Here is a 71,590-nt window from a genome sequence, read left to right on the forward strand (position 1 = left end):
GTGTATCAGGGACCTGCCAGGTGTGTATGGGGTTTTCACAGTGTATCAGGAACCTGCCAGGTGTGTACGGGGATTCACAGTCTATCAGAGTCCTGCCAGGTGTGTATGGGGTTTTCACAGTGTATCAGGCTCCTGCCAGGTGTGTATGGGGTTTCACAGAGTATCAAGATCCTGCCAGGTGTGTATGGGGGTTTCACAGAGGATCAGGATCCTGCCAGGTGCATATGGGGTTTTCACAGTGTATCAGAGTCCTGACAGGTGTGTTTGGGATTTTCACAGTGCATCAGGATCCTGCCAGATGTGTCTGGGGTTTCACAGTGTATCAGGATCCTGCCAGTTGTGTATGGGGTTTCATCAGTGTATCAGGATCCTGCCCGGTTTGTATGGGGTTTCACAGTGGATCAGGAAACTGCCAGGTGTGTTTGGGGTTTCACAGTGTATCAGGATCCTGCCAGGTGTGTATGGGGTTTCACAGTGGATCAGGATACTGCCAGGTGTGTATGGGGTTTCACAGTGTATCAGTGTCCTGCCAGGTGTGTATGGGGTTTTCACAGTGTATCAGGTTCCTGCCAGGTGTGTGTGGGGTTTTCACAGTGGATCAGGAAACTGCCAGGTGTGTATGGGGTTTCACAGTGTATCAGGGTCCTGGCAGGTGTGTATGGTGTTTTCACAGTGTATCGGCATCCTGCCAGGTGTGTATGGGGTTTCACAGTGTCTCAGGGTCCTGCCAGGTGATTATTGGGTTTTCACAGTGTATCAGGCTCCTGCCAGGTGTGGACGGGGATTCACAGTGTATCAGGGTCCTGCCAGGTGTGTGTGGGGTTTTGACAGTGTGCCAGGATCCTGCCAGGTGTGTATGGGTTTTCACAGTATATCAGGATCCTGCCAGCTGTGTATGGGGTTTTCAGAGATTATCAGGATCCTTCCAGGTGTGTTTGGGGGTTTCACAGTTTATCAGCATCCTGCCAGGTGTGTATGGGGTTTTAACATTGCATCAGGATCCTTCCAGATGTGTATGGGGGTTGCACAGTGTATCAGAATCCTGCCAGGTGTGTATGGGGTTTTCAGAGTGTATCAGGATCCTGCCAGGTGTGTCTGGGGATTTCACATTGCATCAGGATCCTTCCAGATGTGTTTGGGGGTTGCACTGTGTATCAGAATCCTGCCAGGATTGAATGGGGTTTCAGAGTGTATCAGGATCCTGCTAGGTGTGTATGGGGTTTTCAATGTGTATCAGGATCCTGCCAGGTGTGTATGGGGATTTCACATTACATCAGGATCCTTCCAGATGTGTATGGGGGTTGCACAGTGTATCAGAATCCGGCCAGGAGTGTATGAGGTTTCAGAGTGTATCAGGATCCTGCCAGGTGTGTATGGGGTTTTCACAGTGGATCAGGATCCTTCCAGGAGTGTTTGGGGGTTGCACAGTGTATCAGAATCCGGCCAGGAGTGTATGGGGTTTCAGAGTGTATCAGGATCTTGCCAGGTGTGTATGGGGTTTTCACAGTGGATCAGGATCCTGCCAGGAGTGTTTGGATTTTCACAGTGTATCAGGATCCTGCCAGATGTGTATGGGGTTTCACAGTGGATCAGGATCCTGCCAGGAGTGTATGGGGTTTTCACAGTGTATCAGGATCCTGCCAGGTGTAATGGGGTTTCACAGTCTATCAGGATCCTGCCAGGTGTGTATGGGTTTTTCACACTGTATCAGGATCCTGACAGGTGTGTATGGGGTTTGCACAGTGTATGGGGTTCCTGCCAGGTGTGTATGGGGTTTCACAGTGGATCATGATCCTGCCAGGAGTGCATGTGGTTTTCACAGTGTATCAGGATCCTGCCAGGTGTGTATGGGGTTATAACAGTGTAACAGGTTCCTGCCAGGTGTGTATCGGGTTTTCACAGTGTATCAGGGCCCTGCCAGGTGTGTATGGTGATTTCACAGTGTATCAGTGTCCTGCCAGGTGTGTATGGTTTTTCACAGTGGATCATGATTCTGCCAGGAGTGCATGTGGTTTTCACAGTGTATCAGGATCCTGCCAGGTGTGTATGGCGATTCACAGTGGATCAGGATCCTGCCTGGAGTGCATGGGGGTTTCACAGTGTATCAGGATCCTGCCAGTTGTGTATGGGGTTTCATCAGTGTATCAGGATCCTGCCCGGTGTGTATGGGGTTTCACAGTGGATCAGGAAAGTGCCAGGTGTGTATGGGGTTTCACAGTGTATCAGGATCCTGCCAGGTGTGTATGGGGTTTCACAGTGGATCAGGATACTGCCAGGTGTGTATGGGGTTTCACAGTGTATCAGTGTCCTGCCAGGTGTGTATGGGGTTTTCACTGTGTATCAGGTTCCTGCCAGGTGTGTGTGGGGTTCTCACAGTGGAGCAGGAAACTGCCAGGTGTGTATGGGATTTCACAGTGCATCAGGGTCCTGGCAGGTGTGTATGGTGTTTTCACGGTGGATCGGCATCCTGCCAGGTGTGTATGGGGTTTCACAGTGTCTCAGGGTCCTACCAGGTGATTATTGGGTTTTCACAGTGTATCAGGCTCCTGCCATGTGTGGACGGGGATTCACAGTGTGTCAGGATCCTGCCAGGTGTGAATGGGTTTTCACAGTATATCAGGATCCTGCCAGCTGTGTATGTGGTTTTCAGAGATTATCAGGATCCTGCCAGGTGTGTTTGGGGGTTTCACAGTTTATCAGCATCCTGCCAGGTGTGTATGGGGTTTTAACATTGCATAAGGATCCTTCCAGATGTGTATGGGGGTTGCACAGTGTATCAGAATCCTGCCAGGTGTGTATGGGGTTTTCAGAGTGTATCAGGATCCTGCCAGGTATGTATGGGGATTTCACATTGCATCAGGATCCTTCCAGATGTGTTTGGGGGTTGCACTGTGTATCAGAATCCTTCCAGGTGTGTATGGGGTTTCAGAGTGTATCAGGATCCTGCTAGGTGTGTATGGGGTTTTCAATGTGTATCAGGATCCTGCCAGGTGTGTATGGGGATTTCACATTGCATCAGGATCCTTCCAGATGTGTATGGGGGTTGCACAGTGTATCAGAATCCGGCCAGGAGTGTATGGGGTTTCAGAGTGTATCAGGATCCTGCCAGGAGTGTATGGGGTTTTCACAGTGGATCAGGATCCTTCCAGGAGTGTTTGGGGGTTGCACAGTGTATCAGAATCCTGCCAGGAATGTATGGGGTTTCAGAGTGCATCAGGATGCTGCCAGGTGTGTATGGGGATTTCACATTGCATCAGGATCCTTCCAGATGTTTATGGGGGTTGCACAGTGTATCAGAATCCGGCCAGGAGTGTATGGGGTTTCAGAGTGTATCAGGATCTTGCCAGGTGTGTATGGGGTTTTCACAGTGGATCAGGATCCTGCCAGGAGTGTTTGGATTTTCACAGTGTATCAGGATCCTGCCAGACGTGTATGGGGTTTCACAGTGGATCAGGATCCTGCCAGGAGTGTATGGGGTTTTCACAGTGTATCAGGATCCTGCCAGGTGTAATGGGGTTTCACAGTCTATCAGGATCCTGCCAGGTGTGTAAGGGTTTTTCACACTGTATCAGGATCCTGACAGGTGTGTATGGGGTTTGCACAGTGTATGGGGTTCCTGCCAGGTGTGTATGGGGTTTCACAGTGGATCATGATCCTGCCAGGAGTGCATGTGGTTTTCACAGTGTATCAGGATCCTGCCAGGTGTGTATGGGGTTATAACAGTGGAACAGGTTCCTGCCAGGTGTGTATGGGGTTTTCACAGTGTTTCAGGGCCCTGCCAGGTGTGTATGGTGATTTCACAGTGTATCAGGGTCCTGCCAGGTGTGTATGGGGTTTCACAGTGGATCATGATTCTGCCAGGAGTGCATGTGGTTTTCACAGTGTATCAGGATCCTGCCAGGTGTGTATGGCGTTTCACAGTGGATCAGGATCCTGCCTGGAGTGCATGGGGTTTTCACAGTGTATCAGGATCCTGCCAGGTGTGCATGGGGTTTCACAGAGTATCAGGACACAGACAGGTGTGTACGGTGATTTCACAGTGTATCAGAGTCCTGCCAGGTGTGTATGGGGTTTCACAGTGTATCAGGATGCTGCCAGATGTGTATTGGGTTTTCAGAGCGTATCAGGGTCCTGTCAGGTGTGTATGGGGTTTTCACAGTGTATCAGGATTCTACCAGGTGTGTATGAGGGTTTCACAGTGCATCAGGATCCTGTCAGGTGTGTATGGGGATTTCGCAGTGTATCAGGGTCCTGCCAGGTGTGTGTGGGCTTTTCGCACTGTAACAGTAACCTGCCAGGTGTGAATGGGGTTTTCACAGTATATCAGGGTCCTGCCAGGTGTGCATGGTTTTTTCACATTGTCTCAGGATCCTGCCAGTATTGTATGGGGTTTTCACAGTGTATCAGGATCCTGCCAGGTGTGAATTGGGTTTTTAGTGTGTATCAGGATCCTGCCAGGTGTTTATGGGGTTTTCCCAGTGTATCAGGATCCTGCCAGGTGTGTGTGGGGTTTCACAGTGTATCAGGATCCTGCCAGGTGTGCATGGGGTTTTCACAGTGTATCAGGATCCTGACAGGTGTGTATGTGGTTATAACAGTGTAACAGGATCCTGACAGGTGTGTCTGGGGTTTTCACTGTGTATCCGGGCCCTGCCAGGTGTGTATGGTGATTTCACAGTGCATCAGGATCCTGCCAGGTGTGTATGGGGTTTCACAGTGTTTCAGGGTCCTGCCAGGTGTGTATGGGGTTTCACAGTGGATCATGATCCTGTCAGGAGTGCATGTGGTTTTCACAGTGTATCAGGATCCTGCCAGGTGTGTATGGGGTTATAACAGTGTAACAGGATCCTGCCAGGTGTGTCTGGGGTTTTCACTGTGTATCCGGGCCCTGCCAGGTGTGTATGGTGATTTCACAGTGCATCAGGATCCTGCCAGGTGTGTATGGGGTTTCACAGTGTATCAGGGCCCTGCCAGGTGTGTATGGTGATTTCACTGTGGATCATGATCCTGCCAGGAGTGCATGTGGTTTTCACAGTGTATCAGGATCCTGCCAGGTGTGTATGGCGTTTCACTGTGGATCAGGATCCTGCCTGGAGTGCATGGGGTTTTCACAGTGTATCAGGATCCTGCCAGGTGTGTATGGGGTTTCACAGTGTATCAGGACACAGACAGGTGTGTACTGGGTTTTCACAGTGTATCAGGGTCCTGCCAGGTGTGTATGGGGTTCCACAGTGTATCAGGATACTGCCAGATTTGTATGGGGTTTTCACAGCGTATCAGGGTCCTGCCAGGTGAGTATTGGGTTTTCACAGTGTATCAGGATTCTACCAGGTGTGTATGAGAGTTTCACAGTGCATCAGGATCCTGCCAAGTGTGTATGGGGATTTCGCAGTGTATCAGTGTCCTGCCAGGTGTGTATGGGCTTTTCACACTGTATCAGGATCCTGCCAGGTGTGAATTTGGTTTTTAGAGTGTTTCAGGATCCTGCCAGGTGTGTATAGGCTTTACACAGTGTATCAGGGTCCCGCCAGGTGTGTATGGTGTTTTCCCAGTGTATCAGGATCCTGCCAGGTGTGTATGGGGTTTCACAGTGTATCAGGATCCTGCCAGGTGTGCATGGGGGTTTCACTGTGGATCAGGATCCTGCCAGTTGTGTATGGGGTTTTCACAGTGTATCAGGATCCTGACAGGTGTGTATGGGGTTTTCAAAGTGTATCGGGTTCCTGAATGTGTGTATGGGGTTTCACAGTGGATTATGATCCTGCCAGGAGTGTATGTGGTTTTCAAAGTGTATCAGGATCCTGCCTGGTGTGTATGGGGTTATAACAGTGTAACAGGATCCTGCCAGGTGTGTATGGGGTTTTCACAGAGTATCCGGGCCCTGCCAGGTGTGTATGGTGATTTCACAGTGCATCAGGATCCTGCCAGGTGTGTATGGGGTTTCACAGTGCATCAGGGTTCTGCCAGGTGTGTCTGGGGTTTCACAGTGGATCATGATCCTGCCAGGAGTGCATGTGGTTTTCACAGTGTATCAGGATCCTGCCAGGTGTGTATGGCGTTCCACAGTGGTCAGGATCCTGCCTGGAGTGCATGGGGTTTTCACAGTGTATCAGGATCCTGCCAGGTGTGTATGGGGTTTCACAGTGTATCAGGAAACAGACAGGTGTGTACGGGGTTTTCACAGTGTATCAGGGTCCTGCCAGGTGTGTGTGGGGTTCCACAGTGTAACAGGATCCTGCCAGGTGTGTATGGGGTTTTCACAGCGTATCAGTGTCCTGCCAGGTGTGTATGGGGTTTTCACAGTGCATCAGGATCCTGCCAGGTGTGTATGGGGATTTCACAGTGTGTCAGGGTCCTGCCAGGTGTGCATGGGTTTTTCACACTGCAACAGGATCCTGCCAGTATTGTATGGGGTTTTCACAGAGTATCAGGATCCTGCCAGGTGTGAATTGGGTTTTTAGAGTGTATCAGGATCCTGCCAGGAGTGTATGGGGTTTTCCCAGTGTATCAGGATCCTGCCAGGTGTGTATGGGGTTTTCAAAGTGTATCAGGGTCCCGCCAGGTGTGTATGGGGTTTTCCCAGTGTATCAGGATCCTGCCAGGTGTGTATGGGGTTTTCACAGTGTATCAGGTTCCTGCCAGGTGTGTATGGGGTTTTCACAAGTGTATCAGGATCCTACCAGGTGTGTTTGGGGTTTTCACAGTGTATCAGTGTCCTGCCAGGTGTGTATGGTGTTTTCACAGTGTATCGGGTTCCTGCCAGGTGTGTATGCGGTTTCACAGTGTATCAGGGTCCTGCCAGGTGTGTACGGGTTTTACAAAGTGTATCAGTATCCTGCCAGGTGTGTATGGGGTTTTCACAGTGTATCAGGGTCCTGCCAGGTGTGTATGGTGTTTTCACAGTGTATCGGGATCCTGCCTGGTGTGTATGCGGTTTCACTGTGTATCAGGGTCCTTCCAGGTGTGTATGGGGTTTTCACAGTGTATCAGGAGCATGCCAGGTGTGTACGGGGATTCACAGTGTATCAGGGTCCTGCCAGGTGGGCATGGGTTTTTTCACAGTGTATCAGGATCCTGCCAGGTGTGTATGGGGTTTCACAGTGTATCAGGGACCTGCCAGGTGTGTATGGGGTTTTCACAGTGTATCAGGAACCTGCCAGGTGTGTACGGGGATTCACAGTGTATCAGAGTCCTGCCAGGTGTGTATGGGGTTTTCACAGTGCATCAGGATCCTGCCAGGTGTGTAAGGGGTTTCACAGTGTATCAAGATCCTGCCAGGTGTGTATGGGGGTTTCACAGTGCATCAGGGTTCTGCCAGGTGTGTCTGGGGTTTCACAGTGGATCATGATCCTGCCAGGAGTGCATGTGGTTTTCACAGTGTATCAGGATCCTGCCAGGTGTGTATGGCGTTCCACAGTGGTCAGGATCCTGCCTGGATTGCATGGGGTTTTCACAGTGTATCAGGATCCTGCCAGGTGTGTATGGGGTTTCACAGTGTATCAGGAAACAGACAGGTGTGTACGGGGTTTTCACAGTGTATCAGGGTCCTGCCAGGTGTGTGTGGGGTTCCACAGTGTAACAGGATCCTGCCAGGTGTGTATGGGGTTTTCACAGCGTATCAGTGTCCTGCCAGGTGTGTATGGGGTTTTCACAGTGCATCAGGATCCTGCCAGGTGTGTATGGGGATTTCACAGTGTGTCAGGGTCCTGCCAGGTGTGCATGGGTTTTTCACACTGCAACAGGATCCTGCCAGTATTGTATGGGGTTTTCACAGAGTATCAGGATCCTGCCAGGTGTGAATTGGGTTTTTAGAGTGTATCAGGATCCTGCCAGGAGTGTATGGGGTTTTCCCAGTGTATCAGGATCCTGCCAGGTGTGTATGGGGTTTTCAAAGTGTATCAGGGTCCCGCCAGGTGTGTATGGGGTTTTCCCAGTGTATCAGGATCCTGCCAGGTGTGTATGGGGTTTTCACAGTGTATCAGGTTCCTGCCAGGTGTGTATGGGGTTTTCACAAGTGTATCAGGATCCTACCAGGTGTGTTTGGGGTTTTCACAGTGTATCAGTGTCCTGCCAGGTGTGTATGGTGTTTTCACAGTGTATCGGGTTCCTGCCAGGTGTGTATGCGGTTTCACAGTGTATCAGGGTCCTGCCAGGTGTGTACGGGTTTTACAAAGTGTATCAGTATCCTGCCAGGTGTGTATGGGGTTTTCACAGTGTATCAGGGTCCTGCCAGGTGTGTATGGTGTTTTCACAGTGTATCGGGATCCTGCCTGGTGTGTATGCGGTTTCACTGTGTATCAGGGTCCTTCCAGGTGTGTATGGGGTTTTCACAGTGTTTCAGGAGCATGCCAGGTGTGTACGGGGATTCACAGTGTATCAGGGTCCTGCCAGGTGGGCATGGGTTTTTTCACAGTGTATCAGGATCCTGCCAGGTGTGTATGGGGTTTCACAGTGTATCAGGGACCTGCCAGGTGTGTATGGGGTTTTCACAGTGTATCAGGAACCTGCCAGGTGTGTACGGGGATTCACAGTGTATCAGAGTCCTGCCAGGTGTGTATGGGGTTTTCACAGTGCATCAGGATCCTGCCAGGTGTGTAAGGGGTTTCACAGTGTATCAAGATCCTGCCAGGTGTGTATGGGGGTTTCACAGTGTATCAGGATCCTGCCAGGTGCATATGGGGTTTTCACAGTGTATCAGGATCCTGCCAGGTGTGCATGGGGGTTTCACAGTGGATCAGGATCCTGCCAGTTGTGTATGGGGTTTTCACAGTGTATCAGGAACCTGCCAGGTGTGTATGCGGTTTTCACAGTGTATCGGGTTCCTGACAGGTGTGTATGGGGTTTCACAGTGGATCATGATCCTGCCAGGAGTGCATGTGGTTTTCACAGTGTATCAGGATCCTGCCTGTTGTGTATGGGGTTATAACAGTGTAACATGATCCTGCCAGGTGTGTATGGGGTTTTCACAGTGTATCCGGGCCCTGCCAGGTGTGTATGGTGATTTCACAGTGCATCAGGATCCTGCCAGGTGTGCATGGGGTTTCACAGTGTATCAGGGTCCTGCCAGGTGTGTATGGGGTTTCACAGTGGATCATGATCCTGCCAGGAGTGCATGTGGTTTTCACAGTGTATCAGGATCCTGCCAGGTGTGTATGGCGTTTCACAGTGGTCAGGATCCTGAGTGGAGTGCATGGGTGTTTCACAGTGTATCAGGATCCTGCCAGGTGTGTATGGGGTTTCACAGTGTATCAGGAAACATACAGGTGTGTACGGGGTTTTCACAGTGTATCAGGGTCCTGCCAGGTGTGTGTGTGGTTTCACAGTGTAACTGGATCCTGCCAGGTGTGTATGGGGTTTTCACAGCGTTTCAGTGGCCTGCCAGGTGTGTATGGGGTTTTCACAGTGTATCAGGATCCTGCCAGATGTGTATGAGGGTTTCACGGTGCATCAGGATCCTGCCAGGTGTGTATGGGTTTTTCACACTGCAACAGGATCCTTCCAGGTGTGAATGGGGTTTTCACAGTATATCAGGGTCCTGCCAGGTGTGCATGGGGTTTTCACAGTGTATCAGGATCCTGCCAGGTGTGTATGGGGTTTTCACAGCGTATCAGTGTCCTGCCAGGTGTGTATGGGGTTTTCACAGTGCATCAGGATCCTGCCAGGTGTGTATGGTGTTTTCACAGTGTATCGGCATCCTGCCTGGTGTGTATGCGGTTTCACTGTGTATTAGGGTCCTTCCAGGTGTGTATGGGGTTTTCACAGTGTATCAGGATCATGCCAGGTGTGTACGGGGATTCACAGTGTATCAGGGTCCTGCCAGGTGTGCATGGGTTTTTTCACAGTGTATCAGGGTCCTGCCAGGTGTGTATGGGGTTTCACAGTGTATCAGGGACCTGCCAGGTGTGTATGGGGTTTTCACAGTGTATCAGGAACCTGCCAGGTGTGTACTGGGATTCACAGTGTATCAGAGCCCTGCCAGGTGTGTATGGGGTTTTCACAGTGCATCAGGATCCTGCCAGGTGTGTATGGGGTTTCACAGTGTATCAAGATCCTGCCAGGTGTGTATGGGGGTTTCACAGTGGATCAGGATCCTGCCAGGTGCATATGGGGTTTTCACAGTATATCAGGATCCTGCCAGGTGTGCATGGGGGTTTCACAGTGGATCAGGATCCTGCCAGCTGTGTATGGGGTTTTCACAGTGTATCAGGAACCTGCCAGGTGTGTATGGGGTTTTCACAGTGTATCGGGTTCCTGCCAGGTGTGTATGGGGTTTCACAGTGGATCATGATCCTGCCAGGAGTGCATGTGGTTTTCACAGTGTATCAGGATCCTGCCTGGTGTGTATGGGGTTATAACAATGTAACATGATCCTGCCAGGTGTGTATGGGGTTTTCACAGTGTATCCGGGCCCTGCCAGGTGTGTATGGTGATTTCACAGTGCATCAGGATCCTGCCAGGTGTGTATGGGGTTTCACAGTGTATCAGGGTCCTGCCAGGTGTGTATGGGGTTTCACAGTGGATCATGATCCTGCCAGGAGTGCAAGTGGTTTTCACAGTGTATCAGGATCCTGCCAGGTGTGTATGGGTTTTTCACACTGCAACAGGATCCTTCCAGGTATGAATGGGGTTTTCACAGTATATCAGTGTCCTGCCAGGTGTGCATGGGGTTTTCACAGTGTATCAGGATCCTGCCAGGTGTGTATGGGGTTTTCACAGCGCATCAGTGTCCTGCCAGGTGTGTATGGGGTTTTCTCAGTGCATCAGGATCCTGCCAGGTGTGTATGGGTATTTCACAGTGTATCAGGGTCCTGCCAGGTGTGTATGGGTTTTTCACACTGCAACAGGATCCTTCCAGGTGTGAATGGGGTTTTCACAGTATATCAGGGTCCTGCCAGGTGTGCATGGGGGTTTCACAGTGTATCAGGATCCTGCCAGGTGTGTATGGGGTTTTCACAGTGTATCAGGGTCCTGCCAGTATTGTATGGGGTTTTCACAGATTATCAGGATCCTGCCAGGTGTGAATTGGGTTTTTAGAGAGTATCAGGATCCTGCCAGGAGGGTATGGGGTTTTCCCAGTGTATCAGGATCCTGCCAGGTGTGTATGGGGTTTTCACAGTGTATCAGGGTCCCGCCAGGTGTGTATGGGGTTTTCCCAGTGTATCAGGATCCTGCCAGTTGTGTATGGGGTTTTCACAGTGTATCAGGTTCCTGCCAGGTGTGTATGGGGTTTTCACAAGTGTATCAGGATCCTACCAGGTGTGTTTGGGGTTTTCACAGTTTATCAGTGTCCTGCCAGGTGTGCATGGTGTTTTCACAGTGTATCGGGATCCTGCCAGGTGTGTATGCGGTTTCACAGTGTATCAGGGTCCTGCCAGGTGTGTATGGGTTTTTCAAAGTGTATCAGTATCCTGCCAGGTGTGTATGGGGTTTTCACAGTGTATCAGGGTCCTGCCAGGTGTGTATGGTGTTTTCACAGTGTATCGGGATCCTGCCTGGTGTGTATGCGGTTTCACTGTGTATCAGGGTCCTTCCAGGTGTGTAAGGGGTTTTCACAGTGTATCAGTATCATGCCAGGTGTGTACGGGGATTCACAGTGTATCAGGGTTCTGCCAGGTGTGCATGGGTTTTTTCACAGTGTATCAGGATCCTGCCAGGTGTGTATGGGGTTTCACAGTGTATCAGGGACCTGCCAGGTGTGTATGGGGTTTTCACAGTGTATCAGGAACCTGCCAGGTGTGTACGGGGATTCACAGTGTATCAGAGTCCTGCCAGGTGTGGATGGGGTTTTCACAGTGTATCAGGATCCTGCCAGGGGTGTATGGGGTTTGACAGTGTATCAAGATCCTGCCAGGTGTGTATGGGGGTTTCACAGTGGATCAGGATCCTGCCAGGTGCATATGGGGTTTTCACAGTGTATCAGGGTCCTGCCAGGTGTGCATGGGTGTTTCACAGTGGTTCAGGATCCTGCCAGTTGTTTATGGGGTTTTCACAGTGTATCAGGAACCTGACAGGTGTGTATGGGGTTTTCACAGTGTATCGGGTTCCTGCCAGGTGTGTATGGGGTTTCACAGTGTATCAGGATCCTGCCTGGTGTGTATGGGGTTACAACAGTGTAGCATGATACTGCCAGGTGTGTATGGGGTTTTCACAGTGTATCCGGGCCTTGCCAGGTGTGTATGGTGATTTCACAGTGCATCAGGATCCTGCCAGGTGTGTATGGGGTTTCACAGTGTATCAGTGTCCTGCCAGGTGTATATGGGGTTTCACAGTGGATCATGATCCTGCCAGGAGTGCATGTGGTTTTCACAGTGTATGAGGATCCTGCCAGGTGTGTATGGCGTTTCACAGTGGTCAGGATCCTGACTGGAGTGCATGGGGGTTTCACAGTGTATCAGGATCCTGCCAGGTGTGTATGGGGTTTCACAGTGTATCAGGAAACATACAGGTGTGTCCGGGGTTTTCACAGTGTATCAGGGTCCTGCCAGGTGTGTGTGGGGTTTTCACAGCGTATCAGTGTCCTTCCAGGTGTGTATGGGGTTTTCACAGTGTATCAGGATCCTGCCAGATGTGTATGAGGGTTTCACGGTGCATCAGGATCCTGCCAGGTGTGTATGGGGATTTCACAGTGTATCAGGGTCCTGCCAGGTGTGTATGGGTTTTTCACACTGCAACAGGATCCTTCCAGGTGTGAATGGGGTTTTCACAGTATATAAGGGTCCTGCCAGGTGTGCATGGGGTTTTCACAGTGTATCAGGATCCTGCCAGGTGTGTCTGGGGTTTTCACAGTGTATCAGTGTCCTGCCAGTATTGTATGGGGTTTTCATAGTGTATCAGAATCCTGCCAGGTGTGAATTGGATTTTTAGAGTGTATCAGGATCCTGCCAGGCGTGTTTGGGGTATTCCCAGTGTCTCAGGATCCTGCTCAGTGTTTATGGGGTTTTCACAGTGTATCAGGGTCCCGCCAGGTGTTTATGGGGTTTTCCCAGTGTATCAGGATCCTGCCAGGTGTGTATGGGGTTTTCACAGTGTATCAGGTTCCTGCCAGGTGTGTATGGGGTTTTCACAAGTGTATCAGGATCCTGCCAGGTGTGTATGGGGTTTTAACAGTGTATCAGTGTCCTGCCAGGTGTGTGTGGTGTTTTCACAGTGTATCGGGATCCTGCCAGGTGTGTATGGGGTTTCACAGTGTATCAGGGTCGTGCCATGTGTGTATGGGTTTTTCAAAGTGTATCAGGATCCTGCCAGGTGTGTATGGGGTTTTCACAGTGTATCAGGGTCCTGCCAGGTGTGTATGGTGTTTTCGCAGTGTATCGGGATCCTGCCTGGTGTTTATGCGGTTTCACTGTGTATCAGGGTCCTTCCAGGTGTGTATGGAGTTTTCACAGTGTATCAGGATCATGCCAGGTGTGTACGCGGATTCACAGTGTATCAGGGTCCTGCCAGGTGTGTATGGGGTTTTTCACAGTGTATCAGGATCCTGCCAGGTGTGCATGGGGTTTCACAGTGTATCAGGGACCTGCCAGTTGTGTATGGGGTTTCACAATGTATCAGGGTCGTGCCAGGTGTGTATGGGTTTTTCAAACTGTATCAGGATCCTGCCAGGTGTGTATGGGGTTTTCACAGTGTATCAGGGTCCTGCCAGGTGTGTATGGTGCTTTCACAGTGTATCGGGATCCTGCCTGGTGTGTATGCGGTTTCAATGTGTATCAGGGTCCTTCCAGTTGTGTATGGGTTTTTCACAGTGTTTCAGGATCATGCCAGGTGTGTACGCGGATTCACAGTGTATCCGTGTCCTGCCAGGTGTGTATGGGGTTTCACAGTGTATCAAGATCCTGCCAGGTGTGTATGGGGGTTTCACAATGGATCAGGATCCTGCCAGGCGCATATGGGGTTTTCACAATGTATCAGGATCCTGCCAGGTCTGTATGGGGTTTTCACAGTGCATCAGGATCCTTCCAGATGTGTCTGGGGTTTCACAGTGTATCAGGATCCTGCCAGGTGTGTATGGGGTTTCACAGTGTATCAGGATCCTGCCAGATGTGTGGTGGGGGTTTCACAATGGATCAGGATCCTGCCAGGCGCATATGGGGTTTTCACAATGTATCAGGGTCCTGCCAGGTGTGTATGGGGTTTTCACAGTGCATCAGGATCCTGCCAGATGTGTCTGGGGTTTCACAGTGTATCAGGATCCTGCCAGGTGTGTATGGGGTTTCACAGTGTATCAGGATCCTGCCAGATGTGTGGTGGGGGTTTCACAGTGGATCAGGATCCTGCCAGTTGTGTATGGGGTTTTCACAGCGTATCAGGATCTGCCAGGTGTGTATGGGGTTTTCACAGCGTATCAGGATCTGCCAGGTGTGTATGGGGTTTCACAGTGGATCAAGATACTGCCATGTGTGTATGGGGTTTCACAGTCTATCAGGATCCTGCCAGGAGTGTATGGGGTTTTCACAGTGTATCAGTGTCCTGCCAGCTATGTACTGGGTTTTAACATTGTAACAGGTTCCTGCCAGGAGGGTATGGGGTTTACACAGTGTATCAGGGTCCTGTCAGGTGTGTATGGGCTTTTCACAGTTTATCAGCGTCCTGCCAGGTGTGTGTGGCGTTTTCACAGTGGATCAGGATCCTGCCTGGTGTGCATGGGGGTTTCACAGTGTATCAGGCTCCTGCCAGGTGTTTATGGGGTTTCACAGTGTATCAGGATCCTGCCAGGTGTGTATGGGGTTTCACAGTGTATGAGGATCCTGCCAGGTGTGTATGGGGTTTCACAGTGTATCAGGATCCTGCCAGATGTGAATGGGGTTTCACTGTGCATCAGGATCCTGACAGATGTGAATGGGGTTCACCGTGCATCAGGAACATGCCAGGTGTGTATGGGGTTTTTCACAGTGTATCAGGCTCCTGCCGGGTGTGTATGGGGGTTTCACAGTGTATCAGGATCCTGCCAGGTGTGTATGGGGTTTCACAGTGTATCAGGATCCTACCGTGTGTGTGAGGGTTTCACAGTGCATCACGATCCTGCCAGGTGGGTATGGGGATTTCACAGTGTATCAGGGTCCTGCCAGGTGTGTATGGGTTTTTCACACAGTAACAGGATCCTGCCAGGTATGAATGGGGTTTTCACAGTGTATCAGTGTCCTGCCAGGTGTGCATGGGGTTTTCACAGTGTATCAGGATCCTGTCAGGTGTGTATGGGGTTTTCACAGTGTATCAGGGTCCTGCCAGTATTGTATGGGGTTTTCACATTGTATCAGGATCCTGCCAGGTGTGTATGGGCTTTCACAGTGTATCAGGGACCTGCAAGGTGTGTATGGGGTTTTCACAGTGTATCAGGAACCTGCCAGGTGTGTACGGGGATTCACAGTGTATCAGAGTCCTGCCAGGTGTGTATGGGGTTTTCACAGTGTATCAGGATCCTGCCAGGTGTGTATGGGGTTTCGCAGTGTATCAAGATCCTGCCAGGTGTGTATGGGGGTTTCACAGTGGATCAGGATCCTGCCAGGTGTGTATGGGGTTTTCACAGTGTATCAGGTTCCTGCCACGTGTGTATGGTGTTTTCACAGTGTCTCAGGAACCTGCCTGTTGTGTATGCGGTTTCACAGTGTATCAGTGTTCTTACAGGTGTGCATGGGGTTTTCACAGTGTATCAGGATCATGCCAGGTGTGTACGGGGATTCACAGTGTATCAGGGTCCTGCCAGGTGGGCATGGGGTTTTCACAGTGTATCAGGATCCTGCCAGGTGTGTATGGGCTTTCACAGCGTATCAGGGACCTGCAAGGTGTGTATGGGGTTTTCACAGTGTATCAGGAAGCTGCCAGGTGTGGACGGGGATTCACAGTGTATCAGAGTCCTGCCAGGTGTGTATGGGGTTTTCACAGTGTATCAGGATCCTGCCAGGTGTGCATGGGGTTTCGCAGTGTATCAAGATCCTGCCAGGTGTGTATGGGGGTTTCACAGTGTATCAGGATGCTGACAGGTGCATATGGGGTTTTCAAATTGCATCAGGATCCTGCCTGATGTGTCTGCGGTTTCACTGTGTATCAGGATCCTGACAGGTGTGTATGGGGTTTCACAGTGTATCAGGATCCTGCCAGTTGTGTTGTGGGGGTTTCACAGTGGATCAGGATCCTGCCAGTTGTGTATGGGGTTTTCACAGTGTATCAGGATCGTGCCAGGTGTGTATGGGGTTTCACAGTGTTTCAGGTTACTGCCAGGTGTGTAAGGGGTTTCACAGTGTATCAGGAACCTGCCAGGAGTGTTTGGGGTTTTCACAGTGTATCAGTGTCCTGCCAGGTGTGTCTGGGGTTTTCACAGTGTATCAGGTTCCTGCCAGGAGGGTTTGGGGTTTTCACAGTGTATCAGGGTCCTGCCAGGTGTGTATGGGGTTTTCACAGTTTATCAGCGTCCTGCCAGGTGTGTATGGCGTTTTCACAGTGGATCAGGATCATGCCAGGTGTGCATGGGGGTTTCACAGTGTATCAGGATCCTGCCAGGTGTGTATGGGGTTTCACAGTGTATCAAGAACCTGCCAGGTGTGTATGGGGTTTCACAGTATATCCGGATCCTGCCAGGTGTGTATGGGGTTTCACAGTGTATCAGGATCCTGCCAGATGTGAATGGGGTTTCACTGTGCATCAGGATCCTGCCAGATGTGAATGGGGTTCCACTGTGCATCAGGAATCTGCCAGGTGTGTACGGGGTTTTCACAGTGTATCAGGCTCCTGCCGGGTGTGTATGGGGGTTTCACAGTGTATCAGGATCCTTCCAGGTGTGTATGGATTTTCACAGTATATCAGGATCCTGCCAGATGTGTCTGGGGTTTTCAGAGCTTTTCAGTGTCCTGCCAGGTGTGTATGGGGGTTTCACAGTTTATCAGCATCTTGCCAGGTGTGTATGGGGTTTTCACAGTGGATCAGGATCCTGCCAGGTGTGTATGGGGTTTTCACAGTGTATCAGGATCCTGCCAAGTTTGCATGGGGTTTTCACAGTGTCTCAGGATCCTGCCAGGAGTGTATGGGGTTTTCACAATGTATCAGCGTCCTGCCAGGTGTGTATGGCGTTTTCACAGTGTATCAGGCTCCTGCCGGGTTTGTATATGGGTTTCACAGTGTATCAGGATCCTGCCAGGTGTGTATGGATTTTCACAGTATATCAGGATACTGCCAGATGTGTATGGGGTTTTCAGAGTTTTTCAGTATCCTGCCGTTTGTTTGGGGGATTCACAGTTCATCAGTATCTTGCCAGGTGTGTATGGGGTTTTCACAGTGGATCAGGATCCTGCCAGGTGTGTATGGGGTTTTCACAGTGTATCAGGATCCTGCCAAGTGTGCATGGGGTTTTCACAGTGTATCAGGATCCTGCCACTTGTGTATGGGGTTTCACAGTTTATCAGGATCCTGCCTGGTGTTTATGGGGTTTTCACAGTGTATCAGGATCCTGCCAGGTGTGTATGGGGTTTTCACAGTGTATCAGGATACTGCCAGGTGTGTATGGGTTTTTCACAGTGGATCAGGATCCTGCCAGGTGTGTATGGGGTTTTCACAGTGGATCAGGATCCTGCCAGGTGTGTATGGGGTTTTCACAGTGTATCAGGATGCTGCCACGTGTGTGTGGGGTTTCACAGTTCATCAGGATCCTGCCTGGTGTTTATGGGGTTTTCACAGTGTCTCAGGATCCTGCCAGGAGTGTATGGGGTTTTCACAATGTATCAGTGTCCTGCCAGGTGTGTATGGGGTTTTCACAGTCTATCAGGTTCCTGCCAGGAGGGTATGGGGTTTTCACAGTGTATCAGGGACCTGCCAGGTGTGTATGGGGTTTTCACACTTTATCAGCGTCCTGCCAGGTGTGTATGGCGTTTTCACAGTGGATCAGGATCCGGCCAGGTGTGCATGGGGGTTTCACAGTGTATCAGGATCCTGCCAGGTGTGTATGGGGTTTCACAGTGTATCAGGATCCTGCCAGATGTGAATGGGGTTTCACTTTGCATCAGGATCATGCCACATGTGAATGGGGTTCCACTGTGCATCAGGAACCTGCCAGGTGTGTACGGGGTTTGACTGTGCATCAGGATCCAGCCAGATGTGAATGGGGTTCCACTGTACATCAGGAACCTGCCAGGTGTGTATGGGGTTTTCACAGTGTATCAGGCTCCTGCCGGGTGTGTATATGGGTTTCACAGTGTATCAGGATCCTGCCAGGTGTGTATGGATTTTCACAGTATATCAGGATCCTGCCAGATGTGTATGGGGTTTTCAGAGTTTTTCAGTATCCTGCCGTTTGTTTGGGGGATTCACAGTTCATCAGTATCTTGCCAGGTGTGTATGGGGTTTTCACAGTGGATCAGGATCCTGCCAGGTGTGTATGGGGTTTTCACAGTGTATCAGGATCCTGCCAAGTGTGCATGGGGTTTTCACAGTGTATCAGGATCCTGCCACTTGTGTATGGGGTTTCACAGTTTATCAGGATCCTGCCTGGTGTTTATGGGGTTTTCACAGTGTATCAGGATCCTGCCAGGTGTGTATGGGGTTTTCACAGTGTATCAGGATACTGCCAGGTGTGTATGGGTTTTTCACAGTGGATCAGGATCCTGCCAGGTGTGTATGGGGTTTTCACAGTGGATCAGGATCCTGCCAGGTGTGTATGGGGTTTTCACAGTGTATCAGGATGCTGCCACGTGTGTGTGGGGTTTCACAGTTCATCAGGATCCTGCCTGGTGTTTATGGGGTTTTCACAGTGTCTCAGGATCCTGCCAGGAGTGTATGGGGTTTTCACAATGTATCAGTGTCCTGCCAGGTGTGTATGGGGTTTTCACAGTCTATCAGGTTCCTGCCAGGAGGGTATGGGGTTTTCACAGTGTATCAGGGACCTGCCAGGTGTGTATGGGGTTTTCACACTTTATCAGCGTCCTGCCAGGTGTGTATGGCGTTTTCACAGTGGATCAGGATCCGGCCAGGTGTGCATGGGGGTTTCACAGTGTATCAGGATCCTGCCAGGTGTGTATGGGGTTTTCACAGTGTATCAGGATCCTGCCAGATGTGAATGGGGTTTCACTTTGCATCAGGATCATGCCACATGTGAATGGGGTTCCACTGTGCATCAGGAACCTGCCAGGTGTGTACGGGGTTTGACGGTGTATCAGAGTCCTGCCAGGTGTGTATGGGGTTTTCTCAGTGTATCAGGATCCTGCCAGGTGTTTATGGGGTTTCACAGTGTATCAGGATCCTGCCAGGTGTGTATGGGGGTTTCACAGTGGATCAGGATCCTGCCAGGTGCATATGGGGTTTTCACAGTGTGTCAGGGTCCTGCCAGGTGTGGATGGTGTTTTCACAGTGTATCGGGATCCTGCCTGGTGTGTATTCGGTTTCACAGTGTATCAGGGTACTTACAGGTGTGTATGGGGTTTTCACAGTGTATCAGGATCATGCAAGGTGTGTACGGGGATTCACAGTGTATCAGGGTCCTGCCAGGTGTGCATGGGGTTTTCACAGTGTATCAGGATCCTGCCAGGTGTGTATGGGGTTTCACAGTGTATCAGGGACCTGCCAGGTGAGTATGGGGTTTTCACAGTGTATCAAGAAACTGCGTGGTGTGTGCGGGGATTCACAGTGTATCAGAGTCCTGCCAGGCGTGTATGCGGTTTTCACAGTGTATCAGGATCCTGCCAGGTGTGTATGGGGTTTCACAATGTATCAAGATCCTGCCAGGTGTGTATGGAGGTTTCACAGTGGATCGGGATACTGCCAGGTGCATATGGGGTTTCCACAGTGTATCAGGGTCCTGCCAGGTGTGTATGGGGTTTTCACAGTGCATCAGGATCCTGCCAGATGTGTCTGGGGTTTCACAGTGTATCAGGATACTGCCAGGTGTGTATGGGGTTTCACAGTGTATCAGGATCCTGCCAGATGTGTTGTGTGGGTTTCACAGTGGATCAGGATCCTGCCAGTTGTGTATGGGGTTTTCACAGTGTATCATGATCCTGCCAGGTGTGTATGGGGATTCACAGTGGATCAGGATACTGCCAGGTGTGTATGGGGTTTCACAGTGTATCAGGATCCTGCCAGGCGTGTATGGGGTTTTCACAGTGCATCAGTGTCCTGCCAGGTATGTATGGGGTTTTCACAGTGTGTCAGGTTCCTGCCAGGTGTGTATGGGGTTTACACAGTGTATCAGGGTCCTGTCAGGTGTGTATGGGGTTTTCACAGGTTATCAGCGTCCTGCCAGGTGCGTATGGCGTTTTCACAGTGGATCTGGATCCTGCCAGGTGTGCAGGGGGTTTCACAGTGTATCAGGATCCTGCCAGGTGTGAATGGGGTTTCACTGTGCATCAGGATCCTGCCAGATGTGAATGAGATTCCACTGTGCATCAGGAACCTGCCAGGTGTGGACGGGGTTTTCACAGTGTATCAGGCTCCTGCCGGGTGTGTATGGGGGTTTCACAGTGTATCAGGAACCTGCCAGGTGTGTATGGGGTTTTCACAGTGTATCAGGATCCTGCCAGGTGTGTATGGGGTTTTCACAGTGTATCAGGATCCTGCCAGGTGTGTATGGTGTTTTCACAGTGTATCGGGATTCTGCCTGGTGTGTATTCGGTTTCACAGTGTATCAGGGTCCTTACAGGTGTGTATGGGGTTTTCACAGTGTATCAGGATTATGCAAGGTGTGTACGGGGATTCACAGTGTATCACGGTCCTGCCAGGTGTGCATGGGGTTTTCACAGTGTATCAGGATCCTGCCAGGTGTGTATGGGGTTTCACAGTGTATCAGGGACCTGCCAGGTGTGTTTGGGGTTTTCACAGTGTATCAGGAAACTGCGTGGTGTGTGCGGGGATTCACAGTGTATCAGAGTCTTGCCAGGCGTGTATGCGGTTTTCACTGTGTATCAGGATCCTGCCAGGTGTGTATGGGGTTTCACAATGTTTCAAGATCCTGCCAGGTGTGTATGGGGGTTTCACAGTGGATCAGGATACTGCCAGGTGCATATGGGGTTTCCACAGTGTATCAGGGTCCTGCCAGGTGTGTATGGGGTTTTCACAGTGCATCAGGATCCTGCCAGATGTGTCTGGGGTTTCACAGTGTATCAGGATACTGCCAGGTGTGTATGGGGTTTCACAGTGTATCAGGATCCTGCCAGATGTGTTGTGTGGGTTTCACAGTGGATCGGGATCCTGCTAGCTGTGTATGGGGTTTTCACAGTGTATCCGGATCCTGCCAGGTGTGTATGGGGATTCTCAGTGGATCAGGATACTGCCAGGTGTGTATGGGGTTTCACAGTGTATCAGGATCCTGCCAGGCGTGTATGGGGTTTTCACAGTGTATCAGTGTCCTGCCAGGTATGTATGGGGTTTTCACAGTGTGTCAGGTTCCTGCCAGGAGGGTATGGGGTTTACACAGTGTATCAGGGTCCTGTCAGATGTGTCTGGGTTTTTCACAGTTTATCAGCGTCCTGCCAGGTGTGTATGGCGTTTTCACAGTGGATCTGGATCCTGCCAGGTGTGCAGGGGGTTTCACAGTGTATCAGGATCCTGCCAGGTGTGAATGGGGTTTCTCTGTGCATCAGGATCCTGCCAGATGTGAATGAGATTCCACTGTGCATCAGGAACCTGCCAGGTGTGTACGGGGTTCTCACAGTGTATCAGGCTCCTGCCGGGTGTGTATGGGGGATTCACAGTGTATCAGGATCCTGCCAGGTGTGTATGGGTTTTTCACAGTGTATCAGGATCCTGCCAGGTGTGTATGGGGTTTTCACAGTGTATCGGGATCCTGCCAGGTGTGTATGTTGTTTCACAGTGTATCAGGGTCCTGCCAGGTGTGTATGGGTTTTCACAGTGTATCAGGATCCTGCCAGGTGTGTACGGGGATTGACGATGTATCAGAGTCCTGCCAGGTGTGTCTGGGGTTTTCTCAGTGTATCACGATCCTGCCAGGTTTGTATGGGGTTTCACAGTGTATCAGAATCCTGCCAGGTGTGTATGGGGGTTTCACAGTGGATCAGGATCCTGCCAGGTGCATATGGAGTTTTCACAGTGTATCAGGGTCCTGCCAGGTGTGTATGGTGTTTTCACAGTGTTTCGAGATCCTGCCTGGTGTGTATTCCGTTTCACAGTGTATCAGGATCCTCACAGGTGTATGTGGGGTTTTCACAGTGTATCAGGATCATGCCAGGTGTGTACGGGGATTCACAGTGTATCAGGGTCCTGCCAGGTCTGCATGGGGTTTTCACAGTGTATCAGGATCCTGCCAGGTGTGTATGGGGTTTCTCAGTGCATCAGGGACCTGCCAGGTGTCTATGGGGTTTTCTCAGTGTATCAGGATCCTGCCAGGTGTGTATGGGGTTTCACAGTGTATCAGTATCCTCCCAGGTGTGTATGGGGGTTTCACAGTGGATCAGGATCCTGCCAGGTGCATATGTGGTTTTCACAGTGTGTCAGGGTCCTGCCAGGTGTGGAAGGTGTTTTCACAGTGTATCGGGATCCTGCCTGGTGTGTATTCGGTTTCACAGTGTATCAGGGTCCTTACAGGTGTGTATGGGGTTTTCACAGTGTATCAGGATCATGCAAGGTGTGTACGGGGATTCACAGTGTATCAGGTTCCTGCCAGGTGTGCATGGGGTTTTCACAGTGTATCAGGATCCTGCCAGGTGTGTATGGGGTTTCACAGTGTATCAGGGACCTGCCAGGTGTTTATGGGGTTTTCACAGTGTATCAGGATGCTGCCACGTGTGTATGGGGTTTCACAGTTTATCAGGATCCTGCCTGGTGTTTATGGGGTTTTCACAGTGTGTCAGGATCCTGCCAGGTGTGTATGGGGTTTTCACAGTGTATCAGGGTCCTGCCAGGTGTGTATGGTGTTTCACAGTGTATCAGGATCCTGCCAGGTGTGTACGGGGATTGACGGTGTATCAGAGTCCTGCCAGGTGTGTCTGGGGCTTTCTCAGTGTATCAGGAGCCTGCCAGGTTTGTATGGGGTTTCACAGTGTATCAGGATCCTGCCAGGTGTGTATGGGGGTTCCACAGTGCATCAGGATCCTGCCAGGTGCATATGGAGTTTTCACAGTGTATCAGGGTCCTGCCAGGTGTGTATGGTGTGTTCACAGTGTTTCGAGATCCTCCCTGGTGTGTATTCCGTTTCACAGTGTATCAGGGTCCTTACAGGTGTATATGGGGTTTTCACAGTGTATTAGGATCATGCCAGAAGTGTACGGGGATTCACAGTGTATCAAGGTCCTGCCAGGTTTGCATGGGGTGTTCACAGTGTATCAGGATCCTGCCAGGTGTGCATGGGGTTTCACAGTGCATCAGGTACCTGCCAGGTGTGTATGGGATTTTCTCAGTGTATCAGTATCCTGCCAGGTGTGTATGGGGTTTCACAGTGTATCAGGATACTGCCAGGTGTGTATGGGGGTTTCACAGTGGATCAGTGTCCTGCCAGGTCTGCATGGGGTTTTCACAGTGTATCAGGATCCTGCCAGGTGTGTATGGGGTTTCTCAGTGCATCAGGGACCTGCCAGGTGTGTCTGGGGTTTTCTCAGTGTATCAGTATCCTGCCCGGTGTGTATGGGGTTTCACAGTGTATCAGGATCCTGCCAGGTGTGTATGGGGGTTTCACAGTGGATCAGGGTCCTGCCAGGTCTGCATGGGGTTTTCACAGTGTATCAGGATCCTGCCAGGTGTGTATGGGGTTTCTCAGTGCATCAGGGACCTGCCAGGTGTGTAAGGGGTTTTCTCAGTGTATCAGTATCCTGCCAGGTGTGTATGGTGTTTCACAGTGTATCAGGATCCTGCCAGGTGTGTATGGGGGTTTCACAGTGGATCAGGATCCTGCCAGGTGCATATGTGGTTTTCACAGTGTGTCAGGGTCCTGCCAGGTGTGGATGGTGTTTTCACAGTGTATCGGGATCCTGCCTGGTGTGTATTCGGTTTCACAGTGTATCAGGGTCCTTACAGGTGTGTATGGGGTTTTCACAGTGTATCAGGATCATGCAAGGTGTGTACGGGGATTCACAGTGTATCAGGATCCTGCCAGGTGTGTATGGGGTTTCTCAGTGCATCAGGGACCTGCCAGGTGTGTATGGGGTTTTCTCAGTGTATCAGGATCCTGCCATGTGTGTATGGGGTTTCACAGTGTATCAGGATCCTGCCAGGTTTGTATGGGGGTTTCACAGTGGATCAGGATCCTGCCAGGTGCATATGTGGTTTTCACAGTGTGTCAGGCTCCTGCCAGGTGTGGATGGTGTTTTCACAGTGTATCGGGATCCTGCCTGGTGTGTATTCGGTTTCACAGTGTATCAGGGTCCTTACAGGTGTGTATGGGGTTTTCACAGTGTATCAGGATCATGCAAGGTGTGTACGGGGATTCACAGTGTATCAGGGTCCTGCCAGGTGTGCATGGGGTTTTCACAGTGTATCAGGATCCTGCCAGGTGTGTATGGGGTTTCACAGTGTATCAGGGACCTGCCAGGTGTGTATGGGGTTTTCACAGTGTATCAGGATGCTGCCACGTGTGTATGGGGTTTCACAGTTTATCAGGATCCTGCCTGGTGTTTATGGGGTTTTCACAGTGTATCAGGATCCTGCCAGGTGTGTATGGGGTTTTCACAGTGTATCAGGATCCTGCCAGGTGTGTACGGCGATTGACGGTGTATCAGAGTCCTGCCAGGTGTGTCTGGGGTTTTCTCAGTGTATCAGGATCCTGCCAGGTTTGTATGGGGTTTCACTGTGTATCAGGATCCTGCCAGGTGTGTATGGGGGTTTCACAGTGGATCAGGATCCTGCCAGGTGCATATGGAGTTTTCACAGTGTATCAGGGTCCTGCCAGGTGTGTATGGTGTTTTCACAGTGTTTCGAGATCCTGCCTGGTGTGTATTCCGTTTCACAGTGTATCAGGGTCCTTACAGGTGTATATGGGGTTTTCACAGTGTATCAGGATCATGCCAGGTGTGTACGGGGATTCACAATGTATCAAGGTCCTGCCAGGTTTGCATGGGGTTTTCACAGTGTATCAGAATCCTGCCAGGTGTGTATGGGGTTTCACAGTGTATCAGGATCCTGCCAGGTGTGTATGGGGGTTTCACAGTGGATCAGGATCCTGCCAGGTGCATATGTGGTTTTCACAGTGTGTCAGGGTCCTGCCAGGTGTGGATGGTGTTTTGACAGTGTATCGGGATCCTGACTGGTGTGTCTGGGGTTTCACAGTGTATCAGGATACTGCCAGGTGTGTATGGGGTTTCACAGTGTATCAGCATCCTGCCAGATGTGTTGTGTGGGTTTCACAGTGGATCAGGATCCTGCCAGTTGTGTATGGGGTTTTCACAGTGTATCAGGATCCTGCCAGGTGTGTATGGGGATTCACAGTGGATCAGGATAATGCCAGGTGTGTATGAGGGTTTCACAGTGCATCAGGAACCTGCCAGGTGTGTACGGGGATTTCACTGTGTATCAGGGTCCTGCCAGGTGTGTATGGGTTTTTAACACTGTAACAGGATCCTGCCAGGTGTGAATGGGGATTTCACAGTGTATCAGGGTCCTGCCAGGTGTGCATGGGGTTTTCACAGTGCATCAGGATCCTGCCAGGTGTGTATGGGGTTTTCACAGTGTATCAGGTTCCTGCCAGGTGTGCATGGTGTTTTCACAGTGTATCGGGATCCTGCCTGGTGTGTATGCGGTTTCACAGTGTATCAGGGTCCTTACAGGTTTGCATGGGGTTTTCACAGTGTATCAGGATCATGCCAGGTGTGTACGGGGATTCACAGTGTATCAGGATCCTGCCAGGTGAGTATGGGGTTTCACAGTGTATCAGGGACCTGACAGGTGTGTATGGGGTTTTCACAGTGTATCAGGAACCTGCCAGGTGTGTACGGGGATTCACAGTGTATCAGTGTCCTGCCAAGTGTGCATGGTGTTTTCACAGTGTATCAGGATCCTGCCAGGTGTGTATGGGGTTTCACAGTGTATCAAGATCCTGCCAGGTGTGTATGGGGGTTTGACAGTGGATCAGGATCCTGCCAGGTGCATATGGGGGTTTCACAGTGTATCAGGGTCCTGCCAGGTGTGTATGGGGTTTTCACAGTGCATCAGGATCCTGCCTGATGTGTCTGGGGTTTCACAGTGTATCAGGATCCTGCCAGGTTTGTATGGGGTATCACACTGTATCAGGATCCTGCCAGGAGGGTATGGGGTTTTCACAGTGTATCAGGGTACTGCCAGGTGTGTATGGGGTTTTCACAGTTTATCAGCGTACTGCCAGGTGTGTATGGCGTTTTCACAGTGGATCAGGATCCTGCCAGGTGGGCATGGGGGTTTCACAGTGTATCAGGATCCTGCCAGGTGTGTTTGGGGTTTCACAGTGTATCAGGATCCTGCCAGGTGTATATGGGGTTTCACAGTGTATCAGGATCCTGCCAGGTGTGTATGGGGTTTCACAGTGTATCAGGATCCTGCCAGATGTGAATGGGGTTTCACTGTGCATCAGGAACCTGCCAGATGTGAGTGGGGTTCCACTGTGCATCAGGAACCTGCCAGGTGTCTACGGGGTGTTCACAGTGTATCAGGCTCCTGCCGGGTGTGTATGGGGGTTTCACAGTGAATCAGGATCCTGCCAGCTGTTTATGGGTTTTCACAGTATATCAGGATCCTGCCTGATGTGTATGGGGTTTTCAGAGTTTTTCAGTATCCTGCCAGGTGTGTATGGGGGCTTCACAGTTTATCAGCATCTTGCCAGGTGTGTATGGGGTTTTCACAGTGGATCAGGATCCTGCCAGGTGTGTATGGGGTTTTCACAGTGTATCAGGATCCTGCCAAGTGTGATGGGGTTTTCACTGTGTATAAGGATGCTGCCAAGTGTGTATGGGGTTTTCACAGTGGATCAGGATCCTGCCAGGTGTGTATGGGGTTTTCACAGTGGATCAGGATCCTGCCAGGTGTGTATGGGGTTTTCACAGTGGATCAGGATCCTGCCTGGTGTGCATGGGGTTTCACAGTGTATCAGGATCCTGCCAGGTGTGTATGGGGTTTCACAGTGTATCAGGATCCTGCAAGTTGTGCATGGGGTTTTCACAGTTTATCAGCGTACTGCCAGGTGTGTATGGCGTTTTCACAGTGGATCAGGATCCTGCCAGGTGTATTTGGGGGTTTCACAGTGTATCAGGATCCTGCCAGGAGTGTATGGGGTTTCACAGTGTATCAGGATCCTGCCAGATGTCAATGGGGTTTCACTTTGCATCAGGATCATGCCACATGTGAATGGGGTTCCACTGTGCATCAGGAACCTGCCAGGTGTGTACGGGGTTTCACTGTGCATCAGGATCCAGCCAGATGTGAATGGGGTTCCACTGTGCATCAGGAACCTGCCAGGTGTGTACGGGGTTTTCACAGTGTATCAGGCTCCTGCCGGGTGTGTATGGGGGTTTCACAGTCTATCAGGATCCTGCCAGGTGTGTATGGATTTTCACAGTATATCAGGATCCTGCCAGGTGTGTACGGGGATTGACGGTGTATCAAAGTCCTGCCAGGTGTGTCTGGGGTTTTCTCAGTGTATCAGGATCCTGCCAGGTTTGTATGGGGTTTCACAGTGTATCAGGATCCTGCCAGGTGTGTATGGGGGTTTCACAGTGGTTCAGGATCCTGCCAGGTGCATATGGAGTTTTCACAGTGTATCAGGGTCCTGCCAGGTGTGTATGGTGTTTTCACAGTGTTTCGAGATCCTGCCTGGTGTGTATTCCGTTTCACAGTGTATCAGGATCCTCACAGGTGTATGTGGGGTTTTCACAGTGTATCAGGATCATGCAAGGTGTGTACGGGGATTCACAGTGTATCAATTTCCTGCCAGGTGTGCATGGGGTTTTCACAGTGTATCAGGATCCTGCCAGGTGTGTATGGGGTTTCACAGTGTATCAGGGACCTGCCAGGTGTGTATGGGGTTTTCACAGTGTATCATGATGCTGCCACGTGTGTATGGGGTTTCACAGTTTATCAGGATCCTGCCTGGTGTTTATGGGGTTTTCACAGTGTATCAGGATCCTGCCAGGTGTGTATGGGGTTTTCACAGTGTATCAGGATCCTGCCAGGTGTGTATGGTGTTTCACAGTGTATCAGGGTCCTGCCAGGTGTGTATGGGGTTTTCAGAGTGTATCAGGATCCTGCCAGATGTGTACGGGGATTGACGGTGTATCAGAGTCCTACCAGGTGTGTCTGGGGCTTTCTCAGTGTATCAGGATCCTGCCAGGTTTGTATGGGGTTTCACATTGTATCAGGATCCTGCCAGGTGTGTATGGGGGTTTCACAGTGCATCAGGATCCTGCCAGGTGCATATGGAGTTTTCACAGTGTATCAGGGTCCTGCCAGGTGTGTATGGTGTGTTCACAGTGTTTCGAGATCCTGCCTGGTGTGTATTCCGTTTCACAATGTATCAGGGTCCTTACAGGTGTATATGGGGTTTTCACAGTGTATTAGGATCATGCCAGGTGTGTACGGTGACTCACAGTGTATCAAGGTCCTGCCAGGTTTGCATGGGGTTTTCACAGTGTATCAGGATCCTGCCAGGTGTGTATGGGGTTTCACAGTGCATCAGGGACCTGCCAGGTGTGTATGGGGTTTTCTCAGTGCATCAGTATCCTGCCAGGTGTGTATGGGGTTTCACAGTGTATCAGGATCCTGCCAGGTGTGTATGGGAGTTTCACAGTGGATCAGGGTCCTGCTAGGTCTGCATGGGGTTTTCACAGTGTATCAGGAATCTGCCAGGAGTGTATGGGGTTTCTCAGTGCATCAGGGACCTGCCAGGTGTGTATGGGGTTTTCTCAGTGTATCAGCATCCTGCCAGGTGTGTTTGGGGTTTCACAGTGTATCAGGATCCTGCCAGGTGTGTATGGGGGTTTCACAGTGGATCAGGATACTGCCAGGTGCATATGTGGTTTTCACAGTGTGTCAGGGTCCTGCCAGGTGTGGATGGTGTTTTCACAGTGTATCGGGATCCTGCCTGGTGTGTATTTGGTTTCACAGTGTATCAGGGTCCTGACAGGTGTGTATGGGGTTTTCACAGTGTATCAGGATCATGCAAGGTGTGTACGGGGATTCACAGTGTAACAGGGTTCTGCCAGGTGTGCATGGGGTTTTCACAGTGTATCAGGATCCTGCCAGGTGTGTATGGGGTTTCTCAGTGCATCAGGGACCTGCCAGGTGTGTATGGGGTTTTCTCAGTGTATCAGGATCCTGCCAGGTGTGTATGGGGTTTCACAGTGTATCAGGGTCCTGCCAGCTGTGTATGGGGGTTTCACAGTGGATCAGGATCCTGCCAGGTGCATATGTGGTTTTCACAGTGTGTCAGGCTCCTGCCAGGTGTGGATGGTGTTTTCACAGTGTATCGGGATCCTGCCTGGTGTGTATTCGGTTTCACAGTGTATCTGGGTCCTTACAGGTGTGCATGGGGTTTTCACAGTGTATCAGGATCATGCAAGGTGTGTACGGGGATTCACAGTGTATCAGGATCCTGCCATGTGTGTATGGGGTTTCACAGTGTATCAGGGACCTGCCAGGTGTGTATGGGGTTTTCAGAGTGCATCAGGATGCTGCCACGTGTGTATGGGGTTTCATAGTTTATCAGGATCCTGCCTGGTGTTTATGGGGTTTTCACAGTGTATCAGGATCCTGCCAGGTGTGTATGGGGTTTTCACAGTGTATCAGGATCCTGCCAGGTGTGTATGTGTGATTAACAGTATATCCGGATCCTGCCACATGTGTATGGGGTTTCACAGTGGTTCAGGATCCTGCCAGGTGTGTCTGGGGTTTCACTGTGCATCAGGATCATGATAGGTGTGTATGGGGGTTTCACAGTGGAGCAGGATCCTGCCAGGTGCATATGGAGTTTTCACAGTGTATCAGGGTCCTGCCAGGTGTGTATGGTGTTTTCACAGTGTTTCGAGATCCTGCCTGGTGTGTATTCCGTTTCACAGTGTATCAGGGTCCTTACAGGTGTATATGGGGTTTTCACAGTGTATCAGGATCATGCCAGGTGTGTACGGGGATTCACAGTGTATCAAGGTCCTGCCATGTTTGCATGGGGTTTTCACAGTGTATCAGGATCCTGCCAGGTGTGTATGGGGTTTCACAGTGCATCAGGGACCTGCCAGGTGTGTATGGGGTTTTCTCAGTGTATCAGGATCCTGCCAGGTGTGTATGGGGTTTCACAGTGTATCAGGATCCTGCCAGGTGTGTATGGGGGTTTCACAGTGGATCAGGATCCTGCCAGGTGCATATGTGGTTTTCACAGTGTGTCAGGGTCCTGCCAGGTGTGGATGGTGTTTTCACAGTGTATCGGGATCCTGCTTGGTGTGTCTGGGGTCTCACAGTGTATCAGGATACTGCCAGGTGTGTATGGGGTTTCACAGTGTATCAGCATCCTGCCAGATGTGTTGTGTGGGTTTCACAGTGGATCAGGATCCTGCCAGTTGTGTATGGGGTTTTCATAGTGTATCAGGATCCTGCCAGGAGTGTATGGGGATTCACAGTGGATCAGGATAATGCCAGGTGTGTATGAGGGTTTCACAGTGCATCAGGAACCTGCCAGGTGTGTACGGGGATTTCACTGTGTATCAGGGTCCTGCCAGGTGTGTATGGGTTTTTAACACTGTAACAGGATCCTGCCAGGTGTGAATGGGGATTTCACAGTGTATCAGGGTCCTGCCAGGTGTGCATGGGGTTTTCACAGTGTATCAGGATCCTGCCAGGTGTGTATGGGGTTTTCACAGTGTATCAGATTCCTGCCAGGTGTGCATGGTGTTTTCACAGTGTATCGGGATCCTGCCTGGTGTGCATGCGGTTTCACAGTGTATCAGGGTCCTTACAGGTGTGTACGGGGATTCACAGTGTATTAGGATCCTGCCAGGTGAGTATGGGGTTTCACAGTGTATCAGGGACCTGACAGGTGTGTATGGGGTTTTCACAGTGTATCAGGAACCTGCCAGGTGTGTAAGGGGATTCACAGTGTATCAGTGTCCTGCCAGGTGTGCATGGTATTTTCACAGTGTATCAGGATCCTGCCAGGTGTGTATGGGGTTTCACAGTGTATCAAGATCCTGCCAGGTGTGTATGGGGGTTTGACAGTGGATCAGGATCCTGCCAGGTGCATATGGGGTTTTCACAGTGTATCAGGGTCCTGCCAGGTGTGTATGGGGTTTTCACAGTGCATCAGGATCCTGCCTGATGTGTCTGGGGTTTCACAGTGTATCAGGATCCTGCCAGGTTTGTATGGGGTATCACAGTGTATCAGGATCCAGCCAGGAGGGTATGGGGTTTTCACAGTGTATCAGGGTACTGCCAGGTGTGTATGGGGTTTTCACAGTTTATCAGCGTACTGCCAGGTGTGTATGGCGTTTTCACAGTGGATCAGGATCCTGCCAGGTGTGCATGGGGGTTTCACAGTGTATCAGGATCCTGCCAGGTGTGTATGGGGTTTCACAGTGTATCAGGATCCTGCCAGGTGTATATGGGGTTTCACAGTGTATCAGGATCCTGCCAGGTGTGTATGGGGTTTCACAGTGTATCAGGATCCTGCCAGATGTGAATGGGGTTTCACTGTGCATCAGGAACCTGCCAGATGTGAGTGGGGTTCCACTGTGCATCAGGAACCTGCCAGGTGTGTACGGGGTGTTCACAGTGTATCAGGCTCCTGCCGGGTGTGTATGGGTGTTTCACAGTGAATCAGGATCCTGCCAGGTGTTTATGGGTTTTCACAGTATATCAGGATCCTGCCAGATGTGTATGGGGTTTTCAGAGATTTTCAGGATCCTGCCAGGTGTGTATGGGGGCTTCACAGTTTATCAGCATCTTGCCAGGTGTGTATGGGGTTTTCACAGTGGATCAGGATCCTGCCTGGTGTGTATGGGGTTTTCACAGTGTATCAGGATCCTGCCAAGTGTGATGGGGTTTTCACTGTGTATCAGGATCCTGCCAAGTGTGTATGGGGTTTTCACAGTGGATCAGGATCCTGCCAGGTGTGTATGGGGTTTTCACAGTGGATCAGGATCCTGCCAGTTGTGTCTGGGGTTTTCACAGTGGATCAGGATCCTGCCTGGTGTGCATGGGGTTTCACAGTGTATCAGGATCCTGCCAGGTGTGTATGGGGTTTCACAGTGTATCAGGATCCTGCAAGTTGTGCATGGGGTTTTCACAGTTTATCAGCGTACTGCCAGTTGTGTATGGCGTTTTCACAGTGGATCAGGATCCTGCCAGGTGTGCCTGGGGGTTTCACAGTGTATCAGGATCCTGCCCGGTGTGTGTGGGGTTTCACCGTGTATCAGGATCCTGCCAGATGTGAATGGGGTTTCACTTTGCATCAGGATCATGCCACATGTGAATGGGGTTCCACTGTGCATCAGGAACCTGCCAGGTGTGTACGGGGTTTTCACAGAGTATCAGGATCCTGCCAGGTGTGCATGGGTTTTCACAGTAGCTCAGGATTCTGCCAGGTGTGTATGGGGTTTTCACAGTGTATCATGTTCCTGCCAGGAGGGTATGTGGTTTTCACAGTTTATCAGCGTACTGCCAGGTGTGTATGGCGATTTCGCAGTGGATCAGGATCCTGCCAGGTGTGCATGGGGGTTTCACAGTGTATCAGGATCCTGCCAGGTGTGTATGGGGTTTCACAGTGTATCAGGATCCTGCCAGATGTGAATGGGGTTTCATTTTGCATCAGGATCATGCCACATGTTAACGGGGTTCCACTGTGCATCAGGAACCTGCCAGGTGTGTACGGGGTTTTCACAGAGTATCAGGCTCCTGCCAGGTGTGTATGGGGGTTTCACATTGTATCAGGATCCTGCCAGGTGTGTATGGGTTTTCACAGTATATCAGGATCCTGCCAGGAGGGTATGAGGTTTTCACAGTTTATCAGCGTACTGCCATGTGTGTATGGCGATTTCACAGTGGATCAGGAACCTGCCAGGTGTGCATGGGGGTTTCACAGTGTATCAGGATCCTGCCAGGTGTGTATGGGGTTTCACAGTGTATCAGGATCCTGCCAGGTGTGTATTGGGTTTCACAGTGTATCAGGATCCTCCCAGGTGTGTATGGGGTTTCACAGTGTATCAGGAATTTTGCCAGATGTGAATGGGGTTTCACTGTGCATCAGGATCCTGCCAGATGTGAATGGTGTTCCACTGTGCATCAGGAACCAGCCAGGTGTGTACGGGGTTTTCACAGTGTATCATGTTCCTGCCGAGTATGTATGGGGGTTTGACAGTGTATCAGGATTCTGCCAGGTGTGTATGGGTTTTCAGAGTTTTTCAGGATCCTGCCAGGTGTGTATGGGGGTTTCACAGTTTATCAGCATCTTGCCAGGTGTGTGGGGTTTTCACAGTGGATCAGGATTCTGCCAGGTGTGTATGGGGTTTTCACGGTGTATCAGGATCAAGCCAAGTGTGCATGGGGTTTTCACAGTGTATCAGGATCCTGCCAATTGTGTATGGGGTTTTCACAGTGGATCAGGATCCTGCCAGGTGTGTATGGGGTTTTCACAGTGGATCAGGATCCTGCCTGGTGTGTATGGGGTTTTCACAGTGTATCAGGTGCTGCCACGTGTGTATGGGGTTTCACAGTTCATCAGGATCCTGCCTGGTGTGTATGGGGTTTTCACAGTGTATCAGGATCCTGCCAGGTGTGCCTGGGGTTTTCACAGTTTTTCAGCGTACTGCCAGGTGTGTATGGCGTTTTCACAGTGGATCAGGATCCTGCCAGGTGTGCATGGGGTTTCACAGTGTCTCAGGATCCTGCCAGGTGTGTATGGTGTTTCACAGTGTATCAGGATCCTGCCAGTTGTGTATGGGGTTCCACAGTGTATCAGGATCCTGCCAGGTGTGTATGGGGTTTCACAGTGTATCAGGATCCTGCCAGATGTGAATGTGGTTCCACTCTGAATCAGGAACCTGCCAGGTGTGTACGGGGTTTTCACAGTGTATCAGGCTCCTGCCCGGTGTATATCGGTGTTTCTCAGTGTATCAAGTTCCTGCCAGGTGTGTATGGGTTTTCACAGTATATCAGGATCCTGCCAGATGTGTATGGGTTTTTCAGAGCTTTTCAGGATCCTGCCAGGTGTGTATGGGGGTTTCACAGTTTATCAGCATCTTGCCAGGTGTGTATGGGGTTTTCACAGTGGATCAGGATCCCGCCAGGTGTGTATGGGGTTTTCACTGTGTATGAGGATCCTGCCAAGTGTGCATGGGGTTTTCACAGTGTATCAGGATCCTGACAAGTGTGTATGGGGTTTTCACAGAGGATCAGGATCCTGCCATGTGTGTATGGGGTTTTCACAGTGGATCAGGATCCTGCCAGGTGTGTATGGGGTTTTCACAGTGTATCAGGATGCTGCCACGTGTGTATGGGGTTTCACAGTTTATCAGGATCCTGCCTGGTGTGCATGGGGTTTTCACAGTGTATCAGGATCCTGCCCGGTGTGTTTGGGGTTTGCACAGTGTATCAGTATCCTGTCAGGTGTGTATGGGGTTTCACAGTGTATCAGGGTCCTGCCAGGTGTGTATGGGGTTTTCACAGTGTATCAGGATCCAGCCAGGTGTATACGGGGATTCACGGTGTATCAGAGTCCTGCCAGGTGTGTATGGGGTTTTCTCAGTGTATCAGGATCCTGCCAGGTTTGTATGGGGTTTCACAGTGTATCAGGATCCTGCCAGGTGCATATGGGGTTTTCACAGTGTATCAGGGTCCTCCCAGGTGTGTGTGGGGTTTTCACAGTGCATCAGGATCCTGCCAAATGTGTCTGGGGTTTCACAGTGTATCAGGATCCTGCCTGATGTGTATGGGATTTCACAGTGTATCAGGATCCTGCCAGATGTGTATGGGGGTTTCACAGTGGATCAGGATCCTGCCAGTTGTGTATGGGGTTTTCACAGTGTATCAGGATCCTGCCAGGTGTGTATGGGGTTTCACAGTGGATCAGGATACTGCCAGGTGTGTATGGGGTTTCACATTGGATCAGGATCCTGCCAGGAGTGTATGGGGTTTTCACAGTGCATCAGGTTCCTGCCAGGTGTGTATGGGGTTTTCACAGTGTATCAGGTTCCTGCCAGGAGGGTATAGGGTTTTCACAGTGTATCAGGGTGCTGCCAGGTGTGTATGGGGTTTTCACAGTTTATCAGTGTCCTGCCAGGTGTGTATGGAGTTTTCACAGTTGATATGGATCCTGCCAGGTGTGTATGGGATTTTCACTGTTTATCAGGATCCTGCCAGGTGTGTGTGGGGTTTTCACAGTGTATCAGTATCCTGTCAGGTGTGTATGGGGTTTCACAGTGTATCAGGGTCCTGCCAGGTGTGTATGGGGTTTTCACAGTGTATCAGGATCCTGCCAGGTGTGTATGGGGTTTCACAGTGTATCAGGATCCTGCCAGGTGTGTATGGGGTTTTCACAGTGTATCAGGATCCTGCCAGGTGTGTGTGGGGTTTTCACAGTGTATCAGTATCCTGTCAGGTGTGTATGGGGTTTCACAGTGTATCAGGGTCCTGCCAGGTGTGTATGGGGGTTTCACAGTGGATCAGGATACTGCCAGGTGTGTATGGGGTTTCAAATTGGATCAGGATCCTGCCAGGAGTGTATGGGGTTTTCACAATGCATCAGGTTCCTGCCAGGTGTGTATGGGGTTTTCACAGTGTATCAGGTTCATGCCAGGTGTGTGTGGGGTTTTCTCAGTGCATCAGGATCCTGCCAAATGTGTCTGGGGTTTCACAGAGTATCAGGATCCTGCCTGATGTGTATGGGATTTCAGAGTGTATCAGGATCCTGCCAGGTGTGTATGGGGTTTTCACAGTTTATCAGCGTCCTGCCAGGTGTGTATGGAGTTTTCACAGTTGATATGGATCCTGCCAGGTGTGTATGGGATTTTCACTGTTTATCAGGATCCTGCCAGGTGTGTGTGGGGTTTTCACAGTGTATCAGTATCCTGTCAGGTGTGTATGGGGTTTCACAGTGTATCAGGGTCCTGCCAGGTGTGTATGGGGTTTTCACAGTGTATCAGGATCCTGCCAGGTGTGTATGGGGTTTCACAGTGTATCAGGATCCTGCCAGGTGTGTATGGGGTTTTCACAGTGTATCAGGATCCTGCCAGGTGTGTGTGGGGTTTTCACAGTGTATCAGTATCCTGTCAGGTGTGTATGGGGTTTCACAGTGTATCAGGGTCCTGCCAGGTGTGTATGGGGGTTTCACAGTGGATCAGGATACTGCCAGGTGTGTATGGGGTTTCAAATTGGATCAGGATCCTGCCAGGAGTGTATGGGGTTTTCACAATGCATCAGGTTCCTGCCAGGTGTGTATGGGGTTTTCACAGTGTATCAGGTTCATGCCAGGTGTGTGTGGGGTTTTCTCAGTGCATCAGGATCCTGCCAAATGTGTATGGGATTTCAGAGTGTATCAGGATCCTGCCAGATGTGTATGGGGGTTTCACAGTGGCTCAGGATCCTGCCAGTTGTCTATGGGGTTTTCACAGTGTATCAGGATCCTGCCAGGTGTGTATGGGGTTTCACAGTGGATCAGCATACTGCCAGGTGTGTATGGGGTTTTCACAGAGCATCAGGTTCCTGCCAGATGTGTTGTGTGGGTTTCACAGTGGATCAGGATCCTGCCAGTTGTGTATGGGGTTTTCACAGTGTATCAGGATCCTGCCAGGTGTGTATGGGGATTCACAGTGGATCTGGATACTGCCAGGTGTGTATGAGGGTTTCACAGTGTATCAGGGTCCTGCCAGGTGTGTATGGGTTTTTCACAGTGTATCAGGATCCTGCCAGGTGTGAATGGGGTTTTCACAGTGTATCAGGGTCCTGCCAGGTGTGCATGGGTTTTTCACAGTGTATCAGGATCCTGCCAGGTGTGTATGGTGTTTTCAAAGTGTATCAGGGTCCTGCCAGGTGTGTATGGTGTTTTCACAGTGTATCAGGATCCTGCCAGGTGTGTGTGGGGTTTTCACAGTGTATCAGTATCCTTTCAGGTGTGTATGGGGTTTCACAGTGTATCAGGGTCCTGCCAGGTGTGTATGGGGGTTTCACAGTGGATCAGGATACTGCCAGGTGTGTATGGGGTTTCAAATTGGATCAGGATCCTGCCAGGAGTGTATGGGGTTTTCACAATGCATCAGGTTCCTGCCAGGTGTGTATGGGGTTTGCACAGTGTATCAGGTTCCTGCCAGGTGTGTGTGGGGTTTTCTCAGTGCATCAGGATCCTGCCAAATGTGTCTGGGGTTTCACAGAGTATCAGGATCCTGCCTGATGTGTATGGGATTTCAGAGTGTATCAGGATCCTGCCAGATGTGTATGGGGGTTTCACAGTGGCTCAGGATCCTGCCAGTTGTCTATGGGGTTTTCACAGTGTATCAGGATCCTGCCAGGTGTGTATGGGGTTTCACAGTGGATCAGCATACTGCCAGGTGTGTATGGGGTTTTCACAGAGCATCAGTTTCCTGCCAGATGTGTTGTGTGGGTTTCACAGTGGATCAGGATCCTGCCAGTTGTGTATGGGGTTTTCACAGTGTATCAGGATCCTGCCAGGTGTGTATGGGGATTCACAGTGGATCAGGATACTGCCAGGTGTGTATGAGGGTTTCACAGTGCATCAGGAATCTGCCAGGTGTGTACGGGGATTTCACTGTGTATCAGGGTCCTGCCAGGTGTGTATGGGTTTTTCACAGTGTATCAGGATCCTGCCAGGTGTGAATGGGGTTTTCACAGTGTATCAGGGTCCTGCCAGGTGTGCATGGGTTTTTCACAGTGTATCAGGATCCTGCCAGGTGTGTATGGGGTTTTCAAAGTGTATCAGGGTCCTGCCAGGTGTGTATGGTGTTTTCACAGTGTATCAGGATCCTGCCAGGTGTGAATGGGGTTTTCACAGTGTATCAGGGTCCTGCCAGGTGTGCATGGGGTTTTCACAGTGTATCAGCATCCTGCCAGGTGTGTATGGGGTTTTCAAAGTGTATCAGGGTCCTGCCAGGTGTGTATGGTGTTTTCACAGTGTCTCGGGATCCTGCCTGGTGTGTATGCGGTTTCACAGTGTATCAGGGTCCTTGCAGGTTTGTATAGGGTTTTCACAGTGGATCAGGATCATGCCAGGTGTGTACGGGGATTCACAGTGTATCAGGATCCTGCCAGGTGAGTATGGGGTTTCACAGTGTATCAGGGACCTGACAGGTGTGTATGGGGTTTTCACAGTGTTTCAGGTACCTGCCAGGTGTGTACGGGGATTCACAGTGTATCAGTGTCCTGCCAGGTGTGTATGGTGTTTTCACAGTGTATCAGGATCCAGCCAGGTGTGTATGGGGTTTCACAGTGTATCAAGATCCTGCCAGGTGTGCATGGGGGTTTGACAGTGGATCAGGATCCAGCCAGGTGCATATGGGGTTTTCACAGTGTATCAGGGTCCTGCCAGGTGTGTATGGGGTTTTCACAGTGCATCAGTATCCTGCCTGATGTGTCTGGGGTTTCACAGTGTATCAGTATCCTGCCAGGTGTGTATGAGGGTTTCACAGTGCATCAGGAATCTGCCAGGTGTGTACGGGGATTTCACTGTGTATCAGGGTCCTGCCAGGTGTGTATGGGTTTTTCACAGTGTATCAGGATCCTGCCAGGTGTGAATGGGGTTTTCACAGTGTATCAGGGTCCTGCCAGGTGTGCATGGGTTTTTCACAGTGTATCAGGATCCTGCCAGGTGTGTATGGGGTTTTCAAAGTGTATCAGGGTCCTGCCAGGTGTGTATGGTGTTTTCACAGTGTATCAGGATCCTGCCAGGTGTGAATGGGGTTTTCACAGTGTATCAGGGTCCTGCCAGGTGTGCATGGGGTTTTCACAGTGTATCAGCATCCTGCCAGGTGTGTATGGGGTTTTCAAAGTGTATCAGGGTCCTGCCAGGTGTGTATGGTGTTTTCACAGTGTCTCGGGATCCTGCCTGGTGTGTATGCGGTTTCACAGTGTATCAGGGTCCTTGCAGGTTTGTATAGGGTTTTCACAGTGGATCAGGATCATGCCAGGTGTGTACGGGGATTCACAGTGTATCAGGATCCTGCCAGGTGAGTATGGGGTTTCACAGTGTATCAGGGACCTGACAGGTGTGTATGGGGTTTTCACAGTGTTTCAGGTACCTGCCAGGTGTGTACGGGGATTCACAGTGTATCAGTGTCCTGCCAGGTGTGTATGGTGTTTTCACAGTGTATCAGGATCCAGCCAGGTGTGTATGGGGTTTCACAGTGTATCAAGATCCTGCCAGGTGTGCATGGGGGTTTGACAGTGGATCAGGATCCAGCCAGGTGCATATGGGGTTTTCACAGTGTATCAGGGTCCTGCCAGGTGTGTATGGGGTTTTCACAGTGCATCAGTATCCTGCCTGATGTGTCTGGGGTTTCACAGTGTATCAGTATCCTGCCAGGTGTGTATGGGGTATCACAGTGTATCAGGATCCTGCCAGGAGGGTATGGGGTTTTCACAGTGTATCAGGGTACTGCCAGGTGTGTATGGGGTTTTCACAGTTTATCAGCGTACTGCCAGGTGTGTATGGCGTTTTCACAGTGGATCAGGATCCTGCCAGGTGTGCATGGGGGTTTCACAGTGTATCAGGATCCTGCCAGGTGTGTATGGGGTTTCACAGTGTATCAGGATCCTGCCAGGTGTATATGGGGTTTCACAGTGTAACAGGATCCTGCCAGATGTGAATGGGGTTTCACTGTGCATCAGGAACCTGCCAGATGTGAGTGGGGTTCCACTGTGCATCAGGAACCTGCCAGGTGTGTACGGGGTGTTCACAGTGTATCAGGCTCCTGCCGGGTGTGTATGGGGGTTTCACAGTGAATCAGGATCCTGCCAGGTGTTTATGGGGTTTTCAGAGTTTTTCAGGATCCTGCCAGCTGTGTATGGGGGCTTCACAGTTTATCAGCATCTTGCCAGGTGTGTATGGGGTTTTCACAGTGGATCACCATCCTGCCAGGTGTGTATGGGGTTTTCACAGTGTATCAGGATCCTGCCAAGTGTGATGGGGTTTTCACTGTGTATCAGGATTCTGCCAAGTGTGTATGGGGTTTTCACAGTGGATCAGGATCCTGCCAGGTGTGTATGGGGTTTTCACAGTGGATCAGGATCCTGCCATGTGTGTCTGGGGTTTTCACAGTGGATCAGGATCCTGCCTGGTGTGCATGGGGTTTCACAGTGTATCAGGATCCTGCCAGGTGTGTATGGGGTTTCACAGTGTATCAGGATCCTGCAAGTTGTGCATGGGGTTTTCACAGTTTATCAGCGTACTGCCAGGTGTGTATGGCGTTTTCACAGTGGATCAGTATCCTGCCAGGTGTGCCTGGGGGTTTCACAGTGTATCAGGATCCTGCCAGGTGTGTGTGGGGTTTCACAGTGTATCAGGATCCAGCCAGGTGTGTACGGGGTTTCACAGTGTATCAGGATCCTGCCAGGTGTGTATGGGGTTTCACAGTGTATCAGGATCCTGCCAGATGTGAATGGGGTTTCACTTTGCATCAGGATCATGCCACATGTGAATGGGGTTCCACTGTGCATCAGGAACCTGCCAGGTGTGTACTGGGTTTTCACAGTATATCAGGATCATGCCAGGTGTGTATGGGGTTTTCACAGTGTATCATGTTCCTGCCAGGAGGGTATGTGGTTTTCACAGTTTATCAGCGTACTGCCAGGTGTGTATGGCGATTTCACAGTGGATCAGGATCCTGCCAGGTGTGCATGGGGGTTTCACAGTGTATCAGGATCCTGCCAGGTGTGTATGGGGTTTCACAGTGTATCAGGATCCTGCCAGGTGTGTATTGGGTTTCACAGTGTATCAGGATCCTCCCAGGTGTGTATGGGGTTTCACAGTGTATCAGGATCCTGCCAGATGTGAATGGGGTTTCACTGTGCATCAGGATCCTGCCAGATGTGAATGGGGTTCCACTGTGCATCAGGAACCAGCCAGGTGTGTACGAGGTTTTCACAGTGTATCATGTTCCTGCCGGGTATGTAGGGGGGTTTCACAGTGTATCAGGATCCTGCCAGGTGTGTATGGGTTTTCAGAGTTTTTCAGGATCCTGCCAGGTGTGTATGGGGGTTTCACAGTTTATCAGCATCTTGCCAGGTGTGTATGGGGTTTTCACAGTGGATCAGGATTCTGCCAGGTGTGTATGGGGTTTTCACAGTGTATCAGGATCAAGCCAAGTGTGCATGGGGTTTTCACAGTGTATCAGGATCCTGCCAATTGTGTATGGGGTTTTCACAGTGGATCAGGATCCTGCCAGGTGTGTATTGGGTTTTCACAGTGGATCAGGATCCTGCCAGGTGTGTATGGGGTTTTCACAGTGTATCAGGTGCTGCCACGTGTGTATGGGGTTTCACAGTTCATCAGGATCCTGCCAGGTGTGTCTGGGGTTTTCACAGTTTTTCAGCGTACTGCCAGGTGTGTATGGCGTTTTCACAGTGGATCAGGATCCTGCCAGGTGTGCATGGGGTTTCACAGTGTATCAGGATCCTGCCAGGTGTGTATGGGGTTTCACAGTGTATCAGGATCCTGCCAGGTGTGTATGGGGTTTCACAGTGTATCAGGATCCTGCCAGGTGTGTATGGGGTTTCACAGTGTATCAGGCTCCTGCCGGGTGTATATCGGGGTTTCACAGTGTATCAGGTTCCTGCCAGGTGCGTATGGGTTTTCACAGTATATCAGGATCCTGCCAGATGTGTATGGGTTTTTCAGAACTTTTCAGGATCCTGCCAGGTGTGTATGGGGGTTTCACAGTTTATCAGCATCTTGCCAGGTGTGTATGGGGTTTTCACAGTGGATCAGGATCCTGCCAGGTGTGTATGGGGTTTTCACAGTGTATCAGGATCCTGCCAAGTGTGCATGGGGTTTTCACAGTGTATCAGGATCCTGCCAAGTGTGTATGGGGTTTTCACAGTGGATCAGGATCCTGCCAGGTGTGTATGGGGTTTTCACAGTGTATCAGGATGCTGACACGTGTGTATGGGGTTTCACAGTTTATCAGGATCCTGCCTGGTGTGTATGGGGTTTTCACAGTGTATCAATATCCTGCCAGATGTGAATGGGGCTTCACTGTGCATCAGGATCCTGCCAGTTGTGTACGGGGTTTTCACAGTGTATCAGGCTCCTGCCGGGTGTATACCGGGGTTTCACAGTGTATCAGGTTCCTGCCAGGTGTGTATGGGTTTTCACAGTATATCAGGATCCTGCCAGATGTGTATGGGTTTTTCAGAGCTTTTCAGGATCCTGCCAGGTGTGTATGGGTGTTTCACAGTTTATCAGCATATTGCCAGGTGTGTATTGGGTTTTCACAGTGGATCAGGATCCTGCCAGGTGTGTATGGGGTTTTCACAGTGTATCGGGATCCTGCCAAGTGTGCATGGGGTTTTCACAGTGTATCAGGATCCTGCCAAGTGTGTATGGGGTTTTCACAGTGGATCAGGATCCTGCCAGGTGTGTATGGGGTTTTCACAGTGGATCAGTATCCTGCCAGGTGTGTATGGGGTTTTCACAGTGTATCAGGATGCTGCCACGAGTGTATGGGGTTTCACAGTTTATCAGGATCCTGCCTGGTGTGTATGGGGTTTTCACAGTGTATCAGGATTCTGCCAGGTGTGTTTGGGGTTTTCACAGTGTATCAGTATCCTGTCAGGTGTGTATGGGGTTTCACAGTGTATCAGGGTCCTGCCAGGTGTGTATGGGGTTTTCACAGTGTATCAGGATCCAGCCAGGTGTATACGGGGATTCACGTTGTATCAGAGTCCTGCCAGGTGTGCATGGGGTTTTCTCAGTGGATCAGGATCCTGCCAGGTGTGTATGGGGTTTCACAGTGTATCAGGATCCTGCCAGGTGCATATGGGGTTTTCACAGTGTATCAGGGTCCTGCCAGGTGTGTTTGGGGTTTTCCCAGTGCATCAGGATCCCGCCAAATGTGTCTGGGGTTTCACAGTGTATCAGGATCCTGCCTGATGTGTATGGGATTTCACAGTGTATCAGGATCCTGCCAGATGTGTATGGGGGTTTCACAGTGGATCAGGATCCTGCCAGTTGTGTATGGGGTTTTCACAGTGGATCAGGATCCTGCCAGGTGTGTATTGGGTTTTCACAGTGGATCAGGATCCTGCCAGGTGTGTATGGGGTTTTCACAGTGTATCAGGTGCTGCCACGTGTGTATGGGGTTTCACAGTTCATCAGGATCCTGCCAGGTGTGTCTGGGGTTTTCACAGTTTTTCAGCGTACTGCCAGGTGTGTATGGCGTTTTCACAGTGGATCAGGATCCTGCCAGGTGTGCATGAGGTTTCACAGTGTATCAGGATCCTGCCAGGTGTGTATGGGGTTTCACAGTGTATCAGGATCCTGCCAGGTGTGTATGGGGTTTCACAGTGTATCAGGATCCTGCCAGGTGTGTATGGGGTTTCACAGTGTATCAGGATCCTGCCAGAAGTGAATGGGGTTTCACTGTGCATCAGGATCCTGCCAGATGTGAATGGGGTTCCACTCTGAATCAGGAACCTGCCAGGTGTGTACGGGGTTTTCACAGTGTATCAGGCTCCTGCCGGGTGTATATCGGGGTTTCACAGTGTATCAGGTTCCTGCCAGGTGCGTATGGGTTTTCACAGTATATCAGGATCCTGCCAGATGTGTATGGGTTTTTCAGAACTTTTCAGGATCCTGCCAGGTGTGTATGGGGGTTTCACAGTTTATCAGCATCTTGCCAGGTGTGTATGGGGTTTTCACAGTGGATCAGGATCCTGCCAGGTGTGTATGGGGTTTTCACAGTGTATCAGGATCCTGCCAAGTGTGCATGGGGTTTTCACAGTGTATCAGGATCCTGCCAAGCGTGTATGGGGTTTTCACAGTGGATCAGGATCCTGCCAGGTGTGTATGGGGTTTTCACAGTGTATCAGGATGCTGACACGTGTGTATGGGGTTTCACAGTTTATCAGGATCCTGCCTGGTGTGTATGGGGTTTTCACAGTGTATCAATATCCTGCCAGATGTGAATGGGGCTTCACTGTGCATCAGGATCCTGCCAGTTGTGTACGGGGTTTTCACAGTGTATCAGGCTCCTGCCGGGTGTATACCGGGGTTTCACAGTGTATCAGGTTCCTGCCAGGTGTGTATGGGTTTTCACAGTATATCAGGATCCTGCCAGATGTGTATGGGTTTTTCAGAGCTTTTCAGGATCCTGCCAGGTGTGTATGGGTGTTTCACAGTTTATCAGCATATTGCCAGGTGTGTATTGGGTTTTCACAGTGGATCAGGATCCTGCCAGGTGTGTATGGGGTTTTCACAGTGTATCGGGATCCTGCCAAGTGTGCATGGGGTTTTCACAGTGTATCAGGATCCTGCCAAGTGTGTATGGGGTTTTCACAGTGGATCAGGATCCTGCCAGGTGTGTATGGGGTTTTCACAGTGGATCAGTATCCTGCCAGGTGTGTATGGGGTTTTCACAGTGTATCAGGATGCTGCCACGAGTGTATGGGGTTTCACAGTTTATCAGGATCCTGCCTGGTGTGTATGGGGTTTTCACAGTGTATCAGGATTCTGCCAGGTGTGTTTGGGGTTTTCACAGTGTATCAGTATCCTGTCAGGTGTGTATGGGGTTTCACAGTGTATCAGGGTCCTGCCAGGTGTGTATGGGGTTTTCACAGTGTATCAGGATCCAGCCAGGTGTATACGGGGATTCACGTTGTATCAGAGTCCTGCCAGGTGTGCATGGGGTTTTCTCAGTGTATCAGGATCCTGCCAGGTGTGTATGGGGTTTCACAGTGTATCAGGATCCTGCCAGGTGCATATGGGGTTTTCACAGTGTATCAGGGTCCTGCCAGGTGTGTTTGGGGTTTTCCCAGTGCATCAGGATCCCGCCAAATGTGTCTGGGGTTTCACAGTGTATCAGGATCCTGCCTGATGTGTATGGGATTTCACAGTGTATCAGGATCCTGCCAGATGTGTATGGGGGTTTCACAGTGGATCAGGATCCTGCCAGTTGTGTGTGGGGTTTTCACAGTGGATCAGGATCCTGCCAGGTGTGTATGGGGTTTCCCAGTGGATCAGGATACTGCCAGGTGTGTATGGGGTTTCACATTGGATCAGGATCCTGCCAGGAGTGTATGGCGTTTTCACAGTGCATCAGGATCCTGCCAGGTGTGTATGGGGTTTTCACAGTGTATCAGGATCCTGCCAGGTGTGTATGGGGTTTTCACAGTGTATCAGGTGCTGCCACGTGTGTATGGGGTTTCACAGTTCATCAGGATCCTGCCTGGTGTGTATGGGGATTTCACAGTGTATCAGGATCCTGCCAGGTGTGTCTGGGGTTTTCACAGTTTTTCAGCGTACTGCCAGGTGTGTATGGCGTTTTCACAGTGGATCAGGATCCTGCCAGGTGTGCATGGGGTTTCGCAGTGTATCAGGATCCTGCCAGGTGTGTATGGGGTTTCACAGTGTATCAGGATCCTGCCAGGTGTGTATGGGGTTTCACAGTGTATCAGGATCCTGCCAGGTGTGTATGGGGTTTCACAGTGTATCAGGATCCTGCCAGATGTGAATGGGGTTTCACTGTGCATCTGGATCCTGCCAGATGTGAATGGGGTTCCACTCTGAATCAGGAACCTGCCAGGTGTGTCCGGGGTTTTCACAGTGTATCAGGCTCCTGCCGGGTGTATATCGGGGTTTCACAGTGTATCAGGTTCCTGCCAGGTGTGTATGGGTTTTCACAGTATATCAGGATCCTGCCAGATGTGTATGGGTGTTTCATAGCTTTTCAGGATCCTGCCAGGTGTGTATGGGGGTTTCACAGTTTATCAGCATCTTGCCAGGTGTGTATGGGGTTTTCACAGTGGATCAGGATCCTGCCAGGTGTGTATGGGGTTTTCACAGTGTATCAGGATCCTGCCAAGTGTGCATGGGGTTTTCACAGTGTATCAGGATCCTGCCAAGTTTGTATGGGGTTTCACAGTGGATCAGGATCCTGCCAGGTGTGTATGGGGTTTTCACAGTGGATCAGGATCCTGCCAGGTGTGTATGAGGTTTTCACAGTGTATCAGGATGCTGCCACGTGTGTATGGGGTTTCACATTTTATCAGGATCCTGCCTGGTGTGTATGGGGTTTTCACAGTGTATCAATATCCTGCCAGATGTGAATGGGGTTTCACTGAGCATCAGGATCCTGCCAGTTGTGTCCGGGGTTTTCACAGTGTATCAGGCTCCTGCCGGGTGTATATCGGGGTTTCACTGTGTATCAGGTTCCTGCCAGGTGTGTATGGGTTTTCACAGTATATCAGGATCCTGCCAGATGTGTATGGGTTTTTCAGAGCTTTTCAGGATCCTGCCAGGTGTGTATGGGGGTTTCACCGTTTATCAGCATCTTGCCAGGTGTGTATGGGGTTTTCGCAGTGGATCAGGATCCTGCCAGGTGTGTATGGGGTTTTCACAGTGTATCGGTATGCTGCCAAGTGTGCATGGGGTTTTCACAGTGTATCAGGATCCTGCCAAGTGTGTATGGGGTTTTCACAGTGGATCAGGATCCTGCCAGGAGTGTATGGGGTTTTCACAGTGGATCAGTATCCTGCCAGGTGTGTATGGGGTTTTCACAGAGTATCAGGATGCTGCCACGTGTGTATGGGGTTTCACAGTTTATCAGGATCCTGCCTGGTGTGTATGGGGTTTTCACAGTGTATCAGGATCCTGCCTGGTGTGTTTGGGGTTTTCACAGTGTATCAGTATCCTGTCAGGTGTGTATGGGGTTTCACAGTGTATCAGGGTCCTGCCAGGTGTGTCTGGGGTTTTCACAGTGTATCAGGATCCAGCCAGGTGTATACGGGGATTCACGGTGTATCAGAGTCCTGCCAGGTGTGTTTGGGGTTTTCTCAGTGTATCAGGATCCTGCCAGGTGTGTATGGGGTTTCACAGTGTATCAGGATCCTGCCAGGTGCATATGGGGTTTTCACAGTGTATCAGGGTCCTGCCAGGTGTGTATGGGGTTTTCACAGAGCATCAGGATCCTGCCAAATGTGTCTGGGGTTTCACAGTGTATCAGGATTCTGCCTGATGTGTATGGGATTTCACAGTGTATCAGGATCCTGCCAGATGTGTATGGGGGTTTCACAGTGGATCAGGATCCTGCCAGTTGTGTATGGGGTTTTCACAGTGTATCAGGATCCTGCCAGGTGTGTATGGGGTTTCCCAGTGGATCAGGATACTGCCAGGTGTGTATGGGGTTTCACAGTGGATCAGGATCCTGCCAGGAGTGTATGGCGTTTTCACAGTGCATCAGGATCCTGCCAGGTGTGTATGGGGTTTTCACAGTGTATCAGGATCCTGCCAGGTGTGTATGGGGTTTTCACAGTGTATCAGGTGCTGCCACGTGTGTATGGGGTTTCACAGTTCATCAGGATCCTGCCTGGTGTGTATGGGGATTTCACAGTGTATCAGGATCCTGCCAGGTGTGTCTGGGGTTTTCACAGTTTTTCAGCGTACTCCCAGGTGTGTATGGCGTTTTCACAGTGGATCAGGATCCTGCCAGGTGTGCATGGGGTTTCGCAGTGTATCACGATCCTGCCAGGTGTGTATGGGGTTTCACAGTGTATCAGGACCCTGCCAGGTGTGTATGGGGTTTCACAGTGTATCAGGATCCTGCCAGGTGTGTATGGGGTTTCACAGTGTATCAGGATCCTGCCAGATGTGAATGGGGTTTCACTGTGCATCTGGATCCTGCCAGATGTGAATGGGGTTCCACTCTGAATCAGGAACCTGCCAGGTGTGTCCGGGGTTTTCACAGTGTATCAGGCTCCTGCCGGGTGTATATCGGGGTTTCACAGTGTATCAGGTTCCTGCCAGGTGTGTATGGGTTTTCACAGTATATCAGGATCCTGCCAGATGTGTATGGGTGTTTCATAGCTTTTCAGGATCCTGCCAGGTGTGTATGGGGGTTTCACAGTTTATCAGCATCTTGCCAGGTGTGTATGGGGTTTTCACAGTGGATCAGGATCCTGCCAGGTGTGTATGGGGTTTTCACAGTGTATCAGGATCCTGCCAAGTGTGCATGGGGTTTTCACAGTGTATCAGGATCCTGCCAAGTGTGTATGGGGTTTCACAGTGGATCAGGATCCTGCCAGGTGTGTATGGGGTTTTCACAGTGGATCAGGATCCTGCCAGGTGTGTATGAGGTTTTCACAGTGTATCAGGATGCTGCCACGTGTGTATGGGGTTTCACATTTTATCAGGATCCTGCCTGGTGTGTATGGGGTTTTCACAGTGTATCAATATCCTGCCAGATGTGAATGGGGTTTCACTGAGCATCAGGATCCTGCCAGTTGTGTCCGGGGTTTTCACAGTGTATCAGGCTCCTGCCGGGTGTATATCGGGGTTTCACTGTGTATCAGGTTCCTGCCAGGTGTGTATGGGTTTTCACAGTATATCAGGATCCTGCCAGATGTGTATGGGTTTTTCAGAGCTTTTCAGGATCCTGCCAGGTGTGTATGGGGGTTTCACCGTTTATCAGCATCTTGCCAGGTGTGTATGGGGTTTTCGCAGTGGATCAGGATCCTGCCAGGTGTGTATGGGGTTTTCACAGTGTATCGGTATGCTGCCAAGTGTGCATGGGGTTTTCACAGTGTATCAGGATCCTGCCAAGTGTGTATGGGGTTTTCACAGTGGATCAGGATCCTGCCAGGAGTGTATGGGGTTTTCACAGTGGATCAGTATCCTGCCAGGTGTGTATGGGGTTTTCACAGAGTATCAGGATGCTGCCACGTGTGTATGGGGTTTCACAGTTTATCAGGATCCTGCCTGGTGTGTATGGGGTTTTCACAGTGTATCAGGATCCTGCCTGGTGTGTTTGGGGTTTTCACAGTGTATCAGTATCCTGTCAGGTGTGTATGGGGTTTCACAGTGTATCAGGGTCCTGCCAGGTGTGTCTGGGGTTTTCACAGTGTATCAGGATCCAGCCAGGTGTATACGGGGATTCACGGTGTATCAGAGTCCTGCCAGGTGTGTTTGGGGTTTTCTCAGTGTATCAGGATCCTGCCAGGTGTGTATGGGGTTTCACAGTGTATCAGGATCCTGCCAGGTGCATATGGGGTTTTCACAGTGTATCAGGGTCCTGCCAGGTGTGTATGGGGTTTTCACAGTGCATCAGGATCCTGCCAAATGTGTCTGGGGTTTCACAGTGTATCAGGATTCTGCCTGATGTGTATGGGATTTCACAGTGTATCAGGATCCTGCCAGATGTGTATGGGGGTTTCACAGTGGATCAGGATCCTGCCAGTTGTGTATGGGGTTTTCACAGTGTATCAGGATCCTGCCAGGTGTGTATGGGGTTTCACAGTGGATCAGGATCCTGCCAGGTTTGTATGGGGTTTCACATTGGATCAGGATCCTGCCAGGTTTGTATGGGGTTTTCACAGTTTATCAGCGTCCTGCCAGGTGTGTATGGAGTTTTCACAGTTGATCAGGATCCTGCCAGGTGTGTATGGGGTTTTCACAGTGTATCAGATCCCTGCCAGGAGGGTATGGGGTTTTCACAGTGTATCAGGGTGCTTCCAGGTTTGTATGGGGTTTTCACAGTTTAGCAGCGTCCTGCCAGGTGTGTATGGAGTTTTCACAGTGTATCAGGATCCTGCCAGATGTGTATGGGGGTTTCACAGTGGATCAGGATCCTGCCAGTTGTGTGTGGGGTTTTCACAGTGGATCAGGATCCTGCCAGGTGTGTATGGGGTTTCCCAGTGGATCAGGATACTGCCAGGTGTGTATGGGGTTTCACATTGGATCAGGATCCTGCCAGGAGTGTATGGCGTTTTCACAGTGCATCAGGATCCTGCCAGGTGTGTATGGGGTTTTCACAGTGTATCAGGATCCTGCCAGGTGTGTATGGGGTTTTCACAGTGTATCAGGTGCTGCCACGTGTGTATGGGGTTTCACAGTTCATCAGGATCCTGCCTGGTGTGTATGGGGATTTCACAGTGTATCAGGATCCTGCCAGGTGTGTCTGGGGTTTTCACAGTTTTTCAGCGTACTGCCAGGTGTGTATGGCGTTTTCACAGTGGATCAGGATCCTGCCAGGTGTGCATGGGGTTTCACAGTGTATCAGGAAGATTGCCAGGTGTGTATGGGGTTTCACAGTGTATCAGGATCCTGCCAGGTGTGTATGGGGTTTCACAGTGTATCAGGATCCTGCCAGGTGTGTATGGGGTTTCACAGTGTATCAGGATCCTGCCAGATGTGAATGGGGTTTCACTGTGCATCTGGATCCTGCCAGATGTGAATGGGGTTCCACTCTGAATCAGGAACCTGCCAGGTGTGTCCGGGGTTTTCACAGTGTATCAGGCTCCTGCCGGGTGTATATCGGGGTTTCACAGTGTATCAGGTTCCTGCCAGGTGTGTATGGGTTTTCACAGTATATCAGGATCCTGCCAGATGTGTATGGGTGTTTCATAGCTTTTCAGGATCCTGCCAGGTGTGTATGGGGGTTTCACAGTTTATCAGCATCTTGCCAGGTGTGTATGGGGTTTTCACAGTGGATCAGGATCCTGCCAGGTGTGTATGGGGTTTTCACAGTGTATCAGAATCCTGCCAAGTGTGCATGGGGTTTTCACAGTGTATCAGGATCCTGCCAAGTGTGTATGGGGTTTCACAGTGGATCAGGATCCTGCCAGGTGTGTATGGGGTTTTCACAGTGGATCAGGATCCTGCCAGGTGTGTATGGGGTTTTCACAGTGTATCAGGATGCTGCCACGTGTGTATGGGGTTTCACATTTTATCAGGATCCTGCCTGGTGTGTATGGGGTTTTCACAGTGTATCAATATCCTGCCAGATGTGAATGGGGTTTCACTGAGCATCAGGATCCTGCCAGTTGTGTCCGGGGTTTTCACAGTGTATCAGGCTCCTGCCGGGTGTATATCGGGGTTTCACTGTGTATCAGGTTCCTGCCAGGTGTGTATGGGTTTTCACAGTATATCAGGATCCTGCCAGATGTGTATGGGTTTTTCAGAGCTTTTCAGGATCCTGCCAGGTGTGTATGGGGGTTTCACCGTTTATCAGCATCTTGCCAGGTGTGTATGGGGTTTTCGCAGTGGATCAGGATCCTGCCAGGTGTGTATGGGGTTTTCACAGTGTATCGGTATGCTGCCAAGTGTGCATGGGGTTTTCACAGTGTATCAGGATCCTGCCAAGTGTGTATGGGGTTTTCACAGTGGATCAGGATCCTGCCAGGAGTGTATGGGGTTTTCACAGTGGATCAGTATCCTGCCAGGTGTGTATGGGGTTTTCACAGAGTATCAGGATGCTGCCACGTGTGTATGGGGTTTCACAGTTTATCAGGATCCTGCCTGGTGTGTATGGGGTTTTCACAGTGTATCAGGATCCTGCCTGGTGTGTTTGGGGTTTTCACAGTGTATCAGTATCCTGTCAGGTGTGTATGGGGTTTCACAGTGTATCAGGGTCCTGCCAGGTGTGTATGGGGTTTTCACAGTGTATCAGGATCCAGCCAGGTGTATACGGGGATTCACGGTGTATCGGAGTCCTGCCAGGTGTGTTTGGGGTTTTCTCAGTGTATCAGGATCCTGCCAGGTGTGTATGGGGTTTCACAGTGTATCAGGATCCTGCCAGGTGCATATGGGGTTTTCACAGTGTATCAGGTTCCTGCCAGGTGTGTATGGGGTTTTCACAGTGCATCAGGATCCTGCCAAATGTGTCTGGGGTTTCACAGTGTATCAGGATTCTGCCTGATGTGTATGGGATTTCACAGTGTATCAGGATCCTGCCAGATGTGTATGGGGGTTTCACAGTGGATCAGGATCCTGCCAGTTGTGTATGGGGTTTTCACAGTGTATCAGGATCCTGCCAGGTGTGTATGGGGTTTCACAGTGGATCAGGATACTGCCAGGTGTGTATGGGGTTTCACATTGGATCAGGATCCTGCCAGGTTTGTATGGGGTTTTCACAGTTTATCAGCGTCCTGCCAGGTGTGTATGGAGTTTTCACAGTTGATCAGGATCCTGCCAGGTGTGTATGGGGTTTTCACAGTGTATCAGATCCCTGCCAGGAGGGTATGGGGTTTTCACAGTGTATCAGGGTGCTTCCAGGTTTGTATGGGGTTTTCACAGTTTAGCAGCGTCCTGCCAGGTGTGTATGGAGTTTTCACAGTGTATCAGGATCCTGCCAGATGTGTATGGGGGTTTCACAGTGGATCAGGATCCTGCCAGTTGTGTGTGGGGTTTTCACAGTGGATCAGGATCCCGCCAGGTGTGTATGGGGTTTCCCAGTGGATCAGGATACTGCCAGGTGTGTATGGGGTTTCACATTGGATCAGGATCCTGCCAGGAGTGTATGGCGTTTTCACAGTGCATCAGGATCCTGCCAGGTGTGTATGGGGTTTTCACAGTGTATCAGGATCCTGCCAGGTGTGTCTGGGGTTTTCACAATGTATCAGGTGCTGCCACGTGTGTATGGGGTTTCACAGTTCATCAGGATCCTGCCTGGTGTGTATGGGGATTTCACAGTGTATCAGGATCCTGCCAGGTGTGTATGGGGTTTCACAGTGTATCAGGATCCTGCCAGGTGTGTATGGGGTTTCACAGTGGATCAGGATCCTGCCAGATGTGAATGGGGTTTCACTGTGCATCTGGATCCTGCCAGATGTGAATGGGGTTCCACTCTGAATCAGGAACCTGCCAGGTGTGTCCGGGGTTTTCACAGTGTATCAGGCTCCTGCCGGGTGTATATCGGGGTTTCACAGTGTATCAGGTTCCTGCCAGGTGTGTATGGGTTTTCACAGTATATCAGGAACCTGCCAGATGTGTATGGGTGTTTCATAGCTTTTCAGGATCCTGCCAGGTGTGTATGGGGGTTTCACAGTTTATCAGCATCTTGCCAGGTGTGTATGGGGTTTTCACAGTGGATCAGGATCCTGCCAGGTGTGTATGGGGTTTTCACAGTGTATCAGGATCCTGCCAAGTGTGCATGGGGTTTTCACAGTGTATCAGGATCCTGCCAAGTGTGTATGGGGTTTCACAGTGGATCAGGATCCTGCCAGGTGTGTATGGGGTTTTCACAGTGTATCAGGATGCTGCCACGTGTGTATGGGGTTTCACAGTTTATCAGGATCCTGCCTGGTGTGTATGGGGTTTTCACAGTGTATCAATATCCTGCCAGATGTGAATGGGGTTTCACTGAGCATCAGGATCCTGCCAGTTGTGTCCGGGGTTTTCACAGTGTATCAGGCTCCTGCCGGGTGTATATCGGGGTTTCACTGTGTATCAGGTTCCTGCCAGGTGTGTATGGGTTTTCACAGTACATCAGGATCCTGCCAGATGTGTATGGGTTTTTCAGAGCTTTTCAGGATCCTGCCAGGTGTGTATGGGGGTTTCACCGTTTATCAGCATCTTGCCAGGTGTGTATGGGGTTTTCGCAGTGGATCAGGATCCTGCCAGGTGTGTATGGGGTTTTCACAGTGTATCGGTATGCTGCCAAGTGTGCATGGGGTTTTCACAGTGTATCAGGATCCTGCCAAGTGTGTATGGGGTTTTCACAGTGGATCAGGATCCTGCCAGGAGTGTATGGGGTTTTCACAGTGGATCAGTATCCTGCCAGGTGTGTATGGGGTTTTCACAGAGTATCAGGATGCTGCCACGTGTGTATGGGGTTTCACAGTTTATCAGGATCCTGCCTGGTGTGTATGGGGTTTTCACAGTGTATCAGGATCCTGCCCGGTGTGTTTGGGGTTTGCACAGTGTATCAGTATCCTGTCAGGTGTGTATGGGGTTTCACAGTGTATCAGGGTCCTGCCAGGTGTGTATGGGGTTTTCACAGTGTATCAGGATCCAGCCTTGTGTATACGGGGATTCACGGTGTATCAGAGTCCTGCCAGGTGTGTTTGGGGTTTTCTCAGTGTATCAGGATCCTGCCAGGTGTGTATGGGGTTTCACAGTGTATCAGGATCCTGCCAGGTGCATATGGGGTTTTCACAGTGTATCAGGGTCCTGCCAGGTGTGTATGGGGTTTTCACAGTGCATCAGGATCCTGCCAAATGTGTCTGGGGTTTCACAGTGTATCAGGATTCTGCCTGATGTGTATGGGATTTCACAGTGTATCAGGATCCTGCCAGATGTGTATGGGGGTTTCACAGTGGATCAGGATCCTGCCAGTTGTGTATGGGGTTTTCACAGTGTATCAGGATCCTGCCAGGTGTGTATGGGGTTTCACAGTGGATCAGGATACTGCCAGGTGTGTATGGGGTTTCACATTGGATCAGGATCCTGCCAGGAGTGTATGGGGTTTTCACAGTGCATCAGGGTGCTGCCAGGTTTGTATGGGGTTTTCACAGTTTATCAGCGTCCTGCCAGGTGTGTATGGAGTTTTCACAGTTGATCAGGATCCTGCCAGGTGTGTATGGGGTTTTCACAGTGTATCAGATCCCTGCCAGGAGGGTATGGGGTTTTCACAGTGTATCAGGGTGCTTCCAGGTTTGTATGGGGTTTTCACAGTTTAGCAGCGTCCTGCCAGGTGTGTATGGAGTTTTCACAGTTGATCAGGATCCTGCCAGGTGTGCATGGGGTTTTCACAGTGTCTCAGGATCCTGCCAGGTGTGTATGGGGTTTCAAAGTGTATCAGGATCCTGCCAGGTGTGTATGGGGTTTTCACAGTGTATCAGGATCCTGCCAGGTGTGTGTGGGGTTTTCACAGTGTATCAGTATCCTGTCAGCTGTGTATGGGGTTTCACAGTGCATCAGGGTCCTGCCAGGTGTGTATGGGGTTTTCACAGTGTATCAGGATCCAGCCACTTGTATACGGGGATTCACGGTGTATCAGAGTCCTGCCAGGTGTGTATGGGGTTTTCTCAGTGTATCAGGATCCTGCCAGGTGTGTATGGGGTTTCACAGTGTATCAGGATCCTGCCAGGTGCATATGGGGTTTTCACAGTGTATCAGGGTCCTGCCAGGTGTGTATGGGGTTTTCACAGTGCATCAGGATCCTGCCAAATGTGTCTGGGGTTTCACAGTGTATCAGGATCCTGCCTGATGTGTATGGGATTTCACAGTGTATCAGGATCCTGCCAGATGTGTATGGGGGTTTCACAGTGGCTCAGGATCCTGCCAGTTGTGTATGGCGTTTTCACAGTGTATCAGGATCCTGCCAGGTGTGTATGGGGTTTCACAGTGGATCAGGATACTGCCAGTGTGTATGGGGTTTCACATTGGATCAGGATCCTGCCAGGAGTGTATGGGGTTTCACAGTGCATCAGGATCCTGCCAGGTGCGTATGGGGTTTCACAGTGTAACAGGATCCTGCCATATGTGAATGGGGTTTCACAGTGCATCAGGATCCTGCCATATGTGAATGGGGTTTCACTGTGCATCAGCATCCTGCCAGGATTGTAAGGGGTTTTCACAGAGGATCAGGATCCTGCCAGGTATGTATGGGGTGTTCACAGTGTATCAGAATCCTGCCAGGTGTGTATGGGGTTTTCACAGTGTATCAGGATCCTGCCAAGTGTGTAAGGGGTTTCCACAGTGGATCAGGATCCTGCCAGGTGTGTATGGGGTATTCACAGTGTATCAGGATCCTGCCAAGTGTGTAAGGGGTTTTCACAGTGGATCAGGATCCTGCCAGGTGTGTATGTGGTTTTCACAGTGTTTCAGGATGCTGCCACGTGTGTATGGAGTTTCACAGTTTATCAGGATCCTGCCTGGTCTGTATGGGGTTTTCACAGTGTATCAGGATCCTGCCAGGTGTGTATGTGGGTTTCACAGTTTATCAAGACCCTGCCTGGTGTGTATGGGGTTTTCACAGTGTATCAGTATCCTGCCAGGTGTGTATGTGGGTTTCACAGTGTATCAGGATCCTGCCAGGTGTGTATGTGGGTTTCACAGTGTATCAGGATCCTGCCAGGTGTGTATGTGGGTTTCACAGTGGATCAGGATCCTGTCTGGTGTGCATGGGGGTTGTTTCACAGTTCATCAGGATCCTGCCACGTGTGTATGGGGTTTTCACAGTGTATCAGGATGCGGCCTGGTGTGTCTGGGGGTATCACCGTTTATCAGGATCCTGCCAGGTGCGTATGGGGTTTTCACAGTTTATCAGCATCCTGCGAGGTGTGCATGGGGTTTTATCAGTGGATCAGGATCCAGTCAGGTGTGTATGGGGTTTCACAGTGTAACAGGATCCTGCCATATGTGAATGGGGTTTCACTGTGCATCAGGATCATGCCAGATGTGAATGGGGTTTCACTGTGCATCAGCATCCTGCCAGGATTGTAAGGGGTTTTCACTGAGGATCAGGATCCTGCCAGGTGTGTATGGGGTTTTCACAGTGTATCAGAATCCTGCCAGGTGTGTATGGGGTTTTCACAGTGTATCAGGATCCTGCCAAGTGTGTAAGGGGTTTTCACAGTGGATCAGGATCCTGCCAGGTGTGTATGGGGTTTTCACAGTGGATCAGAATTCTGCCAGGTGTGTATGGGGTTTTCACAGTGTATCAGGATGCTGCCACGTGTGTATGGGGTTTCACAGTTTATCAGGATCCTGCCTGGTCTGTATGGGGTTTTCACAGTGTATCAGGACCCTGCCCGGTGTGTATGTGGGTTTCACAGTTTATCAAGACCCTGCCAGATGTGTATGGGTTTTTCACAGTGTATCAGGATCCTGCCAGGTGTGTATGTGAGTTTCACAGTGTATCAGGATCCTGCCAGGTGTGGATGTGGGTATCACAGTTTATCAGGATCCTGCCTGGTTTGCATGGGGTTTCACAAAGTATCAGGATCCTGCCTGGTGTGCATGGGGGTTTCACAGTGTATCAGGATCCGGCCTGGTGTGTATGGGGGTATCACCGTTTATCAGGATCCTGCCAGGTGCGTATGGGGGATTCACAGTTTATCAGCATCCTGCCAGGTGTGCATGGGTTTTTCGCAGTGGATCAGGATCCAGCCAGGTGTGTATGGGGTTTTCACAGTGTAACAGGATCCTGCAGGGTGTGTATGGGGTTTGCACATTGTATCAGGATCCTGCCAGGTGTGTATGGGGTTTTCACATTGGATCAGTATCCTGCCAGGTGTGTATGGGGTTTTCACAGTGTATCAGGATCCTGCCACGTGTGTATGGGGTTTCACAGTTTATCATGATCCTGCCTGGTGTGCATGGGGTTTTCACAGTGTATCAGGATCCTGCCAGGTGTGTATGTGGGTTTCACAGTTTATCAGGATCCTGCCTGGTGTGCATGGGGTTTTCACATTGTATCAGCATCCTGCCAGGTGAGTATGTGTGTTTCACAGTGCATCAGGATCCTGCCAGGTGTGTATGTGGGTTTCACAGTTTATCAGGATCCTGCCTGGTCTGCATGGGGTATCACAGTGTTTCAGGATCCTTCTAGGTGTGTATGGGGGTTTCACAGAGGATCATGATCCTGCCAGGTGTGTATGGGGTTTCACTGTGTGTCAGTATCCTGCCGGATGTGAATGGGGTTTTCACAGTGTATCAGGATCCTGCCAGGTGTGTTTGGGGTTTCACAGTGTATCGTGATCCAGCCAGGTATGGATGGGGGTTTTCAAAGCGTATCAGGATCCTGCCAGGTGTGTATGGGGTTTCACAGTGTATCAGCATCCTGCCACATGTGAATGGGGTTTCACTGTGTATCAGGATTCCTGCCAGGTGTGAATGGGGTTTCACTGTGTATCAGGATCCTGCCAGGTGTGCATGGGGTTTCACAGTGTATCAGGATGCTGCCAGATGTGAATGTGGTTTCACTGTGCATCAGGAACCTGCCAGGTGTGTATGGGGGTTTCACAGTTTGTCAGGATCCTGCCAGGTGTGTATGGATGGGTGTTTCACAGTTTATCAGGATCCTGCCAGGTGTGTATGGGGTTTTCACAGTGGATCAAGATCCTGCCAGGTGTGTACGGGGTTTCACAGAGGATCAGGATCCGTCCAGGTGTGTACGGGGTTTTCACAAAAGATCAGGATCATGCCAGATGTGTACGGGGTTTCACAGAGTATCAGGTTCCTGCCAGGTGTGTATGGGGTTTTCACAGTGGATCAGGATCCTGTCAGATGTGTGCGGGGTTTCACAGAGGATCAGGATCCTGCCAGGTGTGTATGGGTTTTTCACAATATATCAGGATCCTGCCAGATGTGTACGGGGTTTCACAGAGGATCAGGATCCTGCCAGGTGTGTACGGGGTTTTCACAATATATCAGGATCCTGCCAGATGTGTACGGGTTTTCACAGAGGCTCAGGTTCCTGCCAGGTGTGTACGGGGTTTTCACAATATATCAGGATCCTGCCAGACGTGTACGGGGTTTCACAGAGAATCAGGATCCTGCCAGGTATGTACGGTGTTTTCACAATATATCAGGATTGTGCCAGGTGTGTCAGGTGGTTTCACAGAGTATCAGGATCCTGCCAGGTGTGTATGGGGTTTTCACACTAGATCAGGATCCTGCCAGGTGTGCAAGGGGTTTTCGCAGTTTATCAGGATCCTGCCAGGTGTGTATGGGGGTTTCACAGTTTATCAGGATTCTGCCAAGTGTGTATGGGGGTTTCACAGTTTCTCAGGATCCTGCCAGGTGTGTATGGGGGTTTCACAGTTTATCAGGATCCTTCCAGGTGTGTATGGGGATTTCACTGTGGATCAGGATCCTGCCAGCTGTGTATTGGGCTTCACAGTTGATCAGGATCCTGCCAGGTGTGTTTGGGGATTTCACAGTGCACCAGGATCCTGCCAGATGTGTCTGGGGTTTCACAGTGTATTAGGATCCTGCCAGGAGTGTTTGGGGGTTTCACATTGTATCAGGAACCTGCCAGGTGTGAGTGGGGTTTCGCAGTGGAACAGGATCCAGCCAGGTGTGTATGGCGTTTTCGCAGTTTATCGGGATCCTGCCAGGTGTGTATGGGGTTTTCACAGTGTATCAGGATCCTGCCAGGTGTGTCCGGGGTTTTCTCAGTGGATCAGGTTCCTGCCAGTTGTGTATGGGTTTTCACTGTGTGCCAGGATCCTGCCAGGTGTGTATGGGGTTTCACAGTGTATCAGGATCCTGCCAGGTGTGTCTGGGATTTCACAGTGTATCAGAATCCTCCCAGGTGTGAGTGGGGTTTCACAGTGTATCATGATCCTGCCAGATGTCTATGGGGGTTTCACTGTGTATCAGAATCCTGCCAGGTGTGTATGGGGGTTTCACATTGTATCAGAATCCTGCCAGGTGTGAGTGGGGTTTCACAGTGTATCACGATCCTGCCAGGTGTGTGTGGGCGTTTCACAGTGTATCAGAATCCTGCCAGGAGTGAGTGGGGTTTCAGAGTGTATCAGGATCCTGCCAGGAGTGTATGGGGGTTTCACAGTGTGACAGGATCCTGCCAGGTGTGAGTGGGGTTTCACAGTGTATCAGGATCCTGCCAGGTGTGTATTGGGTGTTCACAGTGGATCAGGATCCTGCCAGGTGTGAGGGGGGTTTCACTGTGTATCAGGATCCTGCCCGGTGTGTATGTGGGTTTCACAGTTTATCAAGACCCTGCCTGGTGTGTATGGGTTTTTCACAGTGTATCAGGATCCTGCCAGGTGTGTATGTGGGTTTCACAGTGTATCATGATCCTGCCAGGTGTGGATGTGGGTTTCACAGTTTATCAGGATCCTGCCTGTTTTGCATGGGGTTTCACAGTGGATCAGGATCCTGCCACGTGTGTGTGGGTGTTTCACAAAGTATCAGGATCCTGCCTGGTGTGCATGGGGGTTTCACAGTTCATCAGGATCCTGCCACGTGTGTATGGGGTGTTCACAGTGTATCAGGATCCGGCCTGGTGTGTATGGGGGTATCACCGTTTATCAGGATCCTGCCAGGTGCGTATGGGGGATTCACAGTTTATCAGCATCCTGCCAGGTGTGCATGGGTTTTTCGCAGTGGATGAGGATCCAGCCAGGTGTGTATGGGGTTTTCACAGTGTAACAGGATCCTGCAGGGTGTGTATGGGGTTTTCACAGTGTATCAGGATCCTGCCAGGTGTGTATGGGGTTTTCACATTGGATCAGGATCCTGCCAGGTTTGTATGGGGTTTTCACAGTGTATCAGGATCCTGCCTCGTGTGTATGGGGTTTCACAGTTTATCATGATCCTGCCTGGTGTGCATGAGGTTTTCACAGTGTATCAGGATCCTGCCAGGTGTGTATGTGGGTTTCACAGTTTATCAGGATCCTGCCTGGTGTGCATGGGGTTTTCACATTGTATCAGCATCCTGCCAGGTGAGTATGTGTGTTTCACAGTGCATCAGGATCCTGCCAGGTGTGTATGTGGGTTTCACAGTTTATCAGGATCCTGCCTGGTCTACATGGGGTATCACAGTGTTTCAGGATCCTTCTAGGTGTGTGTGGGGTTTTCACAGTGTATCAGGATCCTGCCAGGTGTGTTTGGGGTTTCACAGTGTATCGTGATCCAGCCAGGTGTGGATGGGGGTTTTCACAGCGTATCAGGATCCTGCCAGGTGTGTATGGGGTTTCACAGTGTATCGGCATCCTGCCAGATGTTAATGGGGTTTCACTGTGTATCAGGATTCCTGCCAGGTGTGAATGGGGTTTCACTGTGTATCAGGATCCTGCCAGGTGTGCATGGGTTTTCACAGTGTATCAGGATGCTGCCAGATGTGAATGTGGTTTCACTGTGCATCAGGAACCTGCCAGGTGTGTATGGGGGTTTCACAGTTTGTCAGGATCCTGCCAGGTGTGTATGGATGGGTGTTTCACAGTTTATCAGGATCCTGCCAGGTCTGTATGGGGTTTTCACAGTGGATCAGGATCCTGCCAGGTATGTACGGGGTTTCACAGAGGATCAGGATCCGTCCAGGTGTGTACGGGGTTTTCACAATATATCAGGATCCTGCCAGTGTACGGGGTTTCACAGAGTATCAGGTTCCTGCCAGGTGTGTATGGGGTTTTCACAGTGGATCAGGATCCTGCCAGATGTGTGCGGGGTTTCACAGAGGATCAGGATCCTGCCAGGTGTGTATGGGTTTTTCACAATATATCAGGATCCTGCCAGATGTGTACGGGGTTTCACAGAGGATCAGGATCCTGCCAGGTGTGTACGGGGTTTTCACAATATATCAGGATCCTGCCAGATGTGTACGGGTTTTCACAGAGGCTCAGGATCCTGCCAGGTGTGTACGGGGTTTTCACAATATATCATGATCCTGCCAGACGTGTACGCGGTTTCACAGAGAATCAGGATCCTTCCAGGTATGTACGGTGTTTTCACAATATATCAGGATTGTGCCAGGTGTGTCAGGTGGTTTCACAGAGTATCAGGATCCTGCCAGGTGTGTATGGGGTTTTCACACTAGATCAGGATCCTGCCAGGTGTGCATGGGGTTTTCACAGTTTATCAGGATCCTGCCAGGTGTGCATGGGGTTTTCACAGTTTATCAGGATCCTGCCAGGTGTGTATGGGGGTTTCACAGTTTATCAGGATCCTGCCAGGTGTGTATGGGGGTTTCACAGTTTATCAGGATTCTGCCAAGTGTGTATGGGGGTTTCACAGTTTATCAGGATCCTGCCAGGTGTGTATGGGGGTTTCACAGTTTATCAGGATCCTTCCAGGTGTGTTTGGGGATTTCACAGTGCATCAGGATCCTGCCAGATGTGTCTGGGGTTTCAATGAGTATCAGGATCCTGCCAGGAGTGTATGGGGGTTTCACATTGTATCAGGAACCTGCCAGGTGTGAGTGGGGTTTCGCAGTGGAACAGGATCCTGCCAGGTGTGTATGGCGTTTTCACAGTTTATCGGGATCCTGCCTGGTGTGTATGGGGTTTTCACAGTGTATCAGGATCCTGCCAGGTGTGTCCGGGGTTTTCTCAGTTGATCAGGTTCCTGCCAGTTGTGTATGGGTTTTCACTGTGTGCCAGGATCCTGCCAGGTGTGTATGGGGTTTCACAGTGTATCAGGATCCTGCCAGGTGTGTCTGGGATTTCACAGTGTATCAGAATCCTCCCAGGTGTGAGTGGGGTTTCACAGTGTATCAGGATCCTGCCAGATGTCTATGGGGGTTTCACAGTGTATCAGAATCCTGCCAGGTGTGTATGGGGGTTTCACAGTGTATCAGAATCCTGCCAGCTGTGAGTGGGGTTTCAGAGTGTTTCAGGATCCTGCCAGGTGTGTATGGGGGTTTCACAGTGTGTCAGGATCCTGCCAGGTGTGAATTGGGTTTTCACAGTTTATCAGGGTCCTGCCAGGTGTGTATGGGGGTTTCACAGTGTATCAGGATCCTGACAGGTGTGAGTGGGGTTTCACAGTGGATCAGGATCCTGCCAGGTGTGTATTGGGTGTTCACAGTGGATCAGGATCCTGCCAGGTGTGAGGGGGGTTTCACTGTGTATCAGGATCCTGCCAGGTGTATATGGGGGTTTCACAGTGTATCAGGATCCTGCCAGGTGTGTATGTGGTGTTCACAGTGGATCTGGATCCTGCCAGGTTTGAGGGGGGTTTCACTGTGTATCAAGATCCTGCCAGGTGTAACGGGGGTTTCACTGTGTATCAGGATCCTGCCAGGTGTGAGGGGGGTTTCACTGTGTATCAGGTTCCTGCCAGGTGTGTATGGGGGTTTCACAGTGTATCAGGATCCTGCCAGGTGTGAATTGGGTTTTCACAGTTTATCAGGGTCCTGCCAGGTGTGTATGGGGGTTTCACAGTGTATCAGGATCCTGCCAGGTGTGAGTGGGGTTTCACAGTGTATCAGGATCCTGCCAGATGTGTATGGGGTGTTCACAGTGGATCAGGATCCTGCCAGGGGTGAGGGGGTTTTCACTGTGTATCAGGATCCTGCCAGGTGTGTATGGGGCTTTCACAGTGTATCAGGATATGCCAGGTGTGGATGGGGTGTTCACAGTGGATCTGGATCCTGCCAGTTTTGAGGGGGGTTTCACTGTGTATCTGGATCCTGCCAGGTGTGAGGGGGGTTTCACTGTGTATCAGGTTCCTGCCAGGTGTGTATGGGGGTTTCACAGTGTATCACGATCCTGCCAGGTGTGAGGCGGGTTTCACTGTGTATCAGGATCCTGCCAGGTGCGTATGTGGGTTTCACAGTGTATCAGGATCCTGCCAGGTGTGAGGGGGGTTGCACTGTGTATCAGGATCCTGCCAGGTGTGTATGCGGGTTTCACAGTGTATGGAGTGTTGCCTTTGGTTTGGAGTGTTGCCTTTGGGTTTGGTGTGTTGCCTTTGGGATTGGAGTGTTGTCTTTGGGTTTGGAGTGTTGCCTTTGTGTTTGGAGTGTTGCCTTTGGCTCTGGAGTGTTGCCTTTGGGTTTGGAGTGTTGCCTTTGGGTTTGGAGTGTTGCATTTGGGTTTGGAGTGTTGCCTTTGGGTTTGGAGTGTTGCCTTTGTCTCTGGAGTGTTGCCTTTGGGTTTGGAGTGTTGCCTTTGGGTTTGGAGTGTTGCCTTTGGCAACCTGACCTTGTAACTAAAATCCCTCATCACTGGAACCATTCTGGAAAAATCTCCTCTGCACCCTCTCAAGGACCCTCACCTCCTTCCTAAAGTGTGGTGACCAGAACTGGACATAATCCTCCAGTTAGGGCCTAACCACAGTTGTATAAAGGTTCAGCATAATTTCCCTGCTTTTGCACTCAATGCCTCTAATTATGAAACCCAAGATCCCAATCCCACCTGTTTTACTAACCACTCTCTCAATATGTCCTGCCACCTTCAATAATCGATGCACATGTACCTCCAGGTCCCTGTGTTCCTGCGCACTCTTTAGTACAGACACATTAGATTGAAGCATAAAATTACGATGAGATATTTGTAGATGAAGTGAATGGAGAAAACTGTGACAAATGGGAGATCTGCTACTTTGCACATAAAAAGGATCGAACAGGGAAGTTCACAAACAGTGCAAAGAGATTTCTCTCTCTCTGTGTGTCTCTCTCTCTCTCTCTGTCTCTCCTCCTCCTTCTCTCTAACGAAAACAACCTCAATTCCCTCAGCCTTTCCTCGTTAGACCCTCCCTCCATACCAGGAAACATCCTAGTAAATCTCCTCTGCACCCTTTCCAAAGCTTCCACATCCTTCCTATAATGCGGTGACCAGAACTGCACGCAATACTCCAGGTGCGGTCTCACCAGAGTTTTGGACAGCTGCAGCATGACCTCGTGGCTCCGAAACTCGATCCCCAAACCAATAAAATCTAACACACCGTATGCCTTCTTAACAGCCCTATTAACCTGGGTAGCAACCTTCAGGGATTTAAGCACCTGGACACCAAGATCTCTCTGTTCATCTACACCACCAAGAATCTTCCCATTAGCCCAGTACTCTGCATTCCTGTTACTCCTTCCAAAGTGAATCACCTCGCACTTTTCCGCATTTAGCTCCATTTGCCATCTCTCAGCCCAGCTCTGCAGCCTATCTATGTCTCTCTGTACCCTACAACACCCTTCGGCACTATCCACAAGTCCACCGACTTTAGTGTCATCCGCAAATTTACTAACCCACCCTTCTACACCCTCTTCCAGGTCATTTCTAAAAATGACAAACAGCAGTGGCCCCAAAACAGATCCTTGCGGTACACCACTAGTAACTAAACTCCAGGATGAACATTTGCCATCAACCACCACCCTCTGTCTTCTTTCAGCTAGCCAATTTCTGATCCAAAGCTCGAAATCACATTCAACCCCATACTTCCGTATTTTCTGCAATAGCCTGCCGTGGGGAACCTTATCAAACGCCTTACTGAAATCCATATACACCACATCCACTGCTTTACCCTCATCCACCTGTTTGGTCACCTTCTCGAAAAACTCAATAAGGTTTGTGAGGCATGACCTACCCGTCACAAAACCGTGCTGACTACCGCTAATGAACTTATTCTTTTCAAGATGATTATAAATCCTGTCTCTTATAACCTTTTCCAACAATTTACCCACAACCGTAGTAAGGCTCACAGGTCTATAATTACCAAGGCTGTCTCTGCTCCCCTTCTTGAACAAGGGGACAACATTTGCTATCCTCCAGTCTTCCGGCACTATTCCTGTCGACAATGACGACATAAAGATAGAGGACAAAGGCTCTGCAATCTCCTCCCCAGCTTCCCAGAGAATCCGAGGATAAGTCCCATCTGGCCCAGGGGACTTATCTATTTTCACACTTTCCAAAATTGATAACACCTCCTCCTTGTGAACCTCAATCCCATCTAGCCTAGTAGCCTGAATCTCAGTATTCTCCTCGACAACATTTCCTTTCTCTACTGTAAATACTGAGGCAAAATATTCATTTAACGCTTCCCCTACCTCCTCTGATTCCACATACAACTTCCCACGACTAACCTTGATTGGCCCTAATCTAACTCCAGTCATTCTTTTATTCCTGATGTACCTATAGAAAGCCTTAGGGTTTTCCCTGATCCTATCCGCCAATGACTTTTCGTGTCCTCTCCTTGCTCTTCTTCGCTCTCCCTTTAGATCCTTCCTGGCTGGCTTGTAACTCTCAAGCGCCCTAACTGAGCCTTCACGTCTCATCCTGACATCAGCCTTCTTATTCTTGACAAGCGCTTCAACTTCTTTATTAAACCATGGCTCCCTCGCTCGACAACTTCCTCCCTGCCTCACATTTACATACTTTTCAAGGACACGCAGTCGCTGCTCCTTGAATAAGCTCCTCATTTCGATTGTTCCCATCCCCTGCAGTTTCCTTCCCCATCCTACGCATCCTAAATCTTGCCTGATCGCATCATAATTTCCTTTCCCCCAGTTATAATTTTTGCCCTGCGGTATATACCTGTCCCTGCCCATCGCTAAGGTAAACCTAACCGAATTGTAATCACGATCACCAAAGTGCTCACCAACATCTAAATCTAACACCTGGACGGGTTCATTACCCAGTACCAAATCCAATGTGGCATCGCCCCTGGTTGGCCTGTCTACATACTGTGTCAGAAAACCCTCCTGCACACACTGGACAAAAACTGACCCATCTAAAGTACTCGAACTATAGTATTTCCAGTCAATATTTGGAAAGTTAAAGTTCCCCGTAACAACTACCCTGTTACTCTCACCCCTGTCGAGAATCATCTTCGTTATTCTTTCCTCTACATCTCTGGAACTATTCGGAGGTCGATAAAAGACTCCCAACAGGGTGACCTCACCTCTCCTATTTCCAACCTCGGCCCATACTACTTCAGTAGAAGAGTCCTCAAACGTCCTTTCTGTCGCTGTAATACTCTCCTTGATTAACAATGCCACACCACCACCCCCCCCCGCCCCCCACCCCCACCCCTCTTTTACCATCTTCTCTGTTCTTACTGAAACATCTAAATCCCGGAACCTGCAACATCCATTCCTTGCCCTGCTCTACCCATGTCTCCGAAATGGCCTCTACATCGAGATCCCAGGTACCAACCCATGCTGCAAGCTCACCCACCTTATTCCGGATGCTCCCGGCATTGACATAGACACACTTTAAACCAGTTTCTTGCTTGCCAGTGCCCTCTTGCGTCCTTGTAACCTTATCCCTGACCTCACTACTCTCAACATCCTGTACACTGGCATTACATTTTCGGTTCCCATTCCCCTGCTGATTTAGTTTAACCCCCCTCCCCCCCGAAGAGCACTACCAAATCTCCCCCCCCCAGGATATTGGTACCCCTCTGGTTCAGGTGAAGACCATCCTGTTTGTAGAGGTCCCACCTACCCCAGAAAGAGCCCCAATTATCCAGGAAACCAAAACCCTCCCTCCTGCACCATCCCTGCAGCCACGTGTTCAACTCCTCTCTCTCCCTATTCCTTGCTTCGCTATCACGTGGCACGGGCAACAACCCAGAGATAACAACTCTGTTTGTTCTCACTATAAGCTTCCACCCTAGCTCCCAGAATTTCTGTCTTAAATCCCCATCTCTCTTCCTACCTATGTCGTTGGTGCCAATGTGGAGCACGTCTTGGGGCTGCTCCCCCTCCCCCCTGAGGATCCCAAAAACACGATCCGAAACATCACGAACCCTGGCACCTGGGATGCAACATACCAACCGTGAGTCTCTCTCGTTCCCACAGAACCTCCTATCTGTTCCCCTAACTATGGAGTCCCCAATGACTAATGCTCTGCTCCTCTTCCCCCTTCCCTTCTGAGCAACAGGGACAGACTCTGTGAAAGAGACCTGTACCCCATTGCTTACTCCTGGTAAGTCGTTCGCCGCAACAGTATCCAAAACGGTATACCTGTTGTTGAGGGAAACGGCCACAGGGGATCCCTGCACTGCCTGCTGGTTCCCACTCCTTCCCCTGACGGTAACCCATCTACCTACTTCTTTTACCTGAGGTGTGACCCCCTCCCCATAACTCCTCTCAATTACCCCCTCCGCCTCCCGAATGATCCGAAGTTCATCCAGCTCCAGCTCCAGTTCCCAAACGCGGTTCTCGAGGAGCTGGAGTTGGGTGCACTTCCCGCAGATGCAGTCAGCAGGGACACTCTTGGCGACCCTTACCTCCCACATTCTGCAGGAGGAACATACAACTGCCTTAAGTTCCTGTCCCTCTATTCTAAATTCCCAACAAATCTAGTGAAAAAGCAAAAAAAAATGTCAAAGCTTGTTAGGATAGCAATCCAACGGACAGAACTTCTTAAATAAAAAGCTAACCTTATCAAAACAAGAGTCCTTTTGTTTGGTTACAGGAAGAGGGAGGGTGGGAGACACCACATGTGTACTGTCTCGGGTACAGCCACCACCGAAATATATAGTTTTTACTTACCCAGCAGTCCCCTGGTCCTCCGAAAACAAAAGGGAATTAACTTTTCAACTTCCACTGAAATTGACTTCCCAGCTGTAAGCTCGCTCTTGCACCTTCGCTAATGTCAAAGCTGCAGTCACCAAAACTAAAAGAAAGAGATTTTAAACCACCCAAATATATAGTTTTTACTTACCCAGCAGTCCCCTGGTCCTCCGAAAACAAAAGAGAATTAACTTTTAAACTTCCACTGAAATTGACTTCCCAGCTGCAAGCTCGCTCTCGCACCTTCGCGACTGTCAAAGCTGCAGTCACCAAAACTAAAAGCCTTAAGGGTTGCCTCAGCTTGAGGGTTGCCTTAGTTTCAGGGTCTGCATTAGTTTGAGGGTCTGCATTAGTTTGAGCGTTGCCACATTTTAAGGGTTGCCTCAGATTGAGGTGTTGCATTATTTTGAGGGGTGCCTAAGTTTGATGGTTGCCTTAGTTTGAGGGGCTGCATTAGTTTGAGGGTCTGCATTAGTTTGAACATTACCATATTTTAAGGGTTGCCTTAGATTGAGGCGTTGCCTTAGATTGAGGCGCTGCCTCAGTTTGAGGCGTTACCTCAGTTTGAGGCGTTGCCTAAGTTTGAGGCGTTGCCGTAGTCTTTGGGCTGCCTTAGTTTGAGGTGTTAACTTAGTTTGAGGTGTTGCCTTAGTTTGAGGGTTTCCTTAGTTTGAGGGTTCCCTTAGTTTGAGGGTTGCCTTTGTTTGAGGGGTTGCCTTTGTTTGAGGGGTTGCCTTTGTTGAGGGTTGCCTTAGTTTGAGCGTTGCCTTAGTTTGAGCGTTGCCTTAGTTTGAGGGTTGCCTTAGTTTGAGGGTTGCGTTAGTTTGAGGGTTGCGTTAGTTTGAGGGTTGCCTTAGTTTGAGGGTGGCCTTAGTTTGAGGAATTGCCTTCGTTTATGGGTTGCCTTAGTTTCAGGTGTTGCATTAGTTTGAGGGTTGTCTTAAATTGAGAGTTCCCTTGTATTGACTGCTCCCTCAGTCTGAGGTTTGCCTCAGATTGAGGATTGCCTTAGTTTGAGATATTGCTTAGTTTGATGGGAGCCTTTGTTTGAGGTGTTGGCCTATTTTGAGGTGTTGCCTTAGTTTGAGGTGTTGCCTTAGTTTGAGGTGTTGCCTTAGTTTGAGGTGTTGCATTAGTTTGAGGTATTGCATTAGTTTGAGGTATGGCATTAGTTGGAGGGTTGCCTTAGTTTGATGTGTTGCCTTAGTTTGATGTGTTGCCTTAGTTTGATGTGTTGCCTTAATTTGAGGTGTTGCCTTTATTTGACGGCTGCCTTAGTTTGAGGTGTTGCCTCAGTTTGAGGTGTTGCCTCAGTTTGAGGTGTTGCCTTAGTTTGAGGTGTTGCCTTTGTTTGTGGGTTGCCTTTGATTGAGGGCTTCCTTTGATTGAGGGTTTCCTTTGATTGAGGGTTGCCTTAGTTTGAGGGTTGCCTTAGTTTGAGGGTTGCCTTAGTTTAAGGTTTTGCCTTAGTTTGAGGTTTTGCCTTAGTTTGAGGTTTTGCCTTAATTTGAGGTTTTGCCTTATTTTGAGGTGTTGCATTAGTTTGAGGTGTTGCAAGAGTTTGACTGTTCCCTTAGTTTGACTGTTGCCTTAGTTTGAGGTGTTGCCTTAGTTTGACTGTTGCCTAAGTTTGAGGTGTTTCCTTAGTTTGAGGTGTTGCCTTAGTTTGAGGTGTTGCCTTAGCTTGAGGTGTTGCCTTCGTTTGAGGTGTTGCCTTCGTTTGAGGTGTTGCATTTGATTGACGGTTGCCTCAGTTTGAGGTGTTGCCTTAGTTTTATGTGTTGCCTTAGTTTGAGGTGTTGCCTTAGTTTGAGGTGTTGCCTGAGTTTGAGGTGTTGCCTTCGTTTGAGGTGTTGCCTTAGTTTGAGGTATTGCCTTAGTTTGAGGTCTTGCCTTAATTTGACCTTTGCCTCAGTTTGAGGTGTTGCCTAAGTTTGAGGTGTTGCCTAAGTTTGAGGTGTTGCCTAAGTTTGAGGTGTAGCCTCAGTTTGAGGTGTTGCCTTAGTTTGAGGTGTTGTCTTAGTTTGATGTGTTGCCTTCCTTTGAGGTGTTGCCTTCGTTTGAGGTGTTGCCTTTGTTGAGGGTTGCCTTAGTTTGAACGTTGCCTTAGTTTGAGCGTTGCCTTAGTTTGAGGGTTGCGTTGGTTTGAGAGTTGAGATCGTTTGAGGGTTGCCTTAGTTTGAGGGTTGCCTTAGTTTGAGGAATTGCCTTAGTTTGAGGAATTGCCTTCGTTTATGGGTTGCCTTAGTTTCAGATTTTGCATTAGTTTGAGGGTTGTCTTAAATTGAGAGTTGCCTTGTATTGACTGCTGCCTCAGTCTGAGGTTTGCCTTCGAATGAGGATTGCCTTAGTTTGAGATATTGCTTAGTTTGATGTTAGCCTTTGTTTGAGGTGTTGCATTAGTTTTAGGTGTTGCCTTAGTTTGAGATATTGCTTAGTTTGATGGGAACCTTTGTTTGAGGTGTTGGCCTATTTTGAGGTGTTGCCTTTGTTTGCGGTGTTGCCTTAGTTTGAGGTGCTGCCTTAGTTTGAGGTGTTGACTTAGTTTGAGGTGTTGCATTAGTTTGAGGCATTGCATTAGTTTGAGGTATGGCATTAGCTGGAGGGTTGCCTTAGTTTGATGTGTTGCCTTAGTTTGATGTGTTGCCTTAATTTGAGGTGCTGCCTTTATTTGACGGCTGCCTTAGTTTGATGTGTTGCCTTAGAGGTGTTGCCTTAGTTTGACGTGTTGCCTTTGTTTGAGGGTTGCCTTTGATTGAGGGTTTCCTTTGATTGAGGGTTTCCTTTGATTGATGGTTGCCTGAGTTTGAGGGTTGCCTTAGTTTGAGGGTTGCCTTAGTTTGAGGTTTTGCCTTCGTTTGAGGTTTTGCCTTAGTTTGAGGTGTTGCCTTAGTTTGAGGTGTTGCCTTTGTTTGTGGGTTGCCTTTGATTGAGGGCTTCCTTTGATTGAGGGTTTCCTTTGATTGAGGGTTGCCTCAGTTTGAGGGTTGCCTTAGTTTGAGGGTTGCCTTAGTTTGAGGTTTTGCCTTAGTTTGAGGTTTTGCCTTAGTTTGAGGTTTTGCCTTAGTTTGAGGTCTTGCCTTATTTTGAGGTGTTGCATTAGTTTGAGGTGTTGCATTAGTTTGACGGTTCCCTTAGTTTGACTGTTGCCTTAGTTTGAGGTGTTGCCTTAGTTTGACTGTTGCCTAAGTTTGAGGTGTTTCCTTAGTTTGAGGTGTTGCCTTAGTTTGAGGTGTTGCCTTAGCTTGAGGTGTTGCCTTCGTTTGAGGTGTTGCATTTGATTGACGGTTGCCTTAGTTTGAGGTGTTGCCTTAGTTTTATGTGTTGCCTTAGTTTGAGGTGTTGCCTTAGTTTGAGGTGTTGCCTGAGTTTGAGGTGTTGCCTTCGTTTGAGGTGTTGCCTTAGTTTGAGGTGTTGCCTAAGTTTGAGGTGTTGCCTAAGTTTGAGGTGTAGCCTGAGTTTGAGGTGTTGCCTAAGTTTGAGGTGTTGTCTTAGTTTGATGTGTTGCCTTCCTTTGAGGTGTTGCCTTCGTTTGAGGTGTTGCCTTTGTTGAGGGTTGCCTTAGTTTGAACGTTGCCTTAGTTTGAGCGTTGCCTTAGTTTGAGGGTTGCGTTAGTTTGAGGATTGCGTTCGTTTGAGGGTTGCCTTAGTTTGAGGGTTGCCTTAGTTTGAGGAATTGCCTTAGTTTGAGGAATTGCCTTCGTTTATGGGTTGCCTTAGTTTCAGATTTTGCATTAGTTTGAGGGTTGTCTTAAATTGAGAGTTGCCTTGTATTGACTGCTGCCTCAGTCTGACGTTTGCCTCAGAATGAGGATTGCCTTAGTTTGAGATATTGCTTAGTTTGATGTTAGCCTTTGTTT

This window comes from Heterodontus francisci, chromosome 39 (genome assembly GCF_036365525.1).
Source record: "Heterodontus francisci isolate sHetFra1 chromosome 39, sHetFra1.hap1, whole genome shotgun sequence".
NCBI classification, from domain to species: domain Eukaryota; kingdom Metazoa; phylum Chordata; class Chondrichthyes; order Heterodontiformes; family Heterodontidae; genus Heterodontus; species Heterodontus francisci.